Here is a 72,089-nt window from a genome sequence, read left to right on the forward strand (position 1 = left end):
ACATTGTCATGAAGAAGGATCACTTTGTGTTTACTTGCAACTGGAGATTGTTTTTGGTCTAATGCTTGCTTCAATTTATATAAATGTTATTGATAGCGATCAGCGGTGATAATTTCTTTTCGATTAAATAGTTCGTAGTATACAACACCTTCTTGATTCCATCAAATACACAGCAATGCTTTTGAACCGTGAATATTACGCGAGGTAAATCTTGCTGGTTAGCTTGGATTAACCCAGTTCAACAATGATTCTTTTGGAATTATCAAAATAGATCCATTTTTCATCCACGGTAACAATTTGATACAAAAAGCTCTTCTTTTTTTTGTTTGAATTGAACGAAATGCAAATGTTCATAATGTTCGTAATGGCATTTTCCGATAACTGTGAAACCCATTTTCCTTTTTTATGAATCTTATCCATATCATTTAAAATTTAATTATACGATCAACATATTTAATTCTCTGGCAAGTTCTGAAGTGGATTGTGCTGGATTTTCGTTCAATAATGCTTGCAAATCTGCTTTTCAGCTTTTTTGATTGTTTTGAACGATCCTTGTCATCAACAATGAAATGATCACTTTTGAATCATCTGAACCAACATTCACATGTTTTAATTGATGGAGCAACATAAGTTCTATTAGAATTCTATGATCTTCAGCTATTGTTTTCTTCTGATTAAAAAACAAAAGCAACGCATATCGAAAATGCTTTTTACAAAGCTTCATTTTTTAAATGGTATAAACTCGATGTTTTTGCGTCTATTGTTAGTAAACGATTAAATATCATGGAATAACAATAAAGCTCTTGTTAAGAAACAATAGCTGCGATTGGAATGTCAACGACAACACTGACATTAGGTGTTATGTCTTACAAAACCCTCAAAGTTAAATCATACTTCTAATAAATGGTTAAATTCGGAAAAAAATAATCTTTAATTTTGCAGAAAATATTTGAAAAATTTGAAAAACTGTGGATAGTGTGTATGGTGTATGGTGTTACATTGTTGTAAACAAAAAAATTGTTTTCTTCACAACTTTAAAGTACCTACTCTTAAATCGTATGATTTTTGTTAAAAAATTTTTTTCCTTCTTTTATACTACCAACGATATTCATCTCGAAAAAGAAATACTGTTTTTCTTCAAAAGGGTTACCCCTTAAACATGAGTTAGTACATGTATAAAAAAATACGTGTCTTTTAGATTTTTGTGTTTAACAATATATTTCATGGAAAATCAAATTGATGCTGAACAGTTGTGAAATGTCTCTTGTAAGTTATTAGGAACTGTCATCAACATACCGGTAATAAAACGGAAGATGCATACCAATGGTCTCCAGTGCTTTAGCTTCTAAATCCTTTATAATCAAATTCTTCACAATCGGAGAAAGAAGGGATTCCAAAGGAAATGGGAATACCAAAACTTTGCTAATTAAAATTACTATCGAAGCAAAAATAAGTCGAATCAAGCACTAATTGAATAACGGATATAAATTTTTCTTTCGGAATGTTCACTACATTCATGAAAAAATTTTATGTATTTTCAATACTCTCAACGGCCAAATTAATAGGAATATTTGTGAATAAGGGAATAACGTCTAAATTAAAATATTACGTAATCCGTTTCGAACCATCCCTTTCAGTTTCTGTACTAATTGGAAACTGTTGTCTGTGTTACTAAATGATTGGGTACATTTTTTGAGATGATATCATGTAGAAAAGTTGTCAAAAGATATAAAGTATTATCGATAGACGATATTATTATCCTCAATGGACAATTCTGTTTATGTACTATATAATGTATTATGTATAATGTATACACTTTCGGGCAATTACCCTCTACAATATAATTTTTAAGTTGATGAATTAATAAAATTGTTATTCTTCCATCTTAGCAGCAATTCACGAACATCATTAGTTAACTTATTAATCAGATATTTCACCATTTTAGTGTAAATTTCTTTGTCATCTAAGTTTTCTTTCAATTAAGTTTGAACTTTCAAAACAACCTTTTTGACACTCTTAAAAAGTATTCATTTTTTAGCAATTACAGAAAAATTCCAAATGTCATAATATTAGTGTAAAAGTTCAAAAAATTTTTTATTATGTAAGTTTTTGAATAGCTTATGAATTGTAAATTAAACTGAGATATTTTATCATACATTTAATGTTTTAGTTTTATCTGAATACCGAAATATGTACTCTGATACATATTTCAATATAATACACAATTGAAGATTTATTCAAGAATGATTATTTCTGACTTTATGGTTGTGACGTACTTTCGGGTTTACAAAGCGCCTCATTTATATTAGGTGCTTGAATTAATTCTCGCTATTAACAGGGAGAGGTCATTATTTGTGCTTCAACATGGCTGAAGAGATTGCTAATATATATAAATGTCAATAGATTTTAATAATCAGTATGTAACATTTGATCGGATATAAAGAACACAATTTTTTATCGCATTAAAAATGTCGGGTTTCGTACCAAAAAAAGAGCATTTGCGGGAAGCATTATTTTTCTGTTTTAATCTCAAGAAATCTACTGCTGAAAGTCATCGTTTACTAGTAGATGTTTATGGGGAGCATGCTCTATCTAAAACAACTTGCAGAGATTGGTTTAGAAGATTCCAAAACAACGATTTTGACATGAATGACAAAGAACGGCCTAGTCAGCTGAAAAAGTTTGAAGATGGAGAATTGGAGGCATTACTTCAAGAAGATTATCAGACTCTCAAAGAGTTATCGGAAACATTAAATGTCGATAAGTCTACCATTAGCAAACGTTCAAAAGCAATTGGAATGATCCAAAAGCTAGGAAACTGAGTCCAACATGAATTGAAAGAAAGAGACATTACAAAACATTTAGCCATTGTGAATTGCTGCTTCAAAGACGAAAACGGAAGTCATTTTTGCATTGAATTGTGACTGGCAATAAAAATGTGGATTTGTTACAATAACCCTAAGTGTAAGAATCATCAACATCAATACCAAAACAGGGTATTCATGGAAAGTAGATGCATGCTATGTATTTGATGGGATCAAGTCGGTATAATGTACTATGAGCTGCTGCAATTGAGTCAAACCATCAATGCTCAACGCTACCGACATTAATTATTTAATTTGAATCGACCACTCAAAGAAAAACGCCCGCAATACGCTAAAAGACATGCCAAAGTTATTCTTTTTTATGACAACGCTAGATCACATGTTGCAGAAATGAAGGAAATTTTGGAGGCACTTGAATGGGATGTCTTACCCCGCCCTATTCACCAGACATTACTCCTTCATATTACCATTTGTTTCGGTCAATGCGGCATGGTCTTTCTGAGCAGCACTCTAGTTATTTCGAAGATATTAAAAAATTGCTCGATGATTGGATCGCTTCAAAAGAACCTGAATTTTTCTATCGCTGAATCTATTTGTTAGCCGAAAAAGTTGTAGCTTTCGATGGGCAATATTGTGATTAAAATATTAGGTACTTCTTTGATGAAATAAACATGAGATTTTGTAACCAAAACAGCGACAATTAATTCAAGCATCTAATATTATATTAAAATTTATATATTTCTATTATATATTTCTATTATATTAAAACTTAATTTAATGTTCAATATTTTTTGTTATTATTTCTTTGTTATGTTGAAAATAATCTAAATTGTGGTCGAAACCTTTATAATTATTAATTATTGCTAATATAATATACTCAAGTTTTACCATCCTGTCCGATTTACATTTTCTTACTTTTTTTACATAAATAATTTATGTTTGGAACTAATTTTTCAAAAAAACTTTCTGTTTTTAAATTATTTAAGTGCTTATTAGATGTGTAAAGAAAAGAGAGAGAGAGAGAGAGAGAGAGAGAGAGAGAGAGAAGAGCGAGAGAGAGAGAGAGACATTTCATATTTTTTTTAAATATATACGAATATAATTTACCATCTGCGCTATCACTGGTAGAGTGATATTCGCCACTCCCACATTTGAGGTAAACTCTGTTGCAAAACCTTCGAAGAGGCACACAACAGCAAGTATTACAATGGGTGGTAAATGACGGAGTGGTACTAGAGCTTCACCGACTCGTCTTGCCATACTTGATGCTACACTTCCTCTTGAGATTGCGAAACCGCCACCCAATAGGAACATTAGACTCCATGGCATTTTAGTCTCGATTACCTTCCACGTAATCAAACCTTCTGAAGATCTTTTTGGTCTTTTAGCAGCTGCGAATTTTGTAATTTTGAATATAATCATAGATGCAAGTGCAAACAATGTCTTAAGAAAAATTTGTGATTTCATACTTTGATCTATGTGCTGTAGACAGTTTGCAGAGACATTGCAGAAATATTTCGTTGTAAGATTGCGACATTATAAAAACGTTGTAAAGTTGCAGATTGTTGCAGTATTGCTCATTGCAGCAGTAGTAAAATATCCGTTTTTTTTAAATATTGTAATACAAAATATTTCAGCTATATTACATTATACATTTTGATGTTCCTGATAATTTTTAAATGCCATTTTATATTAAGACGTTTTGCCACTGTGTAACTTCTGAGATTATCATACGTATACTTCTAGATTAATTTTTACATAAAAGAACTAAAAATTGTACTGTTAAAATACATCTCATTTACTTTTAGCCTTTAATTTTGGCATTCTATAATATTAAGAAACTATTTTGTTAGAATGTAAGAAAAAAATCTCATTATAGACTGTGCTTTCTATTTCATCTTGTATAATATCTTTATTTACGAGAACTAGAATTCTCCCGAGTCTATTTAGTAGTGATGCTGCGTATTATTCGCGGATGAGCGATAGAACATTACTTTTCATAATATATTTGAAATATTAATGCAACATTATTAAAGTAATATTGCAAAAAAATCTTTGCAACGTCTCTGCAATCATTACATTGCAATACTCAGTTTCTATGTTCTATGAGGAGATATATAAATAAAATGAAAATAAAAATTTTAATAAAGCTTTTACTTTTATTACACAAATTTTATTTTTGAGCTTATTTTATTAAAACAAATAAATTTCTATGTTAGTAATTATTCTATGTTAATAATGCTTAGAATTATTATTATCAGCGTTTTGAGATTTTGAACAAAATTTTTATTATTCCTTACGATTTTGACTATAACTATATATGAAGCTAGGATCCTTTGGGATGAAAAACATCAGGATGGAGACGAATATCACGGGCACTGAATCTCTGAGATCTCTGTACGTTTATTAATTTTTAGAATACTTGCATAGCACTAATGTATACACAATAATATATTTTATAATTTTAAAGTACTAACACATCAGTAAGCACTTCTGACCATCCAACGACGAAACCAGGTTTGCGAAATATCCAAAGAAATACGCATGTGAAGAATAAAGTGGCAACTCCAAATTCATGAAAAGTTAAGGGACCCAAATTCTTGTATCTCTCTTGTATAACCTAGAAAGATTACCATTCATTAAAGAAGAATTCATTGTTGTACTTTATCAGTTCAGTATTTAGTTTTATTACATAAAAAAATACACAGGCTTAATAGGCGTCATAATTTTCTTATAATTGCTTATTTATGAATCATTACGCGTTGAAACTTTTATTTTATAATACACTGATTTTATAATAACATTAAATATATTTTTTCGTAAAACACATTCGATTAAAAAGTATTATTTATTAAGTTGATAAATGTGATAATATTTTAAAATTAATCAATAAGATATTTTCGATACAACACAGAAACTTGCAGTAATATTGCAAAAATGTTGCAATATTGCAGATTGCGCTGTAATATCGCTGTAACAATGTAGGAGGAATTGAAATATATAACATATATTATGGCGCAAGATTTGAGAATCTTGCAGCATTGTTACAAAGACATTTAAAAATATTTCGGCTTTTGAGTAATGAACTGCTGTCACATGTGGGAACATGTTTCAATTGCAGATTATATGATCATCATTATTATTTCCGTTAATTTATTTTCTGCACACTAGACATAGAAACGCTTGTCGCATAACAAAATGCGCGGTAACCAATGAAAGTAGTAAAGCAAGGCGGGTTCTAACCCATAGGACTAAAGGAGAGCGCGGGGAGTGGGGGATACTCTTAATGGGGGAAAGCGGGGGAAAAGTCCCAGCGCTATTGATTACGTAAACATAGGACCCCGATCCTTATTTTTTGTTGACCTGCCTTCTCTCATCGATTCCAGAAGTATTATCATATACGTCACAATTTACGCGGATGCAATCGATTTTGCGATACCCGCTTGTACGAACGGTTGAAAAAATGTACTTCGCTAAAGAGAGCAGTGCATCGTACGATGTGAAGAAGGAATATAACATGTAAGTTTCAGCGTTCTATACATAAAAGAAACGTTTTTTTTTAACATTATGTATGTACACAATACGGAGCATCGTACGGTGCGTTTACTGAGCAGACGTTACGATCTGACGAATACGGGCTACAAATTTTTGGAAATTGTAATCAACGTTGGCTCACTGAGTTACGTGTCGCCCTTGGAGATCATCGCGGACATGAATTATCGCTGTCTCTCGAAATGTAGAAGAACCTCTACGAGCAGCGATGGAATATTTACAAGATGTTTCGAAACGAATACAAGGATAGTTTTAGCGTTGGATCGCTAACCGTCAGTGTTTGCATGCTGAACGATGCTACGCTCGTACATCTCGATTCTTCATCTATACGCATTACGATGACTGAAACGACGCTACGCCGTATGTTTGACTTTAACAGGTGTATCAATGTAACGTTCGAACGATTAGCTCGACTCGTTGATACGGTTAATGTCAAGTATACGCGATTCTCCAACATCACATCTGAGAACATTATACGTGATAGCGACATCTTCTCGAGAAATTTGTTGGATGGGAGGAGATAGGGTGAGAGAGCGTGTAGAGAAGTAAAAATGTAAAAATGCTGCGCAAATAAAAGAAGTAAAAATGCAAAATGCTTATTTGATACGTCCATTCCCCACACAGGGGGATTTTTTTACGGCACAGTTTTTTCAATACAGTTTTTCCTGGCGCATCGAGGCAAAGGATGGGAAATAAAAGAAAATACATATATAATAATGCGAACAAAAATTTTTTATTCACATCTTATTACACTGGTTTTCGTATTTATTAAAAACTAAAGCTAATAGTTCACAATCGACGAGCTGATGTCCATTGAAGATGTCGCTACGTATAATGTTCTCAGATGTGATGTTGGAGAATCGCGTATACTTGATATCAACTGTATCAATGAGTCGAGCTAATCGTTCGAATGTTACATCGATACACCTGTTAAAGTCAAACATACTTTCTCCATAGCCGTCATCTAATCGTTCTCCTTCAGATCCATCTCCCCCATCCACAGTCTCTTCGGTCCAAGCGACAATCTCTGCCGTCTTTGTCTCTTCCTCAGCCTCTGCCCTCATCATAGCAAAGTATATTACACAAAAGTGTAATAATTCCTCATCAGTTAAATCGAAGAAGTTGAACATAAACTCGATTAATTCATCATCCGTACAAAATGTGAAATTAATAATCGGGACTCGGCTTTCGTCGAGTTCATGCTCGACTTCCTCTTCTTTTTCGGTTGGAGCATCTTCGCCGCAGAAACATTCTCTTCCTCAATTTCGCTAGCCTCCATGAGGAGGATATCTTCCACATCATTTTTTTCAAATTTAGTTAGTTCTCTGAATTTCATTTTATCACATATCCTCTTAAATACAACTGATGAATCCGGGCTCAGATAAGACGTAGACAACTTCTTCTTTTTCTCCTTTAATTGGCCTCGCAATTGAACTAGCTGGACTTGGCCGTTGATGATCTTTGAAATATAAACTAAGGTAAATTGAATGCAAGGCACCGGCCATCTCGAACCGGACGAATAGAGTTCTTAAAAAGATGATGTAATTCAAATGAAAATAGGCGCCCCCCTCCCCCAAACATTAGACATTTGCGGCTTGTTGTGATGCTTCCGCGCCGCATGACCGCGCGCCGAGACGAATGAAGGGACTTCGGGGACTTCGGATAAGCAATGCAACTGTCGAAGCCGGCAACTTTTCAAAAATATATTCGAGGTGATGCAACACCTGAGACGAGAGGGTCTCGTCCCGACCCCGCTCGAATGGTTTCACAAGACTAAAGACGTGAACAAGACTGACGCTGAAAAGCATTCTCGCTGTAACGAGACTGCCCGCGATTTATTTATGGCAGTCGGTGTATATAAAATAAAATGTCAAAAGTGAATCAAACAAATGAATCAATGTTGCCGCGAAAAAATCGACATAATAAGTTCTGAGGCAGTTGCCTTTATTGTGCATCTGGCTATCAAATGTTGAGATATTGATCAGCGCCGCCGCCGCTACCGCAGCCGTGCGCTCTATCTCATATACATATTTGCCGTATACTTACCATCTTTCTCTCGAATGTTATGCCACTCATTGCGACTCACGTGCATCCTAAACTACGATCTTTTCTCTCATTGCAGCTTCCTATGTAACTCCTTTTATTTAGTCTCATACGCAAAATATATACATATAAATATATATTTTTTATTTTGTACTTATTCGATTATATTCTAATAATGCTTGTGCGGGAATGCACCGCGCGTAAAGATTAAAGTGAGAGAAAGGACGGCACACGCCTGGTATAATGCACGACAGTGAAGAGAACTCCGTTTTTCTTTGTAGTTGGACTAAAGATTTTACTTCAAATTTTACAACCACAAATTCAGTACACATAAATAATTATTGCAGAATATTCGATACAATCACCTTTTCTGAATTATCTTAGTAATAGAAGTAATAGGAAATCGCGGCGATTTTCTCGGCGGTTCTCGAACGAATCTTCCTTACAGCGGTTTTACTTGGCGGTTTTTTTCACGGCGGTTTTTCGACACGATATAATAGCGAGATTCTGAATTCTAAGAGAAAGAGAGAGAGAGAGATCGGCGACGATCGGTGCATATTGCTTTCGTGGCCTGGGCTCTCTTCTTGATAAAATCCAATAAAATTTTGCCACAATTGTAATTTTTGTGTGGCATTTGTTGTATAAAATTGATTGGCGCCTCGGATTCTTTTCTAACGTTCGACGTAACAGTCATGCGCGATAGAAAATCCGCGCGTGGGATTGGTGGCTGCGCGTGACGTATTCGACGGAGCGCTGCGCTCGCGCGCGTGATTGAATTGTTCTCGAACCTTCGAATCCGTTGCCGTTGTCTGTGTGTAACGAATTAATTTGAAATGAAAAAAACGACAAATTGGTAGCTTTAGCGAGAATTAAGATCATGCTAGAGATGAATTTATAAACTCATTTCATGTACGCGTCTAACAACAATTACTGTTAATCGAACGAAAGAATTATTACTTTTTTTATTAATTAACGGTCTCAAACATTCCCGCCCGCCTCATCATCTCCGTGACGATATGCGGATAGAAGTGATCTCGGACATTGCTTGTTTGATCGAAAGCGATTAATAATGCAAATTTTGAGAATGCGAACATTTGATTTACGTGGTTGATAATTTCGTTATACCTGCTGTCCCGAACTTTCAATTTGAGTTCATGTGCACGACATAACACGTTGGTGCACACGTACTAAGTACTTGTGACGCGACAAACGAATCGAGATTACAATAATTGATAGCGAATGCTTACAGAAGACACGCGGCACAGTACGATAAGTGCATCTGTGGAAGAGCTTGAACCGTGAATGAGAGTTATATAACAGAATAAAATTAAAGCAACAATTCATGGACATGCAAGATTGATTCCTGCTCCTCTTTTCGTTCGACGTATTATCGTGCGAGGTGAACGCATTGACATCCTCTGGCAATAACATTAATTTGATTAGAGAACGAATCAATTCGGATGAAGTCGTTTTGAGTGTGACCACTCGCACCACGCCGTCGTCTTCAGGATGTAGCTGCGTGCCAGTAGCCACTTGTTAGGCGGAGAGATTTCGGAGTGGATGATACACAGCGATGCGTGGTGACAAGGCTTCCTTGGTCCATTTCGGTCTGGTAGCCAGAGTATGCAAGTACCATCGCGTGACCATCTCTGCCAAAAGTGATCTCGCATCCGCTGGATGAGTTGCCACCTAGAGATTAAATTTTCTCTTTCTTCAGACAATGATGACTCGGGGATGGCCAGCAGTGGTGTCAGAGCCGTGAGGTCGTCGGAGTCGTCTGAGAGGGCATGCATTGGCCGGGAATTCATACATGCCTCTACTTGTGCAAGCAGGGTGCTCATCTCCTCGAAGGTGAGTCTGGTTTCGCCGATGGTTCTGCGCAGGTGGTACTTGGCTGACTTCCTAGAGACCATCAAAGTGTGGTGCCGAAGGAGGGTAAAGTGCCACTGGATTCCTTCTGATGTGACGACGTGTGCGATTTGTCGTCCTTCTGAGGAGGAAGCTCGGAGCATCTCTCGAAGTTGTCTGTCGACTCCGAAAAATTGGTGCCGCAGTCGGAGTAGATGTCCGTGCAAAGCCCTCGGCGAGATGTGAAGCGGCGGAGGGCCGCCAGGAAAGCGTCGGTGGTATAATCTGAAACAGCCTCAAGATGAACTACTTTGGAGCTAAAACAGACAAAAACAGCAATGAAGGCTTCGCGCTGTGACCATGCCCTTTGCTCGTCCTGATGAAAATAGGTCCGGAGTAGTCGATGCCCACTCTGAGAAATGGCCATGCAGGAGTCACTTTTCCCGGAGGAAGGTTTCCCATTTGAGGTTGCGGAGTGACAACCCTCCCTGCACGTCACGCACTGGTGCAGTCATCGCTTGACTACAGCTCGGCCTTGTGGGATCCAGAACCGGAGTCGAAGCATCCCCAGGGTCAACTGAATCCCTCCATGAAGAGTACGGCGATGGTAGGCTTCCACCAACAAGCGCGTGAGCCATGACCTTCGAGGCATGATGAAGGGATGCCGCTCGAAAGAGCGCTGCGTGTTTGAGGCGTCCTCCGACTCGCAGGATTCCGTGGTCGTCCATGTATGGGCTGAGGGCTCGCAGGTGACTGAGTCTTGGAAGACAGCGTTTATTCGTGATTGCGGTCATTTCCTCCGGATAATGCAACAACTGCACTGTGCGAATCCATTGCAGGAGTGCTGTGTTTAGTTCAGCAGGAAGAAGTGCTGACCAGTGGTGCTCCTTGTTCACAGATCTGGGCGGCGGCGGCGGCGCCAACGTAAGCACCAGGAAGTTACTCTCAGGAGTCGATGCAATGATGAGAATCTGAGCTCTTCAGGCTCGTGGTTGTTCCTGATGACTGCGATGAGCGTAGTGACTAGTTGCTCCGGAATGTCCTTGATGGGCTTCTTATCTCCGCTTGGCCATTCCGTCGGATTCCCGCATAGCCATGCAGGATTCGTCTATCACACGGGATGATCGAGGAGCTCGCGTGGTGTCAGTCGGCGGGGTTGTCCTTGCCTGGGACATGGCGCCATTGAGCCTCAGGAAGTTGCTGCTGGATCCGAGATACTCTATTGGCCACGTACGTTTTCCAATGAGAGGCGTGAGCCTGAATCCAATGGAGCGTGACCTTGGAATCTGATCACAAAGTTACTGGCGTTGTAGTTAATTTTAACATAGAGCGCGTGTGCACGAACATACTTGAAAGTAAGGCGGCGGTGCAGAGTTCGAGTCGCGGGAGAGATACAAGTTTAATCGGCGCAACCTTGCTTTTGACCATTAGTAAGCGAGACGTTGTTTGATTGTTTGAGGTGATACGGAGGTACACCATAGCGGCGTAACTTCTCTCGGACGCGTCTGCGAAGTGTAGCTCGAGATGAGAACTCGTGTCGCCGGTGCCGAGTCAGCGGCCGACTTTGAGCTTCTCGAGAAATGGAAGTTCCTCCCAGAGCTGCTTCCATTTCACAGTGATGATTGACAGCAACGGTGCATCCCAGTCTAACTGCTGCAGCCAGGCAGACTGGATTAAGATTTTCGCTTGAATTGTTGGAGCCAGTCATCCGAGCGGGTCGAAGAGTCGGGCAATTTTCGCCAGCAAGCTTCTCTTGGTGAAAGTGATGACGGTGCAAGAAAGAACAGAGAAGACGAATTCGTCACTAGTCGGATACCTGCGCAATCCCAAAGTTGAGTGGTTCTCTTGTTCCCACGATAGCGAGTCTCTGGTGAGACAGTGTTCGGGCGGAATGTCGCGGAGAAGCTCATAGCAGTTAGCGGCCCATTTTCGCAGAGAAAACCCGCCCGCCATGCAGAGGTTGCGGAGCTCGATTTGTAGAGCGATAGCGTCGGCTTTGCAATGTGTTCCGGTTACGATGTCGACGTAGCAGTCGTGTCATAACGCATCTGTGCCTCGCGGTTAATGAGCTCCTTCGTCATCGGTGAGTTGACGAAGAGCGCGGATGGCGAGAAATGGCGCGCACGCGAGACCGTAAGTGACTGTCTTCAGAGTATATTCGCGTATCGGCTCATTAATGTTGTGTCGCCAGAGAATGCATTGATACTTTTGATCTTCTGGATGAACGAGAATTTGGCGATACATCTTCTCGATGTCAGTTACAAGCGCGTAACGATGCCACCGCCATCGCAAGTACTTTCGCGAGTGGTGGCAGCAGATTGGCACCGACCAGAAGATGAGTATTGAGTGATTCACCGGATCTTGTATACTGCGATCCGTTGAAGACGACCCTGAGCTTGGTAGTGGTGTTGGATTCTCGGAGCACGCCGTAATGAGGAAGGTAGCATCGATCCTCACTGGAATTCAGAGGTTTTCATGCCAATTTCATGTGATCTAAATCCTCATATTCCTTCAGGAAGGCGCGGTAGAGGTCTCCGAATCTGTGAGTCTCGCTCCATAGCAGTCAAGAGTTGTTCAGCAGATTTTCAAGTTTCAACAAGCGTCGTAGGCGGAGATGCGAAAGGTAGTCGTACCACGTACCGTCCTTCGGCAGTACGTTGATGCTGCAATGCAAAAATATCTTCGCATTGCTGTTCCTTTAGTGTGAGAGTGGCAGGAGCAGGCGTCTCTCTCCTGCTCCCAAAAGCGGTGCACGAGCTCGGCTAGCTCATGATCAGCGGTGCATTGAAGCGAGTGGTGCTCCGTCGAGTTAGTTACCTGGTCGCAGCCTCCTGACAGGATCCAGCCGAGCAGAGTTTTCTGAGCGATAGGCGGTTGGAGGCTTCCTTTGTGAAGACCATTTTGGAGGATGATTGAGCATACTTCCGCTCCAAACAGTAGCTAGTTGGAGCGCCTTCAAGTGCGGCAACACTCCGTGTTGATCTTGGCGCCTTGGTAAAGCGACAGACGTGGCAGAATGAAGGCTCTGGCGGTGAAGTTGGTCTTCATGGTTAACGAGGCTACGTTGAGTGTCATCTTTCCTCTGCTAGGCCCGGAATTTTTGCCGCTGATGCCAAGGATTTCGACTGCGGATCGAGAGCGTAGCAGACGCAGGCGCTGGACCAGTGCCTCCGAAATCAAGGAAACTTCCGAACCTTGGTCGATGAGCACGCGCGTGATGTGCCGGTTGCCGTGACGGTCAGCGATGGAAACTCGCGCAATTGCGAGCAAAATCACCTTGTGGTCGTTGTCGCAGCACACCGCCGAGCTGACCTCTTGGGGTTTTGGTGAAACGCGTCGTGCAACATTGAATGGTGGCGAGACTTGCACGTTATACACGTTCTCGTAGACTGGCACTTCGCGATTGTATGAGAGCCGAGACAGTTGAAGCACAGTCTATGAGTTTCGGCCTTGCTGTCAACAGCGGATTTTTTTCTTGAATCCTTCGCACACCATCACGTGGTGCTTGCCTTTACACAGGACGTACTATGGAGATTCGGTGTGTCTCTTGATGTGATGTGACTTTGTAGATCGCGGCGGGACCTCAGAGACCTTGAGAGATTTTGGCTTGGCGGCGTTGAGTGTAAGTGCCCTTTTGGTTATGAAGTCCATCAGCGCTTCATGAATTGGCACGTCATTCGAGGCGCTTGAGAGTGACTCTCATTTCAGGCAAGTTTTTGGATCGAAGAGCTCGATGACAAGGTGGTTAAGCAGAAGCCATGCGAGACCTGTCGATGCTCTCCCGGCCGTTGACTACCCTGGTCACGGCGTGGTAGATGCGGTTGAGCTCCTCCGCGGTATCGCTCTTCATCTTAGTCACGGCGGTAAACGTGGAGAAATTGGAGCGCGATAATAACTCTCTCTTATTTTCGTAATGCTTACTCAGCAGAGCCCATGCGCGTGGATAGTTGTCTCCGGTCACTGCTAAAGGTCGAATCAGTTTCTTAGCAGGACCCTCCAGACAAGACTTCAAGTAATGAAATTTCTCGACTGCTGAGATTGATGAATTGTCTCCGACAATACATTGAAAGATGTCTCGGAATGTAGGCCAGTCTTCGAATGTGCCAAAGAAGGAATGAATCTTTAGGCGAGGCAGAGACGTTCTTCCGGAAGGCTCATTATCATCTTCTGATTTGGAGACTGAACTCAGTTCCTTCGCCTTGAATTTCTAAATATAGTCGTTGAAGAGGCTTCGTTGTTCGACGTACGTTATCTTGGCTAAGTCAACAAATCCGGTCGAGTTGTACTCGCTCTCATCGAATACCTCTTTGAGGTGAGCTCGGATGAGCTCATGCTGAGCCTCAAATTTCGCCCACAATCGATCTAGAAGAACGATGCGAGTCTCGGCAACGTGCAGCGTAATGCTCGCTGCGCCAAGCTTTTTCAGATTCGATACTGACCGAGTCATGCTACCATGAATGTCGCTCTGAGCCATCAGCAAAGTTTGCAGATCCTCACTTATCACTCACTCTTCCTTTTTAGCACTAGCAAACTGAACGCGACGCACCCGACACTGCGGTTGCGGGAATGCACCGCGCGTAAAGATTAAAGTGAGAGGACGGCACACAGCTGATATGACGCACGAAAGTGAAGAAAACTCCGTTTTTCTTTGTAGTTGGACTAAAGATTTTATTTCAAATTTTACAACCACAAATTCAGTACACATAAATAATTATCGCAGAATATTCGATACAATCACCTTTTCCGAATTATCTCAGTAATAGAAGTAATAAAATCGCGACGATGGTTCTCGAAGGAATCTTCCTACAGGTTTTACTTAGCGGTTTTTTTTCACGGTGGTTTTTCGATACGATATAATAGCGAGACTCTGAACACTAAGAGAGAGAGATCGGCGATGATCGGTGCATATATTGCTTTCATGGCCTGGGCTCTCTTCTTGATAAAATCCAATAGAATTTTGCTACAATTGTAATTTTTGTGTGGCATTTGTTGTATAAAATTGATTGACGCCTTCTGTTCTAACGATGTTCAACAGTCATGCGCAACAGAAAATCCGCGCGTGGGATTGGTGGCTGCGCGTGACGTGTTCGTCGGAACGCTGCGCTCGCGTGCGTAATTGTTGAATTGTTCTCGAACCTTCGATGGTCCGTTGCCGTTGTCTGTGTGTGTGTAACGAATTAATTTGAAATGAAAAAAACGACAAATTGGTAGCTTTAGCGAGAATTAAGATCATGCTAGAGATGAATTTATAAACTCATTGAATTATTATTTTTTTACTAATTAACGATCTCAAACAATGCTTTTAAAGCGAGTGCAGCGATATTGTCAGACGCAATGACATCATCGATTGCGATGATGCTGCCGGCACATGTAATATGATACCACGAAGAAGGTAGGAAAGAAAAGAACGAATAAATATCGCAAAGATGGAAAGAATGAATAATTTTAAACGCTGAGACACAGTTTAAATATTCATTTATTTTTCATATACTATATACTATTATTTGTAATGTAATAATTCACATTAATATTTGAATTATTATCATAAATCTTATGTTTACCGCATAGTATTTGTTATTTGACGCATCTCGCGATGACATTAATATAATTTAATACAACAAAAATACGACGTTTGCAATTTCGCAAACGTCTACAGCTTTATTATTAGATTTAGTAATCAAAGATTTTTCAAGGAAGTCGCGACAAGTCAAAACATGTCACATGTTTCGCGCTGACATCAATGCGATTTGATAAAAATGCGATATTATCAAATAGTGTACATGTCACGTGATCAGATTTTTCACGAACATTCGACATAGTATATGTCACAATATGTTCGAGCGGTGACATTATCATCAATGTAATGTGATACAAATGTTATGTAACCAAGTAAATGGTAAAATGAAAAGATTTAAACATACCGCGTCATTTATTAACGCAAGCGATAACATGGAGCGCGATTTAATAGAGCAAGAGGCCCAGCTGAATACCAGAGAGAAGAGTACGTCGCATGGGAACAACGATGTGACAAGCTCATAGAATCTCTGGAAGAGCAGAGTCATGCCAAACGCCCACGATTATCGATCAGCAAGAGACAATCAGTGACCGCATGTATCGCGAGGCATGTAGCTCGAGAGTTTGAAGGATTCGGTGCGTGGATGATTCGTGCATGTGGGTACCGGATATAGACTTCGATAGCGCGAGATTGAAACAGCGAGAGCCGTATATTGACAGACGCTGTGATAAACTTTAATCACATCGAATCGCAGCGATTTTTGAAAGACGCTGGAAGTGTAGTGCTAGAGCAAGTGCGAGACACTGTAGAAAGAGCGAGTCACAGCAGTGTGAAAGCAGTGTGAAACAGCGTTCAATGGCGAGTTTGTAGAGGGTGATAAACGCACCAATAAAAGTATTGCCACCCGAAACTTTGAATTCTTTCGAACAACAAATGTGCGCGAGTGATGACGCTCAAGATGAGCTCGATGACGAGCAACACGTCATCGAGCTCATCTTGACATCACTGGACGAATTTCAGGAACGCGATAGCGGGTGGGTATTATCGAAAATTCTCAATTTGATAGTGAACGTGAATAAGCACAATATCCTGCGCGCGGAATGTTACTTCGAGATGCCGCGAGAAATTATACTTAAGGAAACGGTGATCAGTATGCGTTCGACAATGCGTGTTTCGCGTAGTCGGTGGTAACCGCTTTATACCCGGCTAAAAGTCATGTGGATAAGAAATCGTTGTATCCGCATTACATTGCAATGTTAAATCTCGAGTTTCCGATAACGTTCAAAGACATTAAAAAATTCGAACATTTGAACGCAGTGTCGATCAATGCATACGGCATCGAAACTAAGCAGATCCTTCTTCGGCTCACGATAAAAAGGAAAATCATGTCAATCTCCTTACAAGATTCACGCGACGACAGCATTAACCACTTTGCGTGGATTAAGAACCTGTCGTCTCACAAGATCACAGATTACTAGGAAAAAGACTAAAAAGTATTTCTGCGACTGGTAGCATTATAAGAAAAGCCAATAAAATAGTCAATAAAAAGCCAATAAAAAGAAATAATGAAAAATTATTTCTTTATTATTTACAGGTGCCTCCATTATTTCAGCTCGTGCGAAAAATTATAGACGCATACTGTGGACTGCGGCAAATTAAACGACTGCGCGGTCCGGCTACCTAGCGAGGACGACAGGTGGCTCGAATTCGGCAATCACTGCAATCAGGAACGAGTGCCGTTCGTAATATACGCCGATTTGGAGTGCATTCTATGCAAGAGCCCAACAAGGAAGACGTGTCGTCGTACGCGTATTAGCAACATGAAGTGTTTAGCATAGGCTACTACGTGCGGTGTGCATACGATGACACATTATCGTATCATTTCCGTCGCGATGAAGACTGCATAGCGTAGTTCGCGCGACAACTCCAAGACTTGGCGCATCGTATGAAAAATATTGTATCCAACGTACCTATAGAAACGTTGTCGAAAGAACAATGGGAAACGTAGCGCGACGCGGTACGATTGTCACATCTACGAGAAACCGTTCGTGCCAGATACGCGGGTCTGCAATCATTGCCACTTAACCGGTAGATACCGTGGTCCAGCACATTCGGATTGCAATCTTAATTATAAAAATTCGTTCTATATTTAGATATTTCGTAATTTATCGAACTATGACGCGCACTTTATAATTAAAGAAATCGCTATATAGCATATGATGGACATGTAGATGTACTATCGATTACAAAAGAAAAATACATTTCGTTCATTAAACATGTTGATAGCACCAAAGACAAAAATGAAAATAAATAATTTTCAGAAAAATTGCATAAAATTAATTTATTGATTCTTTCAAATTTTTCTAAATGCAAGCCTCGATAAATGGCGTCGACAATAGTGTTGGATAAAATTTATTCTGAATAAAGAATAAAAAATAACGAATAAAATAAATTTGTTCATTATTTGCGAATAATAAATAATTCGATTATTCGTTGTTCGGATTAGAAGAATAACGAATAATAATTTCCATTATTCGTCATTTTTGATTCGAAAATACAAATAAAAAAGAAATAATCAGTTGCGAAAATTGAAGAGCATCCTGTTTGATCACGTTATGATTTAGTAAAGGAGTATGTTTTGAGAATGTTAATTGATTCATACAATATCAAAGTTCAGAAACGAAACTTTATTCTTTTTTTGAAATGCTTTTATTGTTTAAATAAGCTTTATGCAACACGCATTTTTCAAACATACTGTCAGATAGTCGGTGGGATTTAGTCGTATTTATCATAATAGCAAAAGAAAATAATCTCTCCACCGGAGCCGAAGAAGGAATTAATGTATTGAATTTTAAAAAAACTTTTTTTATTGTTGGATATTTCTCTAAGCAAGAAAGCTCAGAATCTGAATCTCCTAGATAATGAAGAGTCTGAAAACAAAAATAAAAATAAGAGTACAAGTAGATATGACCAATAAATAAAATATGTAAGATAATATTCTTGAGACTTCTACGGGTGCTTTCTATATAAAGATTATGCGTTTCGCGGGTTTCCTCCGTGTACAGATCCATTCTTGGAATGCCAACGTTTCATGAATCTTGCAGTCCACTAAGTATCAAGCTGCTCCTCGCCCTGATGAAGTGAACTGCAAGGTTCATGAAATGTTGGCATTCCAAGAATGGATCTGGACACGGAGGAAACTCACGAAACGCATAATCTTTATATAAAATATGTAAAAATTAGATTTAGATAGAGAACCTCTAAATCTTCCATTGGAACCCACATTTGAGAGCTTTGTGAATTGCTTTGATATCCAAAGTAAAAAAACTCATTTTCGTGATCGTTATAGTCTTAAATCGTTATAATCTGACTAGACTGCGTTGTTTGCGAGAAAGTTTGATAGAAAGAGTGAGCTCTTGTGCTAGAACTTGTTTTATTGAGTAGAGGATCTTTTCATGATGTTGGATGCATTATATGTATACACACACACACACACACACACACACACACACACACACACACACACACACATATATATATATATATTATATACAAAGTGTCCCACGTAACTGTGATTACGATTTTTCCGGCACTTCCGATGAGCTGACAAAAATTAGTTAGGATAAAAATTAATCAGTTTTCAATCGGCTACAAATTGCAATATTTGCAAAATACTCTTTTTTAGGAAAAAAGTCAAGGTCACCCTAATTTTTTTAAATAGCACTACATATTTTTTACTTCATAATATTGTAATTGTGTTAAGACGAGTTCAATGACCTGCTATACTATGACCTTGAGATGACTTTACAGTCAGACGTGAAGAACAAACGTAGCCATTTCGGAATTTGTGATATTCCAATAGTTTACACGTGTATGTAGTATGTACATAGAAAAAATATCAACATAACTTGTAGTATAGCGTACCCGAATGTTTTAACAGTTTTTATGTTCAGTTTTAGTTTGTTGTTAGAGCAAATCATAATTCAGTCTCAGTTTGTCGAAAATGTATTCCTATAATAAGAGAAAGTTGATATGCTGTTAATATTCGGTGAATGTAAAAGGAATGTAAAATGAAGCTGCAATTCTGTATGTACCACAAGGTATCCATAGAGACATCATGCGTGTGCAACAATGTTTTATAATATTGAAAAGAATTTAAGAAATTATGGAGAATTTGAAAAGAAGGAAAGGAAAAAATCGCATTTAAGTACAACGGTAATATTCTTATGATCTTAAAAGAAGATTCGCACACTTCCATTCGTGCAGTTACTATTGAAACTGGTTTATCTAAGAGTTCTGTTCATAAGATGGTAAAACAGAATCGTTATCATCCTTACCAAAGTACAATATTTACGTATAACTAATTCACAATGTCGTCAAAATTTTATAACATGGCTAGTTGTCACATACGAAAGTAATCCTGAAATATTACAGAATATCTTATGGACAGATAAATAAGTTCTCAAACCCGGATCTCTTACATTCCGAGAGATGTTTGAAAATATATATATTAGTTCAACATCTCAATACTCAGACCGTAGTGGCGCTTCGGATTTTAAAGTAATGTTATTTAACATAAACAGTCTTGTTTCCTATTTTATTGTTTATACACGCGCGCTGAAAAAATGCGTTATTCTCTATATTGGTTATTGCGAAGAATTATTGCTAAGGTAGTCTAAAGACTCAGGACGCTCGCACGGAATGCAAGAGATCCGGATTCGACTCCCGGCCGAAGCAATATTTTTCGTAATAAGTTTATTACAGTTTTTTAAGATTAATTTGGGAAATTTGGGGGGATTATTAATATTTCAGATCAATTGCGTTTAATGCCGACAACCATATCGGCACGCAATTATCATTTCTGAAAATAATTCATTTGTTTTAAAATATATTATATATATTAGTTCAACATCTCAATACTCAGACCGTAGTGGTGCTTCGGATTTTAAAGTAATGTTATTTAACATAAATGATTTTGTTTTCTATCTTATTGATTATAGGAGCAATTAACAAAAATTACATAGAGCAGAATTGTGCCTACAAGAAAATACTTATTGACTACAATTCGAATACTTATTGTAATTACATAATTTCTTTCATTAAATTTGTTATAATTTTTTATTTTACTTTTTTATTATGCTACTGTAAACAACAGCGAAAAATATCAAGGCGCTCCTAGTTTCGATTCCAGGCCTGTTCTCTCCGAGTTGGTAGACTTTCGCTCTGCCACTGAGCCACACAGCCCTGACGCTGTTGGTATCTTTGTTGTATGTACAGGGTTGGCCATATTCGACGGAAAGATGTTTTTTTTTTCAATCATGGGAAAGAGATGTTAGATCGAGTAACGACGTTTCCCATGATTGAAAAAAAAAACATCTTTCCGTCGAATATGGCCAACCCTGTATATCTAGTGAATTTCTTACACTACTATTTTTGTTTATAATTTGTTGTTTTATATGTAGTTTCATTTAAAAAACAAGAATCCATATCTGTGAAAAAGTAACAGATATAGAAATCTTTTTCTGTAGAATAGTCCATATAAAAAATTTAATACAAATAAAATAATTTTTTACGAAAAACGTTTCCGTTCAATCTCACAACTGTAAGATCATCTCAAGGTCATAGTATAGCAGGTTATTTAACTCGTCTTGACACATTACAATATTATAAAGAAAAAAATATGTAGTGTCATTTAAAAAAATTAGGGTGACCTTAACTTTTTTCCTAAAAAAGAGTATTTTGCAAATTTTTAATATTGCAATATATAGCCAATTAAAAACTGATTAACTTTTATCCAAATTAATTTTTGTCAGATCATCGGAAATGCCGGAAAAATCGTGATCACAGTTACATGGGACACCTTGTATATAAGCTAAACTACCTATTCTTAAATCTGGGCAAAATGCTGAAATGATTGCTGTTTCTAAATATTGACTTGAAAAATTGAAGATGTCTTGAATGTTACACTAGTTAGTAATGAATCTACTAAAGTCTGATAATATATCCACTTGTTTTTCTGTAGATGTTCCAATTTTCGTTTTAGTGCAAGCAAACATGGCAGCAAAATTCCGTAGAATGTATTTTTCTCTCCTTGCAGAATATCTAATGCTTCTGCAACTGGTTTCGTGCACTTCAAGTGTTCCTGTATATATTCAAACTATATGTATATTCATATATATTCATATTCATTTAATAGATTTTTAAAATCCAATTCCTTGAACAATTGTCCACATTTGTCTCTAATTTCCATAATTTGTTGTAATGCATTGTAAAGAGAATTTCAGCGAGTTTCTCCAGGTCTTGTCAATATAGAATTTTTTCTATGATTTCAGCTGATCTAAATCTTTGAACAACTTATTACATTTTTCTAGTATTTGATTGTAGATATATTTAATAGTGCTGGATTTTTAATCAATGTCTTCAATTGAGGCACAAAGATTTAAAGTATGACTGCTACATCTAATATGATTAAGAAAGCTGCACTGTCCATGTTAGAGGACTTTTATCACTTTCCGATGCAGAAGAACTATTTTGATCAGAATTACTCGTCATATTTTCTGTTTCTATCTCCAAGTTCAAAATATTTATTTTGATGCTACACATCTTAAATGCTTTGACGAAATTACTTCCATTGTCAGTAACTGTTCCTACTACTTTATTTCGTGTGAGATTGTATTCTAAATGAATTTCATCCATAATCACCGCAATTTTATCAAATAAATGTGTACCTTTTATCCTTTTACAAGCTGATTTTCTTTCACATTTAGCAGTAATCCAATGAGCGGACATGCCAAAAAAATTTTGCTTTTTACTGGATCATTTGTCAGTGGTAGTACAAACATAAGATACATTTTTTAATTCTTGTTTTATATTAGAAACATATTTTTTAAATAAGTCATTGACTCTATCAGAGAGTTGACGCCGAGAAATTGTTTTCAATCCCGTGTTAGGCTCAAGAAGAATTATAATCAAATTTATAAAATATGAATTTTCAACCACTTGTAATGGAATCATTGAATGCATAATAAATTTTGCAATATTTTCGTTAAGTGTTTCTTGCGTTACGTATATTTTTTGACATACTTTTTTTTAATATTTTTCTATCTAAATATAGTATTCGTTTTATTTTTTCTAAATATAGTATTCGAATTTATTTTTTCTAAATATAGTATTCGTTTTAAAAGAAATAAAATTCAGAAATAAAAAATTAATTTTTATAAATTTTGATTTGACGCCCCTCTTTGTTAATGTGCTTTTCAGCACATAATTTGCATACTTGTTTGCGACGGTTCTGAACGCATGTGTGACGGAAGGAAAGGTAGCGTTGGAGAGGATAACATTGAGAGGGATCTGCTTACCATTGAAACTTTGGTGGGGACTCGATCACTTGAATCATTTGGAAGACTCCGTTATAGATTATTTAATCAAAACTTACTGTCGATTTAAGATTAAACATAATTACTTTCAAAAATTTAATTATATATATTATATTCTAGATACATTATTGCATTGTTGCAAAAAAAAATTACTTAATCATTTCTGTCTATTATTCTTTATGCAAATGTATTATATGCACAAGAATAGTAAAAGATAAATACTTTCTAGGAGAAGGAATAAAATAACATCAGAAATATCATTTAAAAGATATTATTTAAAAATTTGAACTGTTTGAAGGTAGCTTAAAGATACAAAATATAAACAAAAAGAAGCATACAGCCACGACGCTAGATGTTTTAAACGAAAATCAATATATTTAAAGTTATTATTGAAAACATATTTTCTTTCTTAATTTTAAATACAATCTGGAAATTCCGTATTTACACAAAGTCGCACTTTGCATCTGTAATAAGGAATCCTAGACGTAATCGAAAATAGTCCATGAGCGATTTAATAATGTTTAATTTCAATTTTTTGGACCTCAATTTACTCTATTAACTCATACCATAAGATTGGAAAATTATTTTACCATCTTTTTTGACTAGCGTTTACTGCGCTATTATATGATAACTTTAAATATATTAGTAGGAATACTAGGCGGGTTCTAACTCAGGTCCTCTGAGGGGAGCGTGGGGCGCGGGGGGTACTCGGTGGCGCGGGGGGTACTCGGTGGCGCGGGGAGTACTGGTAGGCGCGGGGAAGGGGCGCGGAAAGTCCCGGCGTTATCAGTGTTTACTGATATGATGATATGTATCGCTGTGGTCCCAATAATACGTGACACCACAACATAGCGATACATATCATCATATCAGTAAACACTGATAGCGCCGAGACTTTCCGCGCCCCTTCCCCGCGCCTACCAGTACTCCCCGCGCCGCCGAGTACCCCCCCGCGCCCCGCGCCACCCTCAGAGGATAAACGCATCTTGCGATGCTCCATGCTGTGTATATATATACATAATGTTTAAAAAAACGTTTCTTTTGCATATAGAATGTTAAAACTTACATGTTACTGCAGTTCTTCTTCGTTTCGTACAATGCATTGCTGTCTTCAGCGTAGTACATTTTTCAACCGTTCGTACAACCGAGTATCGCAAGACTAATTGCACCCGCGTAAATTGCGATATATAACTTTTAGAATCGAAGAGGGGATAACTCCCCCCTCTTTTTTTCTAAGAATTGCGAACCTGTTGCAACACGTTTGAGAATATAATGAACCAAGAGTCGTCCGACGAAGAAATACTGTCCGACGATAGTGGATGTACTAGTGATATGAGCGAGTATGAAATGGATCGCATAGAAAAATTCGTGTCGTCACGTCAGGGTGCATGAGACCGGGTCTTTCGGTAGGCTAGACGGCTGGTCATGCGCCAATTGCAGACTACCTTTGTACATTATATTCTCATGCAGCATGTGTCCACTTTGCACACATTAAAATCTATCATTAACGCTAAAATAGTAGAATATTGTTGCACATTGGGGGGAAAAAAATATCACTCACGTCTTAACACGTCTTGCGCGCGGAGAAAGCAGAACAAAGACTGACGTTGAGAATCGATCTTCGCCATTGAGAAGCGAGCCTGCCTAGGATCTATAGGGGTGGGAGGCAGTTGTATATAAAACATTTTAGATCATAAGTGCCGTCACGAAAAGTTATCGCTATAGCGCGTCGAGATATAGGATGAATGGATAGATAGATGGATGGGAAGTAAAGAAAGTACATATATATAATGATATGAACAAAAAAATTTTTTATTCACATATTATTACATCATTTCTTTTTTTTACGTATTAAAAACTAAAGCCAATAGCTCGCAATCGACGAGCTGATGTTTGTTAAAAATATCACTATCGCGTATAGCGTTTTTGGACGCGATGTTGGAGAATCGCGTATACTTGACATCAACTGTATCGACGAGTCGGGTTAATCGTTCGAACGTTACATCGATACATTCGTCAAACTCAAACATACGTCGTAGCGTCGTTTCGGTCATCATCATGCGTACGGTCGAAGAATTGAGACGTACGAGCGTAGCATCGTTCAGCATGCAAACGCTGACGGTTAACGGTCCAACACTTATAAAATTGTCTTTATATTCATTTCGCAGCATCTTGTAAATATTCCATCGCTGCTCGTAGAAACCTTTCCACGTTTCGAGAGACAGCAGCAGTTCATGTCCGCGATGATCTCCCAGGGCGATCTCCACGTAACTCGGTGGACCAACGTTGATTCCAATTTCCAAAAATTTATAGCCCGTAGTCGTCAGATCGTAACGTCTACCCAATAAACGCATCTTACGATGCTCCATGCTGTGTATATATACATAATGTTAAAAAAAAACGTTTCTTTTGCATATAGAATGTTAAAACTTACATGTTACTGCAGTTCTTCTTCGTTTCGTACGATGAGTTGCTGTCTTCAGCGTAGTACATTTTTTTTTTCAATCGTTCGTACAAGCGAGTATCGCAAGACTAATTGCACCGCGTAAATTGCGATATATATAAAACTTCTAGAATCGAAGAGGGGATAACTCTCCCCTCTTTTTCTAAGAATTGCGAACTAACTCTCCCCTCTTTTTCTAAGAATTGCGAACCTGTTGCAACACGTTTTATCGAGTCTTTCTACGTTCTTTTTATTTTTTATTTTTTGTTCGCGAGTTTATCAATGCTTATACTTTATGATTTATATTTCGATGGCATCGATGACGTTGGTGATGAGCACGTTGGTGACTTTGACACCTTTTCTCCAGGATATTCCCAATATCTCGCTTTTTCCTTCGAAGGCGGTGGACTTGGCGGACTTGGCGACAATGGACAGTACCCCTTTCGCTCGATTGATTTTCGACGTATATATTCCTTTATTCGGTCCATGTCTTAACGCTCGTAACTGAAGCTTACGATTAAATGAAAAAAAAGTCTAATATACTGTCTATATACATTGCATATATGTACTGTCAGATGTACTGTCTGATCGGACACGTTTTATCAAGTTTTATCTTTTTATGTATTTTTCTTTGTCATGAATTTATACATACGTTTATACATACGTTTTATCAAGTTTCATCTTTTTTACGTATTTTTCTTTGTCACGAATTTATACATACGTTTATACATACGTTTATACATATTAGGTGTTGGAATTAATTCGTAGCGTTTTACAAGAGATGGCACAAGCAGTACACTATTTCGTTGTTACCTATAGTTCTGTATACATTGTAAACATCTATCATAGGACGTCATTTGCCGTACATAACCTTTCTTGAAATCATAAATAACAATACTGTATAATTCATTGAATATGTCAAAATTTGTGCCAGATAAAGTGTTTTGCGGGGAGTTTTGCTTCATTACTTTAATATGAACAAAAGTGCAGCTGAAGCTCATCGTATTTTAGTGGATGTGTATAGTGAACATGCTCTGGCTGAGCAAACGTGTAGGAAGTGGTTTGCACGTTTTAAAGCTGGTGATTTCGACTTGGATGACAAGGAGCGACCTGGTCAGCCGAAAAAATTTGAAGATAACGATTTGCAGGCACTGCTCAATGAAAACTCATGTCAAACACTTAAAGAATTATCTACGTCATTGGAAGTTGACTTCTCAACAATAGGAAAACGTCTTAAAAGTTTGGGCATGATCCAGAAGGAAGGACATTGGGTCCCATATGAATTGAAACCAAGGGATATTGAGAGACGTTTTCTCACGTGCGAACTGCTGCTTCAACGGCAGAAAAGAAAAGGTTTTTTGCATCGGATTGTTACCGGTGACGAAAAGTGGATCCATTATGACAATCCAAAGCGCAGAAAGTCATGGGTTAAGCCCGGCGAACCATCAACATCAGTGGCAAAGCCCAATATCCATGGCTCAAAGCTCCTGCTCTGTATTTGGTGGGATCAGAAGGGTGTCATATACTACGAACTGCTAAAACCGCATGAAACCGTTACTGGAGATCTCTACCGACGGCAACTGATGCGCTTGAGCCGTGCATTGAAGCAAAAACGGTCGGAATACTTCGAAAGACACGATAAAGTCATCTTGCTGCACGACAATGCTCGCCCACACGTTGCAAAACCGGTAAAAACATACCTGGAAACACTTAAATGGGAAGTGCTACCGCACCCGCCGTATTCTCCTGATATTGCACCTAGCGACTACCACTTGTTTCGATCATTAGCTCATAGCTTGTGCGAGCAGAAGTTCACATCTTACGAAGATTGTACAAAATGGTTCGATTCCTGGATTTCATCTAAAGATGAACAGTTCTTCCGACGCGGTATTCATTCACTGCCCGAAAGATGGTCAAAAGTAGTAGAAAGTGATGGGAAGTACTTTCATTAATGTATTTTTTAATGCTCATGTGAAATAAATAACATTCTTTCATTAAAAAAACGCTACGAATTAATTCCAACACCTAATACATGTGTTTATACATACATACATATGTACATACATACGTACTACGTACATACGTTTATACATACGTTTATACATTACAAAGGAAGGGAAAAGAAATACATAATAAATACGTTAACGTATTTTTATTTAAAAAATTCTTTTGCAACCACCAGTTATATATTTTCAATACATTTTGTAACGCGCAATTCTTAACATGTTGTCCACATCGTATAATATTAGTAACATCTAGATTAGATAAAGATTCCATGTCTTCGTAAACTGCGTCCAAGACCTCGATGTACATACGTTCTCGCTCATCGTCCAGAAGCAAGTTCTGCAGCCACGTTCGTTTCTCGCGTCCCTTGACATACACGACAGCATCGTCTTCAAATACAGCCATCGTAATTAGACGTTTCGCCTCGTTGTACGGGATCGTCCCGTCCTTCCATTGCAATCCATGGTGATAAGCAATCAACCAGGAGGCACAAGACCTATCGGATCTTGTCAAAAATTTCCATGGTATGGGGCTCGTAAAAATGTAATGCGTGAGAACGGTCCCCTGTTTCAACACCGCTACTTCCTTCACGATGAATTTCTTGTTAACGATGAATCCTTGCAGATCTACGAACGTTGGCACGAGCATGTTGTCGAGAAGACTGCGGTCGATTGTGGTCGATTGCGACGTATCGTAGATCTTATATCATATCAGAGGTGCATCTTAGGTGATTTTGCGCACAACATTGTTCAATGGATTATACTGAACCACGCGATCGTGTATGATGAGACAATAGGCTGTTGTATTTGCGGGTACATCCTCTTTACATTCAAAGTCTAATCGCACGTCCACGGTGCCACTCTTGACTGATTCGTTCTGTCGAGAGCAATCGATGATCACGAATGGACCATTACGTAAAAAAGTTGTAAAGGTGAGACTCGGCTCGAGATACTTGTATCCGTAGTAGCCCTTGCAGAAACGCGCGTACAAGTCGTACAGAATCGCACATCTGTTTTTGTCAAAATCCAGATTCAAGTCATCGTACGGATAACATTCCGAATTCAGGTAAAGTTTCGCATTGGTTAATTTGCAGTCGTCGAATCGACTTACATCCTCGGACATGACGTTTTTTCGACCTGTTTGCATAGCGAAAATAACGTAGCGCGGCTTCTCAAGCTGAGTAGCCGTCTTGATGGCCCACGAATGCTTAGTTGTGCTCTGCAAGAGCGGAAATTCGTACAGATCCCACGAACGAAAAGCCATGCTCAGATATCGTCCGCTCTCCAAAGCGCGCAGCATCGACAGCTTATTTATCTCGCTCAATAACACGTGCGGCATTCGCCACTGTACTTTGAATAATTCGAGCGTTGGCTCTACCGCCGGATCTCCCGTCAGACAATTGTTGTCGTTGCGGGCTCGTATTAAAATCAACTCGTGAACGAGCGTTGATTACCACGCGTTTGTAATCTTCGCAAAATCCCAGCCGGCATTCCGTAGAATCACGCTTCTGTCGGATGACACTGTTACATAGTTTTTGAGCGTGCTAGTTATACCCACATTTCTATTACGGTCAATCTCCACACCATTGAGTTCATATCGAATCTCATCGAATATGAACGCGACGCAATTATTTCCCAATGTCACATGAGCACCCTGGACCACTTTGTTCTTCGTCAGTTTTCCCTCGACATATAGAAAGCTTTCGTACGGCAGTGTATACAGATCCTGTTGCTGTATGGGTATTCTTATTTCGTCGCTGTACCCAAATGTGGTGTTGGCGAACGGGTTGTACGTGTGAGTCTCAATCTTGACGATGCGATCATCGAAGATCGGCTCGTCTTTAATGTTTAAGATATCAGTCATCTCAAATGTTACGCACCGCGAATCCCAAAGACTTTAAAAATGTAACGTTCGTCGCGTTGAGTTTCTTCTTCCTGATGCAGCTGGATGAGCGAGCGTTATCGAGCTGTGGCGTCACCGACCTTGTAAAGGATACGTTATCTCTCTGCGTACGCTCCGTTCCGTTCAGCACGAGCATTTCACGCTCACGTTATTACTGTCGCCGTCGTACGTGCAATCTAACGGTGATCTCTTCTCCTCGAAAATCGAGCAATCGTCCGTTTTGATCGACGATGCGTATGGTTAGATCTGTAATGCTCCGTGCGATGATCGGCAGGTAAATGATTTGCGTCGGCCTCTCCGATATCTTATATCCTGGCGCCACACTCGGCGAAAATTCATGTATCGTGTGCACGCTTTTGCCGTTGCAGTATGCACCCGCGATCACGTTGCACTCTACGCGGATAACGTTTACATTCATTATGTTGATCGACACGTCCGATTCGTGCCACCTTCGCGGCTGCAGTATACGCTTCGACGAGAATCTCAGCAGCGATCCAATGCTGTTGGACTTGTCAAAGTTTATTCTGTACGCACATCTAATCTCACATTTCATCGTGTTGTAGTTTGCGCGGAGCGTAATCGGGTATTCTTCATCCTCATCATTATCATCATCATCAGTGTTATTGTTATTGTCATCACCCACTACATCAACGGTTTCAAGTGCGTCGCGGTGCGGACGTTTTCGTAAAATCGCGCGTTTCAGAAATTCATTTATATCTCGCACTTCGTACGAACCCTCGAGAATTGTAATTTCCACGTCGTCTTTGGTGAAATAAAATTTGTTGTTCGATTCGTTCACGTTCGGTATCGTGTGATAAGTCTCAAAAATCGCCAAACCGAGCTCGTAATCTCCGTCACTCAAATCTATGGCGGGGAAATAATTCGCCGCGAGGACGGTGCTCTTTCCGCTCAGCCTAAGCGTCAACGACATGATGGAAAAAGCGTTCGACTAATACTAAGATTTCACAGCACCTCGTCGAGCTTTTTAAATTCACGCGCGTCTACCGTTTGCAGAAACCGCAGACACATCTGTCCGCAGAAACTCTGATCGTACGTCTGATAAGACGTGCGATTGTACTCTATCGCCATAGCGTCGTTCTCGAAATATCGCACCAGTTCCTTAGGTGGTCGAAGATTACCGAAACTGTCAAAATACATGACGCGATTGTTCCTCTTCGCGTACGCTACCCAGTGAGTACCAGGCCCCGTCGCATCGTCCAGATTCACGATACCGCTTTCGTTTCGGCGCACACCGCTCGTCGGTAACGCGTTACGCATGAAAACGCCTCTAAAGTATGGTACACGCATACGTCTCGCGAGCTCGTTCAATTGTACATTGGTAGTTGCGCCAGACGGCACTTTTATCGTCTTTTTTTTTTTTTTCTTTGCAGCTACACCCTGTCCATTTGTATGGACTGAGATACAGTCCGCGTCCATATTTGTACGGAGCGAGATACAGTCCGCGACCCTGTTCCATTGCGCGATCGTGACGTTGCAGCTCTTCGAGCTGACGTCGCGCGGTTTTGCTATCGTTTACCGCTTTCGCCACGCTGGCTGCTCCGCCGATCAAGGACCCGAGTGCACCCAACATTGGTAGAAACGGTAACGCACCGCCTCGTTTCGCCGTCGGAAGTATCCGCTTTTTCGTCGCCTTTTTTTTCGTCGTTTTCTTCTTCGGTTTCATGCCCATGCCGATCTTGGTCTTGGCTTTCATCGCTGCCCAGACGGCGGCTCTCTCGCTCAGAGCCGAATCTCTCGCGATGACGCGTCCTAGCGCTTTATCGGCGAGTACCTTGTCCGCCGTGTGTCTATCGGTGAGATCGTTGCTTCGAGAATACGTAATGTCGTGTTCTCGGCACGCCGCGTCCAGCGGATTTATGCCCGCGTCACCTCTGGTTAATCGTTTCGTAAGTTGAGTGCCCGGACCGCAAAACTGATAACCCGGAATATGTAACTCGAAAGGAAGCGCGTTTATCGCTCGATTTAGCAGACTGCCGCGCGACGCCGACATTCGCTACAATCCTTTATCTTCGGTGTAGGGCCGTCGATATGCGTCCGCTGCCACGGCTGATTGTAGTGTTCGTCGCAGCGACGATAAGTTCGAACCTCCGAATCTGCCTTCACGTGTTCCGGAAGCTTGTCCCAGACGTGTTCGATGTATTCACCGTACACGCGTAAGAGTACGACCTTCGGTATATATTGTAACTGCTCGGCGCTCAAATCTCGAATATCGGAAGGATGACACAGCGCGAGATACATTTTGCTACTGCGCGATTCGCGGATTCGCGCACCTTTAAATAATCGTTTGAGAGCGCGTAATCTTTAGTGTGAGCATGAAATTCGTGCTGCAACCGCTGACGATACGTGTCACAAACTGTGACGTGAAATCGCAAATGGGAGGCAGTGCGGAGAAGCGCAAGCACGGCGAAATGTTGCCGAGTACTATACGCGCGATCATTTGCGGCCCGTCGAATTGTGGTAAAACCAACGTTCTTATAAGTTTGCTCGAGAGTCCAAATGGCGTACGTTTCGAGAACGTGTACGTCTACTCGAAATCACTGCAACAGCCAAAGTATCGATATCTCGAAAATTTATTTACATCTATCGATGAAATCGGCTACTTTACCTTTTCCAACAATAGCGACATCGTTCCACCGAACGAGGCGCGCCCAAATTCTATTTTTATCTTTGATGACGTGGCATGCGACAAGCAGGATGCGGTGAGAGAATATTTTTCGATGGGTCGCCACGCGAACGTTGACTGCTTCTATCTTTGTCAGACGTACGCGAGGATACCTAAACATCTGATACGTAACAACGCGAACCTGCTGATCCTGTTCAAACAGGATTGTACCAACTTGAAACACGTTTACAATGATCACGTGAACACCGACATGTCTTATGACGAATTTTGCACGTTGTGCAGTGACTGTTGGCAAAAAAAATATGGATTTTTAGTAATAGACAAGGATAGTGCACTTAAAGACGGGAGATACAGAAAGGGATTTAACGAGTTCGCAATACTGTAACGTGACTAGTCGTTGTTGATACTTCGCCAGAGACGAATATGGCTGATGTGCGCGAGCGTGAAAAAATCGTGAGAGAGATCGAGAAGATGAGCGAGTCGATCCGCAAGAAACATCGCGCTCTGAAAACCGGTAGAATCGAGGAAGACATGGCACTGGACAGACATTTTAAGCCTATTATCAAACCGCTGCGACAAATCGTTAACAGCCCCGGTGTGCACGCGATAAAGAGACAGTCGCGCGACGATGACGCAGCGTCTGCCTCCAAACGCGAGAGGAAGGAAGAAGAAGAGAAGGAGGAGGAAGAGGGAGAGAAAGAGAGTGAGACGTTCGAGCGTTCCGCGATTTCGGATAAATCCGATGATCGATCGCACGATCGTGTACAGCCGATAACCTCCACTCCGCGTACGATGATCGTACCAACGATAGAATCGTTGGATAACGTTTTCGAAACGACGGACGACTCGCTAGCAACAAAGGTTCAAAATCAGTTGCAAACGTCGGAAGGTCGAGAGGCGTTGCAAGCCGGCTTGGGTCAAAGTACGTCGAGGCTGTCCTGAGGGGAGCGCGAGATAAACAGAAGAGTGGTATAGATTATGTATACGGCGTTTACCTACACAAGGATGGATTGATGTTTGGCAATAAACGTTTCGACGTGGATGATGCTGACAACATAATTATCGACGGCGTACGATACGCCGGTTCACCCGGTCTTTACGAGTTAATTTTCAAGAGAATTCCCGACGATCTCCTTTACACGGAAGACGATATGAACAAATACAAGAGCATGCTGCTGGCGACGAATGCGCACAAACACAAGCATCATTCGCAGGGCCGATTATTGAGCAACAGGGGATACAAGTACAAATACGTAATCGCGCCGTTGATGTCGATCACACCCAAGAAACAGAAGAAAAAATCTGGAAAGGGATTACCTCACGCAATGACATTAAATGACAATGCGATCGATTACGTGCACTGGGACGATCCCAACGAGCTGGTGGATCGTCTACGATTGCTCGATGCTTCGCACCGAGCGGACAACAACGCTCACGACAACGAGATGCTGTCGATTATCGAAGAACTTCGCGAAGCCGGTCTTATTATAAATTAAATTGTGTATCGACGAAACGAGTCAGTCGAATGGCGTCAGCGAGAAAAAATACTTTTGGTCTTTGTATTACACGTCGAATCATGAAAAAGAAATCCAGCGAAAAGAGAAAAATTAGCTCGGAGAGACATCGATTCGTCGAGGAATTGCACGCTCCGGCGAGAAGAAATTTTCCACGAAGACGCGTCATAGTTCGAGGATATGACGATTTATGGCAGGCTGATATTGTCGAGATGCATCCGTACTCGAGTTTCAACAGAGGCCACCACTACATATTCACCGTCATCGATGTGTTGAGCAAGTATGCGTGGGCCGTACCGCTCAAGAGCAAGGGTGGAAGCGAGACGGCTGATGCTATTGTTGAGATAATTCGAGCAAGTGGAAGATGTCCTAAAAATTTACAAACGGATATGGGGAAGGAGTTTTACAACGTTGATGTGCAGAAAATCTTGAAAAAACACAACGTTGATCACTATTCCACGTATTCGACATTGAAAGCGTCGGTAGTCGAGCGGTTCAATCGTACGCTTAAAAGTGACATGTGGAAGATGTTTACACTCAACGGCAATTACAAGTGGATCGACGAGCTGCCGCGTCTCGTATCAGATTATAATGCGCGCAAGCATCGCACTATCGGCATGCGACCCGCCAACGTAACTCCCGCGATCGCCGAAAGACTCTTGGACACGGTGTACAGCGTGATAAAAATCGCTGGTCCAGCAAAATTCAAAGTGGGCGATTCGGTACGCGTGAGCAAGTACAAGACGATTTTTGAGAAGGGTTATACACCAAATTGGACCACCGAGGTGTTTACGATCGTTAAAGTGCAGCGTACCAATCCCGTAACCTATTTACTCGAAGACTATCGCGGAAAATCCATCGCTGGTGCGTTCTACGAGCACGAGTTGCATCACGCTACTCATCCGGACGTGTATCTCGTGGAGAAAGTACTGCGCAGGAAGGGAGACAAGGTGTACGTCAAGTGGCTGGGATTCGATGGATCGCACAATTCATGGATACACAAAAACAATGTCATTTGATAAAATTTTTTTTTTCGCATATTTTTTCTACATGTAAAAAAAAAATATATCAATATAAGTATATAAAAAATATAAGTATATAAATGTTTTTTTTTATTACTTCCCATTCATCATCATCATCTTCGTTTTGGAGTATACAAAATGTATAATTATTTATAACAATTTATGTATGGAGCAGCATAAATGATAAAAAACATAACACATAAAATAAGTAAAGTAAATTAGAATACTAGTATATATATATATAATACGTATATAAATTTTGTTAAAAACATGCGATATGTATTATATGAAAGTACAATAATCGTAATACATAAAAAATAATACTTGTATAAATGTAAAAAAAGTGTAAAGTACAATAGTAATATATATAATAGCAACATATAATATACACAATACATATATTGTATTACAAAGGTATCCGCCAATGTCCCCATGGTAACGTCTCCGTCGAGTCCGGTACGACGTATCGTTTGTCGTCGTATGGACTCAGAGCGATTTTCGATTCGGATATCGTGTACACCTCGTGTAATTTAGATCGTATACACGATTGACGGCGAGTCATTTCAATTCCTTCGTTCAAACATCGCGTGTAATCGTCGAACGTTATCGTTCGCGCTACGACGTTATTCTTTACGCCTTTCGCCTTTTTAATGTCCTTCTTGCCATCCACTCTCGCCGCGTACATCTTCGCTCTAAGTCCAACAAATTCGATCATTAATACACCGTTGTTTTCATCCTTCATCAGGCCGAGTACTTTTTTGTTCGCGAGAGGCATATCATACACGTTGTCTGCAGGATAATCGCTCGTGTCGAATCTAACGATATCACGTTTCATAGTCTCGTAAACATTGTCGCATTCTATATAGTAAATGAGACTATCCGTGTCGGTATACATGATCTTGCATTTGTCGCGATACATCGGTGACATGTACTCGTGATGAAATTCGTACAAACAGACTTTCGATATGTCAAGTATGCACATACCCACGTAAATCGGCTTGTTGAATTTTACCTCGAGTTTGCGCATTTCGACTACAATCAAATTTTCCGCAAAGACGCTGCGGCTGTGAAAATTCGGTTTCGCGATCATTGCCTCCGCGCCGTACCGTCCGTCCCATTTTGTTATTAATTTGACATCAACGTGGTTGCGCACATTCTTCATAGTTTTGCCGAATACTGCGTTGTTCATTAGTTTATATAAATTTTTTTCGAAATCATTTTTCGCGGACGTTCTAAATTGTGTATTGAGTTTAATATAATCGTGAAGCCATGGAGATTGCGCGAATTGTAATACTCGATGGATCTTTGTTACGCGAAGACCGTGACGAGTACATTGCTGCAGGTTGCGATAATGGATGACGTAACGCTGTTTATCGTACAACGTCGCTAGAAGTTTATCTTCGAACTTGCCAGGCGGTTTATCGCGCGTTGGACAGAAAGGTAGGTCAGTGTGTCGGTCGTGTAGATGCTGCGGATATTCGAGATCAACCTCGAGAATATAACCGGTAGGTGAATCCGGAGCGATCGCGCTCACGTCAAAGTTCGCAACGTCTTCGACCCACCGAAATTCGGTGTATGGTAAAGGTTGACACATCGCCCACCCGTACAGATTATTCACATCGTAGTACATCAAGTACGACGACGGTTTCGACGGATCGAACGAACACATGTACTTGTTATTAGCCTGCGCGTATCTGCCGGAGCATTGACTGAGGCCACCGCGTATACCGCGCTCGATGAACATGACCATATCAATGTCAGTGAACAACTCGAATCTTATGCGTGTAAATTTCAGCATGGCGTCCCACGTGAAACCTGGCAATGTATAGTAATGCGCGGGATCGAGACAGTAACTCGCGATGCAGCTATTGCGGAAATTTTCGAAAATGTCTGCTAATAACAAGACATCAGTTTTCAAGTACAGATCACTGTACTCGCCGAGCGTTCGAATGGAGAATCGCTTCCAGATGTTCGCGGCGTGAGCGTAATCGCTCTCGGATACTGTATCGCCTGTCAACGAACTGAAAAATAATTCGTGCGGTGGTAAGCGCGTGTCCTGCAATTTTTCAACACAATCAATGTACTCGTACGGAAAGACACCTTCTCGTGTGAGTAATTCAAATTCTTCATCCGATAATGTTGGAAATTCGGAACGTACAATTTTTAATTTATCTTTATCGAGATACGACGCCAATTTATCAAGGCTTGCATTTAAAAATTTGAAAGAATCAATGAATCTTAATTTTATGCATTTTTTCTGAAAATTCTTTTCATTTGCGTCTTTGGTGCTATCGACATGTTTAGTGAATGAAATATATTTTTCTTCAGTTATCGGTAGTATATCTACATGTCCACCGTACGCGGTAGCAATTTCCTTAATTATAAAATGCGCGTCGTAGCCTGATAAATTGTGAAATATGACTGGAATATAAAACGAATTTTTATAATTTAAATTACAATTCGAATGCGCTGGACCACGATATCTACCGGTGAGATGACAATGATCGCGGACCCTCGTATCGTCCGGCGCGAATGGTTTCTCACAAATATGACAACGCGTCGCGCTACGGTACGCCTCCAATTGTTCTTTCGATAACGTTTCCATGGGTACGTTGGCGGATACTATATTTTTCACTCGATGCGCCAAATCGTTGAGTTGTCGCGCGAACCACGCTATACAGTCTTCATCGCGATGGAAGTGATACGACGATAACGCGTCATCGTACGCACATCGCACGTAGTAGCCTATGCTAAACGCGTCATGCTGTTGATACGCGTACGATGATGCGTCTTCCTTGTCAGATTTCGTCTTGCGTAAGACGCATTCCAGATCGGCGTAGACGATGAACGGCACTCGTTCTCGATTGTTATAGTTGTCGAATTCAAGCCACCTGTCGTCCTCGCTCGGCAGTCGGATAGCGGAGTCGTTCATCTTCTCACAGTCCATTACGTGCGACTGCAATTTTTCGTTGGCACTGAAATAGTGCAAACATCTGAAAAAAGAAAGAATTATAACTATTACCATTATTTTATTAGTAAGATGGAAAATTATAATAATTTTTTCATGTATACTTACCGATCGCAGAAAAATTTCCTGTTCTTTTTCCCACTAATCTGCGAGCTCACGAGACGGGATAGGTTTTTTATCCACGCAAATGTCCAACACCGTTGCGTGGATCTTGCACGTACAACACGTTGACGTGTTTCTTCTTCTTTTCATTGGTGAGTCGCAGAGGAAGAATCTGTTTATTCTCGATGCCGTACACGTTGATCGACACCTCATTTAACCATTCAAATTTATAAATATCTTTTAAAGTCACTGGAAACTCAATGTTTGCGAGATTCAGTACTGTCGTATAATGCGGATACGACGATTCCCGATCCGTATTCTTTTCAGTCGGATACAGCGCGGCGACCACCGACCACGCGAAGCACGCATTGTCCGTTGAACGCACACTGATCACCGCTCGTTTCGTCGCTATTTCTCGTGGCACTTTGATGTGACATCCCGCGTGCATTGGATTATGCTTATTCACATTCACTATCAAATTGAGGATTCGCGACAATGCCCATCCGCTGTCACGTTCCTGGAATTCTTCGAGCGATGCTAGGATAGGCTCGATGACACGCTGCTCGTACCACTCGCGCAAATCGGTGTATCGGTATATTTCGTTGTTCTTTGTAATTATGCTCTTATGAGCACGTTTATCCTTCGTCGCGAACTCACCGTTGAACGCGGTGTTCACTTTTACGCTACCGTGTCTTTCTACAGCGTCTCGTACATGCTCGAACACTATTTCTCTCGCGTCTTTCAAAAACCGCCGCGGCTCAATGTGATTAGAGTTTATCACAGCACCTGTCGATATACGGCTTTCAAACGCGGCGTCGATTTCTCGCCAGACGAGAGATCTTTCGTCGCGACTCGCGTACTCGCCACTCGCGTACTCGCCACCAACGTGCACGAAACGTCGCTTCAATTCCAACTTTGCACCAGCGAGTCGCGCGATTCTCGTCACCGCAGATTGTCTGTATCCAATGGTGAGACGTGGACGCTTGGCACGACAAAGTTCTTCGAGCTGCTCGATGCATTCGTCGCATCGTTGCAACCATGAGAAACACTCCACCAGAGTAGCGACTTGGCTGCACTGTTCCAACAGTTCGCGTTCTACTCGCTCGTAGTTTTCCATGTTTTTTTTTTAATGTGTGCAAAGTGGACACATGCTGCATGAGAATATAATGTACAAAGATAGTCTGCAATTGGTGCACGACCAGCCGTCTAGCCTACCGAAAGACCCGGTCTCATGCACCCTGACGTGACGACACGAATTTTTATGCGATCCATTTCATACTCGCTCATATCACTAGTACATCCACTATCGTCGGACAGTATTTCTTCGTCGGACGACTCTTGGTTCATTATATTCTCAAACGTGTTGCAACAGGTTCGCAATTCTTAGAAAAAAAGAGGGGGGAGTTATCCCCTCTTCGATTCTAAAAGTTATATATCGCAATTTACGCGAGTGCAATTAGTCTTGCGATACTCGGTTGTACGAACGGTTGAAAAATGTACTACGCTGAAGACAGCAATGCATTGTACGAAACGAAGAAGAACTGCAGTAACATGTAAGTTTTAACATTCTATATGCAAAAGAAACGTTTTTTTAAACATTATGTATATATATACACAGCATGGAGCATCGCAAGATGCGTTTATCCTCTGAGGGTGGCGCGGGGCGCGGGGGGGTACTCGGCGGCGCGGGGAGTACTGGTAGGCGCGGGGAAGGGGCGCGGAAAGTCTCGGCGCTATCAGTGTTTACTGATATGATGATATGTATCGCTATGTTGTGGTGTCACGTATTATTGGGACCACAGCGATACATATCATCATATCAGTAAACACTGATAACGCCGGGACTTTCCGCGCCCCTTCCCCGCGCCTACCAGTACACCCCGCGCCATCGAGTACCCCCGCGCCCCACGCTCCCCTCAGAGGACCAGAGATAGAACCCGCCTAGTATTCCTACTTATATTGACTCGTTTAAAACATCTAGCGTCGTAGCTGCTACTTTTTATTATTAAAAAATTTTGGGAAATTCGTAAATTATTATTTTGTTATATCTTTACATATAAATTTAAAAGTTTTAATAAAAACGTCATTTGTTTATAAATATAAATAATTTTAATTTTAAATAAAAATTAATTAAAAGCCTGCATTGATTACGGTATTTGTAATTAACGGAACGTTTTTATATATATTTATTTATTACAATTAATATTTATTTTTTACAAATGATAGGTTATTCTATTAATTGTAATAATAAGTCGCTCCACAGCTGAGGCATTCCATGTCAAACCGAGTATCTTTGAAACATCGTCATTTTTTTTTTAAATTTGCTGATATTCTACTAAGAAAAATATGAAATATGCGTTTCGCGAAAAAATTTTGAGATCTCTCGGTTTAACATGGAATGCCTCAGCTATGAAGCTAGTTGTCACATGCGCTTATGATAAATTTTAATGTAAAATTTTTGCATTATCAAAATGTAACGTTTAATGTAATATAAATACATAACGTCTTTAAAATTCCAATAATATCAGAATTATAAGCGATTGTTACCTTTATGAAGGAAATAGTTAGTTTACTCAAAGCTGTAATTATTTATGATTTACATGTATATCTCAGCTGCTCTATTAATTCCTACAACTCAGCTAATATTGTTTGTCATTGCTCAATTGGTTTTCTATTTTAATTTTAACATTGTATAGGTCAATTATAAACTATAATAAAATAAACTAATTGTTATAATTTAAAATAAAATTAAAAAATTTAATCTGTTATAAATCATAATTACTTATAACTTCAAGAAAAATAATAAAATATGCATTAAAACTAACAATTTAATTTGTGAGATTATTATTTCAGTCCATTTCATTGCAAATCCAGTTCAGTAATCAGCACAGTTTAAAGAACGGAAAAATGTATTTGACGTGTAAAAATATTATTAAACTCTAAGATTTAGTCGCGATCGAATAGGCTTCTTCCCTAATTATTTGATTTATATGTATAATTCTTTACTGCTATAACATATATTTTAATTAGTATTTATAAAAAAAATAAAATGAAATCATCATTTTACACAAAAACTTGTTATTCTAAACAAGAGATATAAAATAGTAAGTAACAAAATATTCATATGAAAAAAGGATTTAATCTATACTAATGCGTTACCATAAATTTCTTGTTTCAACTTAATTATTAACTTTTATTGAAATATATAATTATTGCAGTAATAACTTATTGCTTAATACGAAGTAATACTATTAATAATGAATACAAGGTAAATGAAAACAAGCATATTTCTTTTGCTCTTTGAAGAAAAATAAATACTCTTTTTACTTATTATTATTATACTACTCATATTATTACTATTATAATAAATTATAATTTATTAGTAGCATCAGGCTGCTCCTCGCCCTGATAAATTATATCAAATTTTACAGACTCTAAATCTTAAAAATAAACAATCTATACAAGGCTAATAAGAGTCACAGGCTGGTGCCAATGATTAAACTCTATACCATTAATCGATTATGTAGAATCTTCTTTATCTTATTAACGTTTCGACTCTCTTTGGAGTCTTCTTCAGCAATACATATCTCTAATCCTAAATCATTGAACCTTTCGTCACATGTGAGTCACTAACAGGTTCCCAACTGAAGTGGATCCTGATTTGACCATATAAAATTAAAATTGAGTCAATAAAAAAAAACCAATTCCAAGTAACTCACCTTCAACGGAAAGTTTAACAATTCCATGAAGCTTTGGAGATTTGTAATAAATTATTGAATAAGTATCTCAGTTTTATACATATTCACTATTTGTAACCTTCCTATCCGGGAGTCAAACGCGTTTAACGGACAGTCTGTTGGATAGACTGAGACCGTATATTTCTTTCTCTCTCGCAGAATTTCGTTAAAATTTGACGTCATCTCTCGTATGGCGCCATTCTGATTATAGGCTCTCTAATTGTATGTACACCGCAGTGCATTAATTCGCTGGGTCATAGTAGAGACTCGACTTATCAACGTTGTGTAACGCTCAACGCGCGCGCGCGCTTGAAATAAGAAGAGACATTGACAATAATATTTAAAATACTATATTGAAACTTATTACGTATTTTTTCTGTTGCGTATAAAATGATATATTCCACCAGATATATAATGCGCAAATAAATAAATGCACATAGCATAACGGAGATAAACATATATTAGGTGTTGGAATTAATTCGTAGCGTTTTTTAATGAAAAAATGTTATTTATTTCACATGAGCATTAAAAAATACATTAATGAAAGTACTTCCCATCACTTGTAAAACGCTACGAATTAATTCCAACACCTAATATAAAGAAATGTGAAGATAATAAAATAGATCATTTATTAAAATTAAAGTTATGATCTTTTTTTGAAGTTGTTTGTTGATAATAAAATTATGTTTGCTTGAGTATTCCTCCGTTAAATAATTTGTAGTTCTGAAAGGAACCGTTTAATGGTATTGAAATTAATTCAACAATAGGCCATCACCAATAGCTTTTCCGTGCAACTACTTGCTGCAATCTTTGTTCTATCGAACCGCTTAAATGCGCAAAATATTCAGACTTACTCCTTAAATTTTCTCACTTGTCCATCGCATGCGCAATCAGATGTACTTTAGTTCTCTCATGCCTAGTATTTCGTGAATTTGCAATGAATTTGCCCCAAACATTTTCTATAATAGAGATCCGAGGATTTGGCTGGCCAGTCGAGAACTTCAATTTCGGGATTTCTGATTGAGCGAATCATTCTTTTACTATGCGTGCAGTATGGATTGCACTATTATCTTGAACTAATCGAAATGTCGGAATATCTTCTTCGGTGTATATTCTGCGAACGCTGGGGAGCAATACGGTCTCCAGAATATTCATGTATTCTAACACATCTATATACGACAACACTTCGATTAATTTTCCTGGACAACTTATCCAATGCCCACATAACACAAGTGATACGCCCACTTCGTCCATGAGAAATCACCTATCATTTTGTATCAAGTCGATGGTTTTCGGGTCTCCACACGCACATATACATCTCTTAAATAAGATTAGAGCCGCATTGGGAGCGTAGAAAGAGTCAAGGGGAACAAAAAAATCTTATACCATTTTGAAATCCGCTGTGGTTTTCGAATTAAAAAAAAAACGACGCACCGGAAGAGCAAAAAGAAGGATAGTGCTTTCCCCCTTATGCACGCGCGCGCGCCGTTGCTATGAAATGAAACGCGATAAGCTGTACTACAAATTCGCGCGGCGCGCATCGGCTTAGACGTTTTCTTTTTTAATTCGAAAACTACAGGATATCTCAAAATGGTATAAGATGTTTTCGTTCCCGTTGACCTATTCTACGCCCGCAATGCAGCCTGGACCTTACTTAAGAGACACTCTGTATACGTCGATCATCCGTTGAACAAAATACTTTCTCGTCAGTCAGAAATAGTTCTGTTTCAATCTTCAGGTGAAGCAATATTTACTTGATGCAACGCAAAAGTGATACGATTATCACGATGCTGCCTCGTTAAAGGAATTTTACGTGTAGCACGATAACAATGCACGTTCGCTTCGTGTAAACGTCTTTGCATTCACCAATTAGATATCTGTAAACTAATTTCAAGTGATTTACAGAATGCGACACTGAAAGAAAAGGATTAGAATCTACACGAGCGATTAAGACTGCATTTTCTTCAACATTCGTCAATCGCGGTCTACAATTGTGTTCCCATTATCTTTTAATCCTTCCCTCCTCTTGCCTCCTCTTGCCTTTTGCTTAATCCATTTACGCACATTTGTTTCACTACATAGAATACGACGTGCAATATCTCGCATATCTATTCTACATTCCCATATCCCAATAATGCGATGAACGATATCCACGATGATCGATATCAAGATGCCTGTCCCGTAGTTGCACGATCAGCACGACACGAAGAAGAAAAATTAAAACAAATGAATGTATTAGCGATTGCATTTTCTGACATATAACGACGTTTATTTTTCATGCTATAAGAGACGCGGCGAAAAAGACAGACAATTGTGCCACGATCATCACAAATTCAAAAAGCGCAATATACCTCGATCGCCTTCTCCCATTTTGTCGAAAGACTGCTGATGGAACAATAAATAACGAATCGAATTGTAAAAATTAATTATTTCTGCACACTATATATTAATAGAAAGAATTTTTTAAATAATGCTAACAAAATACAAAATGCATGAAAACACACATAGTTTAAATATATATTTATATTTTTTTTGCGATGTGTATAAGATATAATTAATATGGGAAATTAAATAAGAAAAAATCCTATTTTCGAAACAGATTTTATGGCTAATACTATTTATATCGCTAATATATAAATTTTAATAATCATAATTTTTAGTGTTATAAAGAAGAGTAGTTAAACAATTATTACATTTAGTTTTAGTATTATTTAAATGATTCTTCAATCTTTAATCTTAAAATCATCAAATTATTTGACAGAGAGAAAGAGAGAGAGAGAGAGAGAGAGAGAGAGAGAAAGAGAGAAAGAGAGGGACACTCAACAAGCATAAGTTGCAAAACTGCTGAGTCTGTTGAACGCAGCCAATAAGACGTCATTTAATGATGTCATGTAAATGATGGTCAGTAAATGATCAAAATTTGACGTGTGTTTGCTACCTAGGAACATAGGTTAGACGTGTGTAAAATCGTGTACTTTATTCTTGAGAAAAATTGACAAATGTTTTAACCCTTCCTCAGTGTAAAAATAAAATCGATGATGTATATATTTAATACAAAAGATGTGATGCTAATTTTTAAGATGAGTTCCATTTGGCACCAATTTGTCAAGGAAGAATTAAATTTGCTATTAAAAAATTCTCGAATTTTTTGCTACTGAAAAAGTTTATTTAAAATCATTGGAAAGTTGAAGAACGAGAAAGTGGCAATGCGTCGGCTGAGTAGAGAAGATCGGGCGCTCGACGACTTGCGCGATTTCGTTAAAATTTGCTAAATTGACATTTTCTCAGCAATAAATTGATGTAGAAACATGCTTTTTTTTTAATCTAGAATAGCTCGACGCGATATAAACAAATAACTTAACCAAATGTTTCGCAAAGTAATCATAAAATTTTTAGTTTTCCTTTTTTTGAATTTTTATTTTTTCAGTTTACTAAAAAATCGTTTGAGTATCTAGTGCGTATCTTATTAACAAATTTAAGTCACATGAGATATGTTTCTTTATATTTAATATACTACATTTATAATATGCGGATTTCACCGGACTTCACCGGATTTCACCAGACTTCACTGAACTTCATCAGAACTTCGAGGAATTCCTCGGACTTTGTCGGACTTCATCGGACTTCTGACAGATTGTACATCGGAATTCAAGAGTGGTTATCCCCTCGGGTATACCCAATCATATGCGCGGATTGCCGGATTTACCTAATAGATAAAATTTATCAAAAGGTAAAACAATCGTCCTTTAGACACTTTATCGCAATGAATTTGTAATAAAAAAAAAATTGACACGAACGTGCAACTACGTGTATCATAGGTTGCGTGAGATATTAATAGAGTAATATATAAACTATCTTAGGCAGCACACAATATTTATGAAATATTTACAAAATATTTATAAATATACTAATAAGATTTACTTTAAATATTTTATAAATATTTTTGTGATCTTGGATTTCACAGATCATAAACATTTATTGTTATAGTAAACATTATAGTAAATGCTACGTTATAGTAAATGCTAAGCTTGTGTTTTCTAGTGACAATTACGTGTTACTAATTGCTATAAATAAAGTTGAGTGACCGACACTTTTTTTTTATTTATTTATTTAATACAGGAAAAAGCTACATTTAATCTAACTCTATCCGAAACGAATCTCAACCATGTACAGCGTACACATTCTGTTCCAATTGAATCGTGCACAATGATACACTTTGCATTCCTGTGTACGTTTGTGTTAAAATGTGTTAAGCAATTGGAAAGCACCCATTATTCATTTCTACTTTTGTCATAAAATGTGTCATTTTAACGTACATTTTCGCGCTACTTTATATACAAACTATTTAACAGTCGTACTGAAGCGTCACACTACAAACTCCAAATAGATTTTTATTGCTTCTAAAAAGACTGTTGTCACACCCTACTGTCTTCACTGGGTTAGGAATATTCCAAGCAGACATTGTCTAGGCTATAACTTCTAGGCGGTTAGGTCCCAAGTGGCTAGAATATGTTATTCTTTTTTGCTTGAAATGGTGCAGTCTCATAAAAAGGATCCTAAAGCCGTCTAAATTACCGTATAACTAAATCATAATTTTTGTATAACAAATACTTTTTTCTCTTTCATAGATTCGAAAATCCTTTTCCGGAATTAATACGTATTTGTGAAGTGGAGTTTATGCCGAGAACGACTAAAAATTTCGAAATTGATATATGTTTTACCATTTCATAGGCCCGATTACACCAATGTTACTTTGACTTTAAGCAAGGCTTAAAACTCTCTCTGTCTCGTTTTAAAGTAAAAGAGAGTAAAGTAAAAGAGAGACAGTTTTAAGCCTTGTTTAAATTCAAAGTAACCGTTGATGTAACCGGGCCTTATTGTAACATGGCGCTTCAAGTTGTCAAATGTGATATACTTTTTTCCTTGTTTATAAATTTAAAAATCATTTTCCAGGATTAAACCATACGCATTAATACGTGTCTGTCAGGTGGAGTTTATGTCGAGAGCGAAAAAAATTGTTTAAATTGAGATCTTTTTTACCATTTCTCAGTTGTCCAGTGGCGTTAAAATTGTCAATACCGTAACAACATTTGCTTGATGTAAAAAGCTTTGCAATTTGTACTTACGAAATTACCTAAAATTTATTATTCTTTAATTTATAGAATTTACATAATGAATTCGTAATTTGTTATTCATATTTCTTCAGGAAAGAATTCCTCATAATTAGATTGAGTTATAAAATTAAATAATTGAATGAATATTTCGGAAAATTTCTTTTCAAATACAGGTGTAACATTATCAACAACTTTTTGCTTATTATTGTTTATGGCATTATTAATAATTTCATGTAAATGAACTAATTTTATTTCGCTTTCATCGAACTTATAGTAAAAATCTTTAACATCAATATTCGTGTTTGCTTTTGATGCGTATATATGTTTCTTGCTATTTTCAGTTATCACATTCAACTCCAAACGTTCTTGAAGTTTTACATTATCTGCAAAAAAATACACATATTTTAATAATTTTAATAAAAGTGAATTTTTACTTTTTTGTGCTAAATTTTATTAAACATTGTTTTATGTTAATATAAAATCAATTATTTTACATACTCGATAGAATTTGCATTTTCCCTTTGTGAACGATTGGTACTCGCAGATGTGTGTCCAAACTGTACGATGTGATCGTATTCATGTTATATTCAATATCAAAATTGAACTGAAGCTTATCGAGATCTGTGTGAACGGAGTTTATAACAAAATCGCAAAATGCATAACTTTCTGCGTTTTCAAGATAAAATTTGATGCTAGGTTCGTCCAAAACAACTATTTTGTCAATAATGAATGGCTCAAGTTGTAGAAATTTCAATTCCGGAGACCTTTTGCAAATTTCGTCCCTTACATTATTAATGTTATCCATGATGCACTGATTATAGTTGGAATTGTTGCGACCACACACATGAATGTAGGGCACTGTTAAATTATTTTCTTTAATTTAAAACTTAAAATTGAATTATCTCAGATAAAATAAATTTAATTGAGAAGTGTGCGAATAATTCGAATACGAATTGAGAATTGAATAGGATTTGATTCGATCCGTTTTTGAATCTGACAGATTCGAAATCAAGTGAATTCGAAATTTCAAATCATCGGTTCAAATTTGCCTATTTTATTTGTTCCATTTTAATATAAATTGGAAAAATTTTGATTTAAATTCGGTTTGTTTTTTAATCAAAAAGATTCGATTCGATTCGTTTTAATAAACGATTCGCACATCTCTTTAGTTTAATGTAATTAACTACTTTATTAAGAACGATGTTAAAAAAATGTCTATTTCCGCTCCCAAAATACACCTTGAAAAATCATTGTTCTCAGAATACAACTGTTTGTCTGGAAAATAATAGAAACGTTAGTAGAATTGCTTAAATATAATACAAAAATTTTCAGATAGGTACTTAAATTATTATTGTAATCGTCCGATCTCTTAAAAAAGAAGCATTTATAAGTTTAGTAGACGAAGAAATATTATTATTGATGTTAGTTTAACTTAAGTTCCCTAGTCACGGCCTGAGCAGGGCCTAGTTTGGATTCCACTTTTTTCCCAAAGTAGTTATACTTAGACCTACCCAGTTACAACTCATATAAGGCTCAATTTGATCTCAAATTTTCTCTGATAATAGTTTAATTTATAATATTTCCTATAATTATGTCTTAAATGGGCTTGAGTTTGATAAATCTTTATTTTGGATGCTTCAGTATTGTCAATATTGTAAAAAATTTAGAGGCACAATTAAAGAAGCAATCAGTTCCAAGGATATATAGCTCAATGGCAGGACGGAAGTCTATAATATGCAAGAGACCAGGTCTCGGTTCGAAACGTTCTGACATTTTTCTCATTTATTTCTTACAACATTAAATATGAAGTGCCTGAATAAATTTCCTCACGGATATATCAGCTCTACTTACAGTTATATAAAATATTAAAATTTTTATACTCTTGGCTCAATTTTCGACTGTCATGCTCCTTTATCTAGGTCCTACATTGACCCTCAAACCTGGGTCAAATTTGAAGACCAATGCGGGGCTTAGATAAAAAAGCGTGACAATTCAAAATTGGGCCAAGGTGGGCATTCTAACTTGGGCCTCAAATAATGTAAGGAAAGTTAACTTGGCCCCGATTTCAGCCTCGAAAGAATTTCCACACGGGCATAGATTGCATTTAGGATACGAATTCGATTGGGAGAATATTAAAATTGTAGATGAAGAACTTTGTTAGAAAAACGATTAAAAAAATGATCAATATTAAAAAACAGAAAAACAATATAAACTTACAAATAGAAGTGTTCACAAAATTTACAGTAATTCACGTAAGATCGTGATCGGCCTTACTAAAAGCTCATAAAAGATATCGCCCTAAAACTATCATACATTCATAGAGAATATCTTTGTACTTGATGTACTATCAAGGAAGACTCATATAGCAAAAATGTCGATGATTTATCGTGGCTCGTTATGCAAAGTGGATAAAAAAGACGATAAAAAAATAGTGAATCTGTTTTCGCGGAATCTTGGCTTAACAATTCAATTTTGCTTCAAGAACACGCAATATTGAAGCAGAAAGGTATAGATATATCGTTTGAAACTATTCGAACCTATCTCAAGGCTAATAACTGAAATGGTGCAACACCACGCTGGTTGATCACGCTCTTTCTTGATTTACTGTATTATAAATTACAAATAAAACATGACTTTGCAACGCCAGGTTTATGTTTATACACGTTTTCTTGCAGTCAGTAGAACATCGTAATGATACTATAATTTATTATATTCTCGTGTAATTTTTCATATATCTGAATATAATTTAACAATGTAAAGCATAGACAGTTTTGTATACGTGATTACAATTCATACTAGTATTTATGTAATATTGACGAGTATCGAATTTATGTGAAGGATTGTATGGCCATTTCAGTAAGTTCAAATCAGATATTGCTCGCATGTCATTAATTTCAATCTCATTTTAATAATTAAAACACTTGTAAATAATTCTACTATATCCGATCTTCCAACCGAGTGTGTGTAATTCCGTCCTCCCTAATTGTTGGTTATTGGTACGGTCACTGTACGTCCTTTATTGTAAAGGATAGTCCTGTATTTCAGGTAGCTGTTCATTAAATTTATTTGTTTCTTCAAAACTCAATTTTATCCTTTATTTTCCAATATTGTTCTTTACTGTCATTTATTTGACATTACAGGAAATTCTTTTCCGAATTTTTTTCTATCTAGCGTTCTAATATTATATTGATGAGCAAATTTTTACGGAAAATATTTTACAGTTTCATACATATAAATACAATTTGTTTTTGTTAATTTTTTAATTTTTTAATTTTTAAAATTAAATTTATTTAAACTACACACTTATTTTCATTTTTTATTATTTCGAACCTTTTATTATTTTAGATCAAAGATTTGTTCCAATACAGTCGAACCAGTTTCAAACTGTCAGAAACCTACGCATTATTTTAATTTGATTATACTGTACAATAAAATTTTATAATAAAACACACATTCTTGACAGTCACAAATTGGTTTGAAAACATATAGGAACAAAGCCCTAATATTTTTAAATTTGTTCTTTATTTTCTTTAAGAAAATATGGTCACCAGTTATTGGCCTCATGTTATTTTTGTTTGTTTTCTGCAATAAAATTTTAACATCTAACAATATTGTGTTACTGCGCATATTTTAAATTTGGGATGCATCAGACGCACGTAAAATTATCGGATATCGGATATTCGAAAAGAATGTAACATTGGGTATCCGATATTCGTTTGAATATCCGGGAAAATAATTTTTCGAATCAGATATCTGATATTTTCCGGATATCCAATCGGATTTCGGGACAATAAAAAAAAAAGCGAAAAGAACTGAATCAATAGAGATGATAACTGTATAGAAAAAAATCGTAATTTTGCAGCAATACATAAGATATTATATAATAGCATTATGAGTATGCATACTTATTTATAGAACATTTATAGTATACCTAATAAAAAATCAACAATTTGATGACATAAAATTTCAACTGGATATATTCTCGGATACCAATAATATCCGATTATCCGATCGGATAGTAAAAAAGTGGCGGATAATGGATACCAGATATTGGATACTTTTCGAATGTTTGATGCATCCCTATTTTAAATATCTAAAAATGGCACAATTATGATATTGAATCATACAGGGTGTTTTAAAAATAATGATAAATCTTTTGCATAGAGACAGAACTAAATTGAGAAAAAAACACCTTTACCATTTTACAATTTTCGCAATGGTTAACGAGTTATTAACTTATAAAAATAGCCAAATTTGCCCAATCCACCGCCAAATGCAAGCACGCGACAGGACTGCCCAGCGCGATAAGGCGTTCGTTCATAGTCAATGTACAGATTTTTTGCAACAAATTCAAAATTGTTTGACTCTTTAATATAATCAAGATTAAACAATTGTTGCAAATGTGTGTGGATGCAAGCTCGGCAGTGATGGGTATTCATCTCTTTTTCGAATTTTCAATCAATTTAATCATGTTTAATCCTTTATTTTGAAACATTTCGAATATTATTCAAAGTTGTCTTACTCTTGAAATATACTCTTGAAAGACTGGCTGAATTTTCAATCTTTTTGCGTGAGATTGCACTTCACAAGATTTAGAGAGTACGTTTCTGGCTAAAATTATAATTTTTTACTCATTAATTTTATATGTGAATAATATCATTTTTTATTATATTTAAGCAATTCTACCGATGTTCCCATTATTTCCCGGACAAACGATTATTTCCTATTTTCTGAGGACTCAAACAATAATTTTTTTTAAGATATATTTAAGTATATCTTGTAGGCGGAAATCCACATCTTTTTACACCTTTATAAAAAAACAATTATTATATATATGTATATATATATATAGAGAGAGAGAGAGAGAGCGTGAGAGAGAGAGAGAGAGAGAGAGAGAGAGAGAGAGAGCGAGAGAGAGAGAGAGTTCTAAAATAACATCCACTAATCATATAATGCTATTCCTATCAAAAAACTGAGACGAAAAATCCTCTATTATTTTGCAATTTTCGCAATATTTTTCTTTAGTTATCCAATGAGCGAAATATCTAAAATCGATGTATAAGACAACTTTAAAATATATCTTTAAACGTTCTTTAAGAAATATTTTCACAAAATATTTCACAACGAACACTGAAATATTTAAAAATTGTCTTATACATCAATTTTATCCGTTTATTCGGCAATCTTTAAAAATTAATATCTCATTAACTATTGCGAAAATTGCAAAATGAGAACTTTCCGACTCTGTTTTGTATTAGAAATAACACGATATGATTAATTATTTTAAGATACACCCTGTATATATATAAATATATATATATATATATATTTGCTATTTACTTACGTATTCCTGATGCAGTTATAACATGTGCTGTTATAATAGTGAAAGCAAAAATTGCATGAAACATTATTCAAACCAAAGTTTTTGTTACAAACTTCCTAATATTTTACTAAAAGGATAGCCGTATTGTAATTCTAATAATTGTATTATAACTGTGTCTTTAAGACTGATTCTTGTGATCTCTTGATCAAGCTTTTATATACAACATTATATATGTATATATTCATATTCATCCTTATCTGATTTGCTGATGTATATATTATATTATGTCGATTTAGTAATGAAACTTCTTTTTTACATCACATAAAAATTTGACATTTAGTTAATATGAATAATTAAACTGAAATTCTTCTTTATAAAAAAAAAACAAGTTTTCATTCTATGCATACAACTTAAATATTATAGCTATGATTAAGAATTGTATAGATGTCTTTAATATTTGACAAATTAAAAAAGAATGTCAGGAGAGATAGGAATTATCTCATTATTACTTAGTGCGCAATAATAATGATTACACTTGTGAATTGATTTTAAGAATTGTACGCGTTTCGGCTTACTTTGAAATTCATTTTTAACGATTAACAGGACTGAGTAAATGAGACTTATATTATCCTATGAGTATGCCGCAACCTAGATCAAGCAAGGTATCATCAAGGATATTATCACGTCCATTTTAATTGTTTATCCGGAATGAAACAATATACAACCGTATAAAGTAGATTGCTACAAATCGCATTACATAGCAGTCACATGTGTACTAATAAAATATGTCAATATAACTTAATGTTTCACGCAATTATAAATTAAATTAGTCAGGTTGATATATAGAACCCTTCGTCAAATAATAAAACAAAAATATTCGCTCGCCTGTGAGAAAGAGACAAATGCTGAGCATTCACCTGACTAATTTAATTTATAATTGTGTGAAACATTAAGTTACATTGACATATTTTATTAGTACACATGTGACTGCTATATGTGTAATGCGATTTGCGGCAACCTGCTCTATATGTACGATAAGAACGCATATCGTTTCATTCCGATATACATGTAATAATACTATATTGCTAACGCCAATTAAGAGCTGGCGAAACACCACGGTGCAATCGATATCTACCTCTCACTTAGTGTACCCGCTCAGTACGTATGAGCGCGTTTTTTATCAATTTTATTATATATCTGCACTGATTCGCGTCCGTATTTATTGCATAGTGCATATTACGTATATGATTATACACGTGTCCAACATTGTTATTAATATAAAAGTGTTTAAAAAAAGAAATAAAAATGCGACTTTGTTACTTATGTTAGCATATGCGCATACTCGAAGTACACTGTGAAAGTGAGAGATCCGATATTCTTCCTTACTTTTCGCACACTCTCCCAAAAAGGAATATTCCTCCGACATTCTTCTTTAATTTGTTAAAAAAAATTATATTGAATTAATTCTTGCTGTTTTTTTGCTACAAAAACTCATGTTTATTTCATCAAAACCTGATATTTTATTCATTGTATAAATAAAATAGTATTATCCTTATAGTATTATTCATTGAAAATTATGATCTTTCCCCACTTTTCGGATAACAAATAGATTCCATGGTAAAAAAAAGTTAGGTTCTTTCGAAGCGATTCAGTCATCGAGCCATTTTTTGATATCTTCGAAATAACTGAAGTGCTACTCAGAAAGGTACCATGCTGCATTAATCAAAACAAATAGTAATCTGAAGGAGCGACGTCTGGTGAATAGGGCGGGTGCATACTGCAAGACATGGCATGCATTCGGGGACACACTATTTACGTTATGGACGCTATTAACGCTGTTCGTAGAATCGACAATATATAATAGCGCGACAATGTTATCAAATTCCATGAACAATCTAGCGTAGCGTTGGTAGCATTTAACCTGAAAGATTTAACATTCCTCGAAGTAAGTAAGTTAATGTAGGGCATTCTGTTTTCAACCACCGACCAAACTTTTCTCTGTATTTTAAATTTTTAGAATTTTATAAAGTATACTTAACGTAAATTTTTAATTTTTTCATAATGAATAACAAAACGTAATGTGAATTGCAATCTCTATGATGGCTTCCCGGGTTTTAAAAGGGAACCTGTACAAGCTCTAAATAGTTTTTTCCTATTTCTGTCTAGGCCCCATTCAGACAAGTCCGTCCGATTAGGCCCCATACAGAGATGTAGCACTCGTGCAAGTCGGAGCTCAATTTGTAAATCTGATTATGCTCTATCTGGATATGCCTAACTAGGCCTGGACACGCCTAACTTATTGGCTCTGTCTGGACACGTCTAACTAGGCCTTGTTTAGACACGTTTAACTAGGCCCTGTCTGGACACGCCTAAGTAGATCCTATCTGAACACGCTTAACTAGACTGTCCTTATATTGGCACGTCAAAATAGGTCTTATCCTAGCAAGGTTAATTACGTTCTACTTTGACATGCGTCACTATTAGGGTGGCCAACCGTTTCGAATTTTGACTCTTTTAGAGGCCCGAAAGACGCCTAAGCGGGACGCCATTTGTCACCACAGTCGCTCAGGGGCACTCACAGCTTACAACTCACAACGTTTGAAAAGTAAAAAATCCCTAGGCACTGGCCCCTGTGAACTGTGAGTTGGTGACATGGTGACTGCGTCCATTTTTTTAACGTGATTAATCGAGATTTCCGTAGACGGCCTTATCGCCCGTATTATCGACGAGTGCCATAGTTTGAGAAGAAGAAGAGATCCTTATTCTCTAAAATTCCTAATATTTTACAAATATGTTCTAGAGAATAAGAATATGTTGAAATATGCAAAGTCACAAAACAAAATATTGTTTTAAGCTTTAAAGTATTGTATTTCAGACATATTGTTATGTTTCGTTGTGATTTGATTTTATAATGTTATTTAATTTTATAAATACATTTTATAAATATGAATAAATTTAATAATATATATATTTTATTTATTGAATGTAATTAATATTAAATTTATAAGGTGTCTTTGTAACGTTCTGTAATTTTTTTCTTTCTTTTTCTTTTTTTTTACTTAAAAAATTGACTATTCAAAAGTTGGCCACCCTAGTCACTAGGTTTTTTCATGGAACGCCTTACTAACAATGAGTCATATCTTGGAATGTCTAATTAAGGATCGACAGGAGAGACCCATAGAGTCCTCTAGTCGAAGATGAATTTTTTTATACCGACAGTACGGCTAAAAATACTGCATGAATCGCGTTTTAATTGCGTTTTAATCAGGAAAGGCTCCTGAAGGCTACAGAGCGATTTTTTTGTAAAAAGAGAAAATTAAAATTGGTTCTGATATCTCACCCGATGTGTACTATAGTGCAAGGTGTACATAATTTTATTTAAAAAAATTTTCAAGAATCAATTTACAAAATCCGATTCTGTACGAGCCTTCCTAGTAATATACGAAAAAAATCTTAACAGATTTCATAAAGAAATATTATTTCTTCGAGAAGAAAAATGAGCATAACCCAGGTCACCAGAACTGCACGTTATGCTACAGCTACTGATTGTTAATCATAGGGAAATTCTTCTCATTGAGTTGAACAAAGAAAGGTGATAGGTTTCCTTGTCTTTCTTGATGATATTGACAATTCTCGCCTTCGGCGTGCCGAGAGTGGCCGAGAACGAACTAGACAGCATGAAACAACCTGTTGAAAAAAAACTTCTTTCAATTTGTCGTGCTTGATAGAAACGACTGAAGACCGAAAATGCTTTCTCAGCGATCTCGACCACTCGGTTGTATATAAGGACATTCGAGATAACATATAAGTTTTAATAAATTTTAGTAATCATATTTATTTAGTAATCATATATCTTTCTCATTAATGTATAATAGGAAAAATTATTTCAAAACGCAATAGTATAAGAGATATTAATTATTTACGATTTTTTATGAGAGTTATATACTGCGTTTATAAACACAATCTCTAAGAATTTCATCTTACGTTTTTTTCCCTTTTATAAAGTTATTAATAAACATGTTAGGGCAAGCATATTTTTATTATATAATTATTCAATTTATTAGTGTTAAAAGTTTTAAATCAACAACCAAAATATAATCAAATGTTAGAAAGAATATAGATAAAATTACTAAAACTATATCGGAGGTTGGACACGATATAAATAAACTAATTTATTAAATCTTTATTATGTCAGTGAATAATAAAAAGTTCAAATCGGATCTACTTCCTTTGATGAGAAGCAAGAAAAATTGGAATCATGAGTTAAAGTATTTATAATTAAGTCATTCATATATATATATATATATATATATATATATATATATATAATATATGAAGTTAGATGATGAAATCAACTACTTTATTTTATCTCTTTTCTGGCATGCTATTCTTGTTTTACATCTAATAAATAGAAGATGGAGGAATAGAAATAGCGATAATGTCTTTTCGAAAGCATGCGCCAATTTCAATTTCTATTTAAAATCCGTTTTGTTTGTGAAAATAATTTCAGTATCAGGAGAGTGGCTTTTTATCTCAACACATAAATAAAAGCATGTGTAGCGAGATAAAAAACTAACATTTTACAATAAAAGCACAATATAAATTAAATTAAACATTGAATTAATTAATCAACATTTGGGTATGTATTGTATGAAGGAGTTATTGTTAAATTAGTAAATTATTAAAACAAGTTTTAATTAAAAATATTTTTTGCATTAATGCACTAAAGTCCAGTTGTACAAACATTACTTTGATTTTAAGTGAAACTTAAAACTCTCTCTATCTTGTTTTAAAATCGAAAAAAGACAAGAACAAAGAAAGTTTTAAGCCTCGCTTAAAATTAAACTAACGTTGGTGCAACCGGAAGTAAAGAGTTTATTTAATCTTAAAATTTTATTACTTTATATAATATATTTATTTATATTTTTATATCAAAATTAAGGAGAAAACCACAGGAGGAAGAGAGAATAATTCTATTATTATTTTAATATTTATTTTAACAGTTTATTCGACTAGTCCAGCCAGTACAGAGTATTTATAAAATATTTTATGTATATAAATATTCTGTGCTGTCCGAGAGAGTAAAGTTAATTAATTTTTATATTTTCAATTCGTTATTTGTTACAAAATTAGTCATTGAAAACACTTTTTATATTGCACTTTCATTTATAAATTTCTAAAAATGCTAGCGTATAATGGTCTCTTTTTAATTTTAGTAATATAACTGTAAAATAACTGTAAATGTAAAATATAATAAATAATTATTACTACAAAAACTGATTATGTAAATATATAGATTTGTAACCTGTTAAATGATTAATTGTAACAATTGATGTTTCATCTGTCTAGTAGAAAAAAAATAAATTCTACTAAAAAATTAATAATTCAATCATGTTAATTATACAAATTTTTTTACGATGATTTATTAATTTGTATGTATATAAAATCATTAAATTTTTTGTAAAGACAAATAAAGAATATTTAAAATATCAATTTTAATATATTATTATATATTTAATATATTAATATTTTAATACATTCGGGAGAGATCATGGCCATGAAAAAGTAATTTATTTGTTGTTGTAGTAGGATCTGAAATGTCCATTCTTTTAAAATAAATATTTAATACTCTATAATTATAATTTCCTTCTCTCTCTCTCTCTCTCCAAAGCTCGATTATACGCTATCGTACTTAATTGCTTGAAAATATTAATATTAGATCATATTGCTATTAATTAATTTATAAGAAACATTAATTTGTTTATAGAATATTTTTTTTGTATATATGTATTTACAATGTGTGCGTAGTTATAAAATAACATTCACATATACGCAAACATAAAAATAACATTTGCATATACAAAAATTCACAATTAGCAGTGGCGCCTGTTAGCTTTGTTCCATATTACTTTCTGCTACAAAAGGCCAGAAAAGATTTTCATACCAAATCTTGAGTAAATACACAGTGTATCATTACATCCTTGTTATTCGACAAAGATAACATGATCACTGTCTTGCACTGTGTCACTTGTAGGAAGACACGACGCTTTATTGCAATACAAGTATAAAAATCAGGGCTAAAATTATTATATTGAAAAGAAAACGAGCATTCCATCTGATGAATTTATTTTCATTGTAAAATTCATATTATGAATCTCTCCTCTCTCTCTCTCTCTCTCTCTCTCTCTCTCTCTCTCCCCCCTACTTATTTTACTACTAAAATACTACCTTAGAAATAAAATAAGACCTTTAAATTTAGAATTACTCTGACACGAAGCATTTTTATTGTTTGGTCTATTTGAATATAATCTTTTCATAAAATTTATTATTAAATTGAATTTTCTTATAATAAATTTATTATGTATACATAGATGTACTTCAGGACATTCAATTTTGGCTAAGGTACATCAATTATTTGACTTTGTATAACATAATTATAAAAACTTTTATTCATGATTCCATTTTTTTTGCATTTGAACAAAGAAATAGTTTTAGTTTGAATTTTTTACCACTCACTGACACAATGAAGATTTAATTTATTTATAATATTTATTTATATTGTGTCCAACCTCTGATATGATTTCAGTAATTTTATTTATAAAAATATGAAAAAAAATTATAATCACAATCGTTTTTTACGGTTTTTAAATTTTATTTATATTCAATTTAACATTTGACTATATTTTGTTTTTGTTTGACTATATTTTAGTTATTGATTTAAAACTTTTAAAGTATACGTTCTATAATTATATAAAAATATGTTTGCCCTAATATGTTTATTAATAAATTAATTTTAGAAAAAATATATGAAAAAAAAGGAACGTAGAATCTCCAGTTACTGATCTCGCACCTTATACGTATGACTACGCGGAGTTCTTACATATTCCCTTTAAGAACGTCGTATATAACGCGCATGGAAAATTGTAAATAATTAATATCTTGTAAACTATCGCGTTTTGATATCAATTTTGCTATTATACATTAATGGGAAATATATATGATTACTAAAATTTATTAAAACTTATATGTTATCTCGAATGCCCTTATACAGATATACACCGAGATTGCTGAAAAAGCATTTTAGGTCTTCGGTCGCTTGTACAGCGACCAGAGCGAGAACGTCGGGCTCTCTTTCGCTGTCTCGTTCGCTCTCGACAGGAATCTTAATTCGTACGTATATGAATACCACATAAGAAGATGGAGATTATATTATCTGAAGTTGACAGCCCTGAATCTAGAGCTTCAAGGTCCTACCACGTGAGGTCTCCAAAGTCAAATCGGATTTGGCCCATCACTCCTGTCGAATCTTAAATTCTTTATTATTACACTTAACAATAAGGCGCTACGTTGGATTGTCCGACTAGACTTTATTATAAATGTAATCTTTTGTTAGTATATGTACTTATCAAGAACATTGTAATTCTGACTTTATACTGAACTATCACAATAAATTGTATAATAATTGTTTGAAAAAATAATATATATGATATAAATACACAATGTATATTTACTTATCAGATACACATACTCCGCACTTGGTTTCAACATCGCGGCCATTTTGAGAATATAACTGTTTACTAGAAGCATCAGACTTTCTCGGACGCCAACAACAACAACTCTGGCGGATGCACAAGATAGCGAAAAATTTAAAATTAAATTTGTCCGGATTTTGATGACGCATCCTGTATACGGAGGAGAGTATCTAATTGATCGGTTTTTTTTGTTATAACAAAGTCAAGTTTTGGGAACAATGTCTATCGCTTCTGATTCGGCTGTCTGCTTTAAATTTTCTATGAATTTTATGAGAACAATAATAACGAATTTTTTTTTCCATTCTATAAGTAAATATATTTTTCAATAATGAGAAGAAACAATATAAACTTTATACTTATTTATAAATGTAAATTCACATTAAATTAAAATTGTTATTTTTTAGTGCTGTGGAAATCATCAAATTTATATTATTGGACAGAAAAAAAACTGAATTTAATTGAGTCAAAAAGGTCTATAATTTCTGTAAAAGAACGATTTGAATGTGTAATAAGCATGAAAACTGTTATACGTGTGTGAAGTTAGCATCTCAACTGTTAGCATCTCAATAATTAACTTCAGACTTACTTGCATCCAGCATAGGTCTACAGTTTCTGATAGGTTTTAACGATAGTTCCGTCGAATTAATCAATAAAATCACGGTTTTCGAATTGCGATGCTAACTTCTGATAACATCTAATAGTATCTCACCGTATTTCAAATATTTGATTATGGAGAAGTAAAAATCCGTAGAGTTCTACCGCTTAGATACGTCTTATCAATAATTCTGACGGTTAAACTCCATACAAAATAATTTTTCGTCACAAAATCAATTTGTCTTACAAATCACTTTATGAGAGTTTCCGGTGCAGTTCTTGTAGGATTTTCAAAGATACATAATTCTAAAAAGAGTTCTGGCGGTAAACATTATTATTTTCATTTTTAAATAATTTTTTCCACCAAATAATCAGCAGTATGAGAACAAAGATGAGACGCTAAACGATTACCGATACTTCTGCAAGTTCTATAATGATCCTCGTGATCTCTGGATGTATTCTAACGTTTTCTAAAGAGTTCTGGTGATAAAAATTATTTGTTTATTTTTTAAATAATTTTCATCACCAGAACTCTTTAGAAAACGTTACAATATATTCAGAGATGCAAGAAAATCATCATCACGGTAATCGGCCAGCATCTCATACCTATTCCCGGAAAGGCGCCTTTCTATGGTAGTAAAAATTATTTAAAAAATAAATAATAATTTTTATCACCAGAACTCTTTAGAAAACATTATACTAATAAATGATTTCATTATCAACGTTATAAGAAGAACGACCGTGCATGAATAAATCAAATAAAATAAAGAACGCCGAACGGTCATTCATATTCATGTTTCATATCAATATTTCTGCTATGACAGTAAAATTCACACATAGTAAATAATCACTTCTTTATAGTAAATAATCACTTATTTATTACTTTTTTTACTATTATTTATTAGGCCTGTTTTTTTTCTTTTTGGCTGAACTTTTGCGCCAGTTCATCTTTCTTCTTCTTCTTTCCTCCTGAAGAGAAAAGGAAGAAAGATAAACTAGTGCAAAAGTTCAGTTAAAAAAATGAGCTTTTATTATTTTTCGCTTAATATTTAATATATTTTTTAATCATTTCAAATCATATAATATCCGCGTGAATATATATGTTGTAAAATGGTGGAAAAAAGGTCAGCGCGTTGCTATGCGCAAACTTATCTTATTGTTAATTACAAGCACACTACAGGGTTGGCCATATTCGACGGAAAGATCTGGCAACACTGTAACTTTTGACAGAGGTGTTAGATCGAGTAACGACGTAGCACTGTGTTTTTTTCCCATGATTGAAAAAAAATACATCTTTCCGTCGAATATGGCCAACCCTGTATATGTCTACCTATTGCATCATGGGCAGGTGTGGTAAGACAATCCCATCCAAGTGTCTTCAAGATTTCTTTCACTGGTTCTGCAACATGTGGTTTAGCGTTATCATGAAGAAGAATAATTTAAATTTGTCATGTCTTTTGGGATATTGCGGGCGTTTCTCTTTGAGTGCTCGATTCAAATTGAGTAATTGACATCGGTAGCGTTCGATCAGCATTGATGATTTGACTCGGTTGTAGCAGCTCATAGTATACTACACCGACTTGATCCTACCAAATGTACAGCATGACCTTTCCATGAATATCCTGTTTTGCTGTTGATGGTTCGCCGAGACACATAATTTCTTAGAATTGTCGTAACGAATCCAATTTTCATTGCCAGTCACAATTTGCAAAAACGACTTCCGTTTTTGTTTTTAAAACAGTACTTCACAATGACAAACGTTTTGCAATGTCTCTTTCTCTCAATACATGTGGAATCTAGTTTCCTATTCCCAATTCTTCATTTTCAAATTTCGACTGACCAGGGCGCTCTTTGTCATTCATGTCGAAATCGTTGTTTTGAATCTTCTAAACAATCTAAACCAATTTCTGCAAGTTATTTCAGATAGAGCATGCTCCCCATAAGTCTCCATTAACAAATGATGATTTTTTTCAGCAGCAGATTTCTTGAGATTAAAACAGAAAGTAATGCTTCCCGCAAATGCTCTTTTTTTTATATGAAACCCATTTTTTATATGAAAGACATTTTCAATGCGATAAAAAATTATGTTTTTTTGCATCCGATCAAATGTTACATACTAATGAATAAAGTCTATTAACAATACTTTCATATACATCAGCAATCACTTTTAGCCATGTTGAAATAATACAAATAAGCTAATCTCTCGTGGTCAACAACGAGAATTAATTTAAGCACCTAATATTTAAATAAAAACTAGAATATTTAGAATATATTTATACAGGATGTTTCATTTTAATACATTAAGATTTCTCGAAAACTATGGTAGATATGGAAAAATGTTTAAAATAAAAGTTGTTATTCGGAGAATGACATAAAAAGGTACGATCGATTTGATCTTAGGTGACGTCGCTAAGGTCAATGTTACATCGATTTTTTTAAATGGAATTCCTTATTCTTTATACATATTCTTGTACTTTTCTTGTTTGACTTTGTAATACATTTTCTTGTACTTTAGCTTGAGAACTCTTTAAAACATTTTTTTACGCAATAACACATTTTTTTAAACAATAACAAAATATTTTTTCATTAAGTACTTTTTGAGTTATAATTGTCGTTGGTGCACCATAACATCGAAATTCACGCGATGATATTATGACAAAAAATGTCAACATTTAAAATAATACAAATATTTTTAAAAATAGTAGAGGAGAAGAGGAGGCGATATTAGGGCGAATGCAGACACAACTGCCCTTCTTAAAATTTTCATTATCAGTTAACGAATTCTAATGATTATTTATGGAATTATTTGCTCAGTATAGCTCCTCAGTATTACATGTGACACTAATATGTCAATAACACAATATACACAATATACATATGCACAATAATCAACATTTATTGCAATATTTCTACTTTCAAGTATTTCAAACTTTTCTAAAGTACGTTTTAGTATTTAATTATATATATTTTCTTACTAATCTTAAACTTAAGAGTTTTAGCGTGTGTGAAGTTGGCACCGCAAGTTTTGAAGTTCCATTGGCACTCGCAATAGTTCTATAATTCCTGATAGGTTTTATAAATAGTTATATATATATATATATATATATATATATATATAAAATACGGTTTTATATATATATATATATATATATATATATAATACGTATGTTTCAGTGTGTCATTTGTTATTTAATATTTTATAGCTGTAAATTTCGAATTATGCAGAGTTAAACAATAACATTTTGTCAATGTAACTCCTACGCTGGTGGTCTCTCTTTTTCAAAGTTTTCATATCGAAATAATTATTCTGTAGATCAATTGTAACTCTATTGTTAACCTATAAATAATTCAAATGTATACGTACTATAGTATATGTATACGTACATAGATTTTTACTGAGTAGTCTATGTATAAAAAAATGATGAAATTTAATAATAAACAAACTTAGCTTATTTAGCGATATAGGGTAAAGTGGGATATAATTTGAATAAGTTAATAATCATATTTAGGTCGTATAGTATATTTAATTAAACAAAATATACACTATGGGTGCAATAGTGTATGTTTTGTATACTTAAATACATTATGCAATCAATCTTTTATACAATTTTAAAATTTTAATTAACTTATCCAAATTATTCCGCTTTACTCTATATATATATACAGTGGCGGTCAAAAGTTTCCAGCCAGTTTGATTTTCTTCTATGATTCTTACAAATCAAGAAGTTAATAAATCATATTTTTTAATGAGGAAAAAGACATCAAAACAACATTAATGATGTAGTATATATTGTTTATTAAAGTAATATGATTTTTATTTACAAAACATATCAAAATTTACGTGGACAAAAGTTCTCGGTCGCATAATTTTTTGTGCCTTACGGCTGCTTGTGACGCTTTTTACTCTTAATTAAACAAGGAGGTCAGTTTGTAAACAAATATGGCTCGACACACAAGTATTCAATTGCATGAAACGATTTTGCGGCTTTAGAAACAAGGGAAAAGCTCATGGACTATTGCATCAAAAATGGACGTTGAAAAATCAATGGTGAATGATCTTACAAAATATCGCTCAGGATTTGGTTTAAAAGACAAACATCGAAGCGGTCGTCCACGGAAAACAACTCTTCGGATAGATAAGATTATCAAAAGGAAGTCTACTGCGGTTCCTAGGAAAAGCAAATGATATCGCTCGCGAATTAAAAACAAAAAAAATCATGTCTCAGTAAATCAACGCACTGTTTCGAGACGGCTACACGATGTTGGTCTAATAGGTCGCGTTGCTGTCAAGAAACCTTTAGTAAAAAAAATCAAAAGGCCCGATTAGATTTTGCTAAGCAACATCGAGAGTAGATTGAAAGAGAGTCGCTTTTCGGACAAATCGAAATTCAATTTGTTTGAGAGCGATCACAGACAATTTGTTCGGCATCTTCTGCTGGTGCGTGGTATGACAATAGATACCAAATACCCACGGTCAAGCATGGTGGAGGGAGCGTATTTGTTTGGGGAATATTTTCAGCCAATGGGCTTGGTCCACTGGTTCACATTAAAGGAATAATGAACAGCCCGAAGAAAGTACTGAGAAATAATCTCCTTCCATATTCAAATAATTTTATACCAAAAGAATGAATATTTCAGCATGATAATGATCCCAAATCATTCTTGAAGGTAGTGAAAGACTGGGGTCAAACAGAATCAAGTGCTGAAGTGACCAACCCAATCACCAGACCTTAATCCAATAGAAAATTTATGGGAAGAGCTTGGACATTGCATTGAGAGTCGAAATCATTCAAATCGCGCCGATTTGCTTCAGCATTTATAGGAAGAATGAGCAAAAATACCGTTCGATTTTTTAAAGAAGCTGATTCAGCGTTGCGAGAATGTTATCGCCGCCAAAGGGATGGCTAAATGCTGAAGTCGATCATAAATCTAAGATATCCTTTTATTAACTGTCACCGTACATAAGAGATATTTTTTAGTATTAAAAAAGTAGCCGGGAACTTTTGTCCACGTAAATTTTATTTTCTTTTGTAAATAAAAGTCGTATTGCTTTAATAAATAATATATACTACATTATTGATATATTGTTTTGACGTCCTTTTCTCCATAAAAAATGTGACTTATTAATATATTTATTTGTAAGAATAATAGAAGAAAATTGAATTGGCCGGAAACTTTTCATCACCACTGTATATACATATATATTGTACATATATATATAGTGTCGACAAATTAGCTACTTTAAATTTGAGTCATTTTCAGAGAGCAAATTTTAATGAATTACTAAGAACAAAAGACATCGCAGTACATCCAATATTCTATCCATTATTTCTATTGTGTCTTACTGATCCACAGATAAGATAAACAATTCTTCTCAATTCAAGGCAATAAATTGAGAAGAATTGCCCACTATATAGCTGGATAAAAGTAGCCGTGTGAATCTCACGCAAGAACACAACACAACGCAGTGCAATATGCCACAAATAATAATTAATGAGAATCATCAAATCTGAAATTATTAAGCCTATCGATACTTCAGCAGCATTAACACGTACAAATATAGACTAATGCAGTAAAAAAAGAAAATTAGATAAAATTAGTCTCTATTATTCCATCCAGAGATGACAAAAATTTAATTTAAATATTACTCTGTTGCAGTTACAATCTATATGAATAATAATAATGTTATCATCACTTGGTTAACTAAATTTCACGTCATCGATTTTCAAAGTATTGTAACAAAATTTCCAAGTATTTCAGCTATTTTTTTAGTACAATTTTAATATATAAGAAATCTTACAATAACGAATCCTAAAGTACCAGACAATTTATGCATTCTTGCCAAATAGTTTCTCATAATTGGAACGGCTAATAGTATTAAATGCGTCGATAATTATTTGAGAGATTTTCTCTTCTACTTCTGCTACAACAATATTAATAATATCTTCAGTATTATTGTCTACGACATTTTTGATAGCTTGATGCAGATGAACTAATTCCTTTTCGCTTTCATCAAATATATATTCCATTCCTACGACATTAATATTTGTCTTTACTTTCGAAGCATATATCTCTTTTTTCTCATTCTTAGTGGCCACTTTTAGATCCAGATTTATTTTCAATAATGTGTCATCTGCAAAAAAAAACACAGTTTTGCTAATTTCAATGAAACATAATTAAACTTTTTTTCTGCTGAATTTCATTAAAATTTTATGTTATTTTAATATACAATTATAATAATAAGAGATTAATATTTAATATATAAGATTAATACTTTACGTACTTGTTAGTTTTATGGTAACCAGTCCCTTATTAGCAAGAGGCACCAGTACACGTATGTTGAAGTCATACGAAGAATTAATTCTCAATTTTCCAATTACAATTTCACCATCATAATGGAGTCTGTCAGGATCTACGTGCACATATTTTATATTCAAATTATCACAAATCCCAAGTATTTTTATATCTTCGAGAGATAATTTAAGATTATTTGTATCAAAAATAACTATTTTGTCTATGAGTATTGATTGGTTGTTCAAAAACATTACATCGTAATTCTTTGTGCACATCGTATCTATCGATCTGTAAATATTGTCTATAGTGCATTGATCATAATTAGGATCTTTGTAGCCACATGGATGGATGTAGGAAGCTGTAAAATATTTATTTTCTTTAATTTCTAATTTTAAATTAGATTAAAATAAAATATTAATAATAATAATTATGATACATCTTAAATTAAACTAAATTCTAAGTGTAGTAAAATAAGTTCGAACAATAATACTCATTTTTAAAATATTACGAATTAAATAAAAATTTTACAAATTGTTCTTTTTTTTATACATACATATATTTATGTGTAATATATATATATATATATATACATATATATATATACACACACGCGCCCGCGCGCATATATATGTGTGTGTGTGTGTGTGTGTGTGTGTGTGTGTGTGTGTGTGTGTGTGTGTGTGTGTTTGTAATGTATACATATATTTTACATATATATACATTTTTATGTATTTTACATATGTAATATATACATATATTATACATATATACATATATTTATATACATAAATTTTATATATTAATGAAACAAATACTTATACAAGAGTTTATTTAAATTTACTTATTCGTTTAAAAGTTATTGACTTATATATTCAATATTTAAATACTTAAAATCATTATAAATCAAATTTTGTATAGACAAAACAAATCTTTAAACAAAAATTGGAAAGACAAAATAAAATATTTTTATTTCAAAATATTTTTAACTGGTAATGTTACACAACATTCTTCACAACTTTGATCTTGGATCTTTCAGATAATTTCATGATGCGATTCTTAATCAACTGTCCAGAATGTAAATCAGAACAGTTGAAATCATTACAACAAAAACGTCGGAATTATTCGCGAACAATCCAGTCACTTATAGAATTATTTCCGTACACATTGAAAAAAACTTTTTATAAGACTGTGCAGTGTTTCTTTCTTTGTGCAAATAAAACAGCACAATGTTTCAGAAATACATATTCTTATTCTTCATATTTAAAATACAATGCCAAATATTTGAAATTTAATCAATCTTAGCAATTTTTCTTAAATCTTTCACAAAACATTTATTTCAAATATGAATAATCTCATATATATATATATATATATATATATATATTTATATATATATATATTTATATATATACTAGTTATTTAGTATTAAGCTTGCCACCTCTTGAAAATATTGGAAACTTATTCGCCAATAATCTTAAACAAATATTTCAAAATAAGTACTTTTTATAATGCAACGTATAGCATTTTTCATTGGCAGAAGTAGTGCGCACATAATGCACTTTAAAACCGTTGTACACAAATCGACATAAAAATATATATTTAATAAAAATATAGAAATGAATTAAACTGCGCAATATTCAATACATTTTATTATGTCACTTGATAAAGTATACATTGAACATTTTATCAATTGAGATATCTCACTTTTACATTTAGATTAGAACAGTGATGGATTAAACATTTGGCCGCCCCTAGGCACCAACATCTAGCCGTCCGAGATGGTTTTATTTATTAATTTATAAATTTAATAAGAGGGAAAATGGATAAAAAAATGTCCCCGCATTAGCTGGTAAAAATATTCAATAATCCTTAACAAGAAAAGTAAAAATAATACATTTTTAACTACATATTTAAAATATCATTCTGATAAAATATGCTCAGTGTAACTCGTGCGAAAACGTTAGATTAACAAATTAAAAATTTCTCTCAACTGTATGAAAATTTTCAGTCTCGAAAAATTTATTTATTTTTGCCCCCTCAAATTTGTCGCCATAGACAAATGCCTTGTTTATCTATCCGTTAATCCGTCATTGGATTAGAATGGTATTCAACGGCTTTAATGTGCACTGAGTATGCACTAGCTCTGCCAATGAAAAATGCTATAAAATAAAATAACCTTTACACTATTTTATTTGTTCTTAAAGTACAAAATAATTTTTTATAATGTCAGAAAAAAGGATTTATTATTAATAATATATTATATTTCTCTACTATTATATTATAACCAAAGCCTTCCAAAACACGCACACACGCACACACACACACACACACACACACGCGCGCGCGCGCGCGCGCGCACACGCAATAAATCGGGTCCCGTTTCGCAGGTCCTTAATCTCCTTGCCTCTCGCCCGCTCCGGTGCTTGTCCACCACTATGAGTCCAATGCTTCCCCTCTATTCCTGGCTGTGCACCAGTGCGGTGACGCGGCATATTATTTCGTATAGCAGTCAAACGCGATTTCAACGAAAGATAGACACGTATATCCAGAAAAAAATCAAAAGAAGCCGTATTTATCACTTATTTTATTTTCGTTTGAAATCTATTGATCCTAAGAATTATAAATAAGTTAGGTAATAAGCTTAATGAGGTAATAAATCAATACAGGATGTCCGCGTGTAAAATTTCTTTATATTATACATACATTTCGACCCTTGCTTTGGGTCTTCTTCAGTGTATCACTGAGATAATAATTTGTTGATCTCGCATGCCAACAATTTAATAAATTTTATTTACGATAAAGTTGCATATATAGGACTTAATAAACTAAATACTTTTATAAAAATATAGAAAGACAAGCCAAGTAGCACAGTAACTTGCAAAGCGCTAAAAAAACGATTACATGCACTTTTTTTAGCATATGTTAACGCTTTAAGTAAGCTTTAAGTGTTACTTGAGAAATTATTCATATTTTTTCAATATAATGTATTGTAGTATAAAATTAAATGATCTAAATGTGAAGTTTCATACGTAGACCAACCTGGACGTCTATTAAGAAGAAGAATTGACGAATACATTAATAGAAACTCTAATCAATGTTCTATTATTGCCGAACAGAGAATAAATTCGGGACACAAGTTCGATTGGAACAATGTCAAGATTTTATTTTAGATAATGAAAAAACTTTAAATAAAAAACTTAACTAAGAGACGTTAAAAGACACATAAAAAAACAGAAACAAAAAATAAATTTAAAAAACGATACTGAAGCAATAGACCCATTATACATTGATATTTTCATAGATACTTCATAGATACTTCTATATTCTATTTACGTTTATTTACTTATTTATTTATTTATTTATTTAATATTGTCACTTATTATTTTTTCTATACGTTTTGTCTATTTATAATTTATGTTAAGCACATTTATAATTTATGTTGAACACACTTTCAGCTTTGTTGTTCTGTCACAAGCTCGCAAAAACTCGCATATCGTTTGACTGGATCAAAACATCTTGTCGTGACAACTTTCTATTGTAAGTTTTAATTTTTTGACCATTTTATTATTAATATCATTTATAGTAATTTCACTTCTATTGTTCTTTACAGATTAATTTGACTTTAAGTATATTGGGAAATCGCTTTAACGATACGCTATCGCCGACCACAGATGGCGCTTCTATCAACAGCACGTTCATCTTCCGCGTGCTTGATTCGACAAGGAACAGTTCAAGCATTCTCTGCGTCGCGATCCCTCCTCAACAGGTTATGGGCCCAGGCAAAGATTCGCGATAAGTGTTCGTGTTAAAGTGAAAAAGCGAGAGAGGTTCTCGGTGATCAAGTGGTCATAAAAGAAAACGACACTCACGATGAACGTGTCCGCTATGAGCCGCATTAAAACGCTCAATAAAGACAACTACGACACTTGGAAAATGCAGATGCAAGCAATATTGGTAAAAAACAACGCATGGAAATATGTGAATGGAACGAACGTGAAAACGGAACTAGTTGCCGACGACGACGGGATATCTGCCCAAGCTCGTGCGGAATGGGACGACAACGATAGCAAGGCGATGTCGGATCTCATCCTTTCAATTCACCCGAGCGAATTGAAGCAGATCAAAGGCTGCACATCATCTCGAGAAATTTGGTTGAGGTTGGAAAGAATATATCAATCCAAAGGTCCCGCTCGAAAGGCAACGAAGTGCCTCGCATTACAAAAAATGGCGGACGGGGAAGACATGCGCGAACACATTCGCACATTCTTCGACGCAGTGGATAAACTGACCGAAATGGAAGTGATCATAAATCCCGATCTGCTCGCGATTTTGTTATTATACAGCCTACCATCGCAATATGAAAACTTCCGATGTGCCATCGAGTCGCGCGATGAATTACCTGCACCGGAAGCACTACGAATTAAAATAATTGAAGAGAGCGACGCTCGAAAAAAGGACAACAACGTTCTTATGCAAAACGCCATGGCGGTCAAGCCTTACGCAAACAAAAATTGGAAGAACAAAAAGAAGGCCGCACCGAAAAACGAAGTGGACAAGGAAAAGTCTAAGCTTAAATGCCACAGTTGCGGAAAAACTGGGCACAAGGCGGCCGACTGCTGGCATCGAGACAATTAGCCAAAACGGCCGAAGATATAGGATTCTTTACGACGCTCGCGACGAAGCCATTGCTGCCCGAAACGGACGAAGCGCACGAGACGCACCGAAGACTCGCGGAGATAACCGAAGGCGAAGTTTCCCGAGCGATCGCCGAGGACGGAGAGTGGAGACCGCCGCGAGCGGGGCCACTCGGCGACAGCGTCCGAAGTTTCCCGAGGGACGCCGAAGGCGCGACTGTAGCGAACCGCAGCGAGAATAAGTCGACGCACGCGTTAGCCGCAACTCGCAATGAACTATGGTGCCTCGACAGCGGCTGCACGTCGCACATCTGCAAAGACGCGCATGAATTCACCGAGATGAGGGCGTGCGAAAACGGACAACTCAACTTAGCGAGCAATGCCTCTAAAAAGATCAATGCGAAAGGAATCGTGACTATTGTAGCGAATTCAGACGGACGTGAGACAAATGGTGGTGCTGAGCGATACACTACACGTCCCCGACTTGCGCACAAATCTGCTTTCAGTCGGTAAAATAACCGAAAAGGGATTCAGTGTAACATTTAACAGAAACTCCGCATCTATAATAGACGACGACGGAAATACGAAATTCGTCGCAAAACGTATTGACGGACTTTATTATCTCGAGGGAAATGCGCGACCGGAGTGTAGACTGACTTTGCACCGCAAGATCCAAACCGGAATATCAACGGATTCTGAGATCGTGAAATGGCATTGGCGCCTAGGACACCTGAATCTGAAAGACTTAATAAAGTGCGATCGCGAGAATAAAGTGCGAGGATTGCGCTTGGATAAATTCCATGGACCGCTCGAATGTGAAATCTGCACCCAAGCAAAAATGACTAGGCTTCCTTTCCCGAAGAACTCAAATAGAAAAACGGAATTGTTGGAGCTCATTCATTCAGACGTCTGCGGACCCATGCGCGTGGAAACGAACGGCGGGGCCCGGTACTTCGTGACCTTCATAGACGACAATTCGAAGTGGTGTCACGTGAGGATGATCAAAAGGAAGAGCGACGATTCAATTGCTTCGTAGAATTCAAGGCCTTCGAAAATTCTACCGGAAAGAAGATTAAATATCTTCAAACGGATAACGGTCTGAA

At 36.1% G+C, this 72,089-nt stretch overlaps 6 protein-coding genes and 2 pseudogenes across 7 annotated transcripts in view; 1 reads left to right on the forward strand and 7 right to left on the reverse strand.

The window, feature by feature from the left end:
- Nucleotides 1-24,993: 24,993 nt before the first annotated feature.
- LOC147907707 (uncharacterized) lies at nt 24,994-26,206 on the reverse strand. Its single transcript, XM_087411773.1, has 2 exons — nt 25,594-26,206; nt 24,994-25,529 (listed from the first exon to the last, which is right to left on the reverse strand). Exons 1-2 carry the CDS (start codon nt 25,650-25,652, stop codon nt 25,004-25,006), a joined length of 585 nt encoding a protein of 194 aa, XP_087267899.1. The 5' UTR covers nt 25,653-26,206; the 3' UTR covers nt 24,994-25,003.
- Nucleotides 26,207-27,620: 1,414 nt separating this feature from the next.
- Nucleotides 27,621-28,254, reverse strand: LOC147907708 (uncharacterized). Its single transcript, XM_087411774.1, has one exon. The coding sequence runs from the start codon at nt 28,252-28,254 to the stop codon at nt 27,700-27,702; it is 555 nt and encodes a 184-aa protein (XP_087267900.1). The 3' UTR covers nt 27,621-27,699.
- On the reverse strand, nt 28,181-28,947 carry LOC147907709 (uncharacterized). The gene has a single exon (XM_087411772.1). The coding sequence runs from the start codon at nt 28,942-28,944 to the stop codon at nt 28,330-28,332; it is 615 nt and encodes a 204-aa protein (XP_087267898.1). The 5' UTR covers nt 28,945-28,947; the 3' UTR covers nt 28,181-28,329.
- Nucleotides 28,948-32,575: 3,628 nt separating this feature from the next.
- Nucleotides 32,576-33,759, forward strand: LOC147907710 (uncharacterized; annotated as a pseudogene).
- A 1,165-nt stretch (nt 33,760-34,924) lies between these two features.
- On the reverse strand, nt 34,925-37,759 carry LOC147907711 (uncharacterized). The gene has a single exon (XM_087411771.1). It carries the CDS (start codon nt 37,711-37,713, stop codon nt 35,095-35,097), a length of 2,619 nt encoding a protein of 872 aa, XP_087267897.1. The 5' UTR covers nt 37,714-37,759; the 3' UTR covers nt 34,925-35,094.
- On the reverse strand, nt 37,759-39,585 carry LOC147907712 (uncharacterized; annotated as a pseudogene).
- Nucleotides 39,586-45,586: 6,001 nt separating this feature from the next.
- On the reverse strand, nt 45,587-52,145 carry LOC147907713 (uncharacterized). Its single transcript, XM_087411634.1, has 3 exons — nt 51,954-52,145; nt 47,108-47,467; nt 45,587-46,992 (listed from the first exon to the last, which is right to left on the reverse strand). Exons 1-3 carry the CDS (start codon nt 52,015-52,017, stop codon nt 46,688-46,690), a joined length of 729 nt encoding a protein of 242 aa, XP_087267760.1. The 5' UTR covers nt 52,018-52,145; the 3' UTR covers nt 45,587-46,687.
- A 12,929-nt stretch (nt 52,146-65,074) lies between these two features.
- LOC105152042 (uncharacterized) overlaps nt 65,075-72,089 on the reverse strand; it is a 21,517-nt gene continuing 14,502 nt past the window's right edge. The window contains exons 2-4 of one of the 2 annotated variants that reach the window (XM_087411633.1): nt 66,607-66,710; nt 66,342-66,470; nt 65,075-66,191 (exon numbers count right to left, since the gene is read on the reverse strand). In XM_087411633.1, coding sequence (XP_087267759.1) covers nt 65,887-66,191; nt 66,342-66,470; nt 66,607-66,664 — 492 coding nt within the window. In that variant the 5' untranslated portion in view covers nt 66,665-66,710 and the 3' untranslated portion in view covers nt 65,075-65,886. Of the gene's footprint in view, nt 66,192-66,341; nt 66,711-72,089 lie in introns of both variants that reach the window. The other variant, XM_011066067.2, reaches the window with a different exon arrangement.

The sequence above is a fragment of the Acromyrmex echinatior genome, chromosome 12, assembly GCF_024713525.1.
Source record: "Acromyrmex echinatior isolate Ae372 chromosome 12, ASM2471352v2, whole genome shotgun sequence".
In the NCBI taxonomy this organism is placed as follows: domain Eukaryota; kingdom Metazoa; phylum Arthropoda; class Insecta; order Hymenoptera; family Formicidae; genus Acromyrmex; species Acromyrmex echinatior.

Excerpts from the sequence above, each read along its gene's own strand:
- LOC147907707 (XM_087411773.1), bottom strand. The coding sequence starts at position 25,652 with ATGTACTACGCTGAAGACAGCAACTCATCGTACGAAACGAAGAAGAAC. Across the intron at positions 25,530-25,593 it reads AAGAAGAACTGCAGTAACAT|CATGGAGCATCGTAAGATGC; the intron begins GTAAGTTTTAAC and ends ATATATACACAG.
- LOC147907708 (XM_087411774.1), bottom strand. The coding sequence starts at position 28,254 with ATGCTCGTGCCAACGTTCGTAGATCTGCAAGGATTCATCGTTAACAAG.
- LOC147907709 (XM_087411772.1), bottom strand. The coding sequence starts at position 28,944 with ATGCCGCACGTGTTATTGAGCGAGATAAATAAGCTGTCGATGCTGCGC.
- LOC147907711 (XM_087411771.1), bottom strand. The coding sequence starts at position 37,713 with ATGGTAATAGTTATAATTCTTTCTTTTTTCAGATGTTTGCACTATTTC.
- LOC147907713 (XM_087411634.1), bottom strand. The coding sequence starts at position 52,017 with ATGTTTCATGCAATTTTTGCTTTCACTATTATAACAGCACATGTTATA. Across the intron at positions 47,468-51,953 it reads TATAACTGCATCAGGAATAC|TGCCCTACATTCATGTGTGT; the intron begins GTAAGTAAATAG and ends ATAATTTAACAG. Across the intron at positions 46,993-47,107 it reads GAAAATGCAAATTCTATCGA|ATAATGTAAAACTTCAAGAA; the intron begins GTATGTAAAATA and ends ATTTTTTTGCAG.